General features: G+C 45.8%; 1 protein-coding gene and 1 pseudogene across 1 annotated transcript; one reads left to right on the top strand and one right to left on the bottom strand.

Moving 5' to 3' along the window:
- Positions 1 to 32,103: 32,103 nt before the first annotated feature.
- On the bottom strand, positions 32,104 to 33,376 carry LOC121834044 (annotated as a pseudogene).
- A 4,382-nt stretch (positions 33,377 to 37,758) lies between these two features.
- Positions 37,759 to 70,201, top strand: LOC120836514. Its single transcript, XM_042287783.1, has 4 exons — positions 37,759 to 37,831; positions 40,297 to 40,373; positions 46,251 to 46,346; positions 70,145 to 70,201. Exons 1-4 carry the CDS (start codon positions 37,759 to 37,761, stop codon positions 70,199 to 70,201), a joined length of 303 nt encoding a protein of 100 aa, XP_042143717.1.
- The last annotated feature ends 1,888 nt before the right edge of the window (positions 70,202 to 72,089 follow it).

The raw sequence follows: 72,089 nt of genomic DNA, 5'->3' as shown, positions 1-72,089 counted from the left end.
TACTAGACACTATTTCTGAACCTGTGGCCATGACACATTTTTTGGAAGAGGTGCACAAAATACCGACTTCGCGCAATTCGCAGCAAGCGCTTCGCTCTGAGAGTGTGCTTCGAATTTTTTTCCGCGAGAACAAATTTTTTTTTTTCGCAAAACAAGCTTTCTTTTTGTTTTGATAAGCATTGAGACTACAAAATATATTTTTTTCGTAAAATTTGAAAAAATGGTCACCGGACATGGTCCGTAGAACTTGTCTGCAAACACCCAACACTTAACCAACGGCTCTCGCAAGAATGCGGGGCTGAAGCACTGTGGGAGCCACTCTAGCCTTGACAATGCAGCACAAAATAGCCTACGCCGACTATAGCTAGGTTTGAGAGCCCGTGTTACCAAAAGCTATGCCAAAACAGATCTGCCTTCTTATACGTAGTGCGCAAGAGCCTCGCTTGCCTAACCTGGAGAAGGACGCTTTCTTCCTTAGGCAAGTTTTAATGCGAGAGCATTAACTGTCTCATGGAGCGGGCTGACGTTATCAGTTTGAAGCGCAAAAACGGCGCATAGTTTCTCCGATCCTTTGGTTCCATTGGCTGGCGCGCGTCCACGGGGCTCCCATTGGCCTTTGCGCTCGTCAAAGTCATTTATAGCATTCATACAGATGCTTGTAAAATAATGACATTGTCGAGGTCATGTGCTCAGCTCGAATAATTGCTGGGCACAAGCTTGTAGTGGTGCGACAAGCAGCATTTATCCCGCTTGAAGAGCCGCAGTGTCTACCTCGACATGCAGCTCAAGACTAGGCCTGGGCTCCACTCAGAAACGTCAATCCTTCGTTTCTCTTTAAGCTGGACTACTCTTGGCGGTACAAGTTGTTGTAGCGAAAACAGCGTCACACGTGATTATAACCTCGACGCAACGTGGCGTCCAACTACAAGGCTACATGGCTTGATTTTTGCACTGAATTCGCAACGATGGCTTGAAGCATCCGCCGAGGTAAACTTTAAGCTGAGATATTTAAAAAAAAAAATGCTTCCGGTTTTCAGTGCTGGCCGCCAAGGTTAAATTGGCGATATAGTGCTGCATTGAAATGTCATTGATTCATGACAGTACAACCCAATGAATTCATGCTTGCTATTCAACTTTCTATTTGCAGAGGAATCCTTTATTTCCACTAGCAGCTGCTTCTGGGGTTTCATGGCATGAAGCACCTTGTGGCTGCAAGCTCCGACCGGATATTGTACTGTGGTCTCTGCAGTTCTCGTCTGCAGAGGGGCAATCCGAGAGCACCACCAGAGTTCTCTGCCCGTGGTCGCTACGGCTAAATTTCTATTTTGTAATTATTCACCCTTTTTGTCTTTCCCTTTGTGGCCCTCGGACGTTTCCGTTTCATTGTCACCGATTCGCGTCAAATTGTGTTAAAGGGATCCTGAACCGAAATTTGGATTTTGTAAGATAAGGTGGCAGAAGCGTTGAACGGGACGCTACGAACCCCAGAACATCACTCGTACATCGATATCTCAAACGGATGGCCGTACTTTTGGAAAAGAAGAGCGCGATTCAGGCGAGTTTTTTTACGTCATTGTCCTCGGGGAGAATTTGAGAATGAGGGGAAGCGGCCTCGCATCTCTTCTCCTCGCTTCGGTTCACCAGCTCGACGGGACGTAGCGAGGAGGAGAGGGAATGGGAATTTTGACGTCGCATGCCTCGTTGGCCGTATTCAATCGCGCACTTATTTTCCAAAATACGACGATCCGTTCGAGATATCGCTGTATGAGTTATGTTTTTGGGTTTTACAGTGTCCCGCCTATCTGTCCAGCCTTGTTTTGTGAGCTCGAAATTTCGGTTCAGTATCCCTTTAAAGGAACCATGAAGGCAATTTAATTCTTTTTTAAAAAGAAGGTGTTTTCGGAAGCATTGGGGTCCTGGCATGCCACACAATTTTTTCTAGAACGTTGTGACTCTTATTTCTGTACCTGCAAATAAATTTGCGAAACCGAAACAAACATTCCCATTTCTCCCCTTTTTCGCCTCTGGAAAGAGAAGTGACGTCAGGGAGCACTGTCGGCATCGGTAGGATTTAGTGCACACTCAGTGTGGTTCCCGTGGTTCGCTCTAGTGCACGGCGGTCTGTGAAGAAAACCTGGAAGAAATGGACGACAACGCCGCGCTCGCAAACGAGTTTGAGCTCCCGTTCAGCGACCTCACGCCGACTGAACGGGAGAAGGTGCTAAGGACGCAGAACTCTGGATTGGCGCTTTACGAGGGCGCCCTAGACCTACCACCAACTCCTCGGTCGCCGCCTCCAGAGCGACTCCCCGCCCCACTTTTACCCAGACTCCGGCTGACGTGAAGGTGCTGCTCAAAGTCTTCTGGTCGAAAATGAAACGAACAAATCCTGACACCGCTGTCCACTACTCTACGGAAGACCACGGCGCGCAACCAAATGCCGGCAGTTTATGCAAACTAACGTCGCCCGATCGACCGCACGTCTTTAGCCGACCTTTCGCGCAACCTACTACTGCACATAAACGCGGCATGATTGGTGAGACACCAGTTCGCAAAACGAACACGAGACGACGCACGAAACCAAAACCAAAGTCCGCCGCCCCCGGCGCTCGTACCCTTTTTTTTTTTTTTTTTGTCCATGGTTGCTCGATGCTTTTTACGCGCCCGAAGTAGCAGTGCGGGATGCGTTCCACCAGTGACAAACGAAGGGATCGCTTCAGATTATGCTTTTATACACGGTATGAAACCTATTAATTCCTAACTACAACTTTAAAAGATTATCCAACGTTCAAACAAAAATTTTTCATCACATCTCACCACCGAAATCGAAACCAAGAGCGCGTCTATTGTTTGAACCAATCGCCAGACGAGGTGCCCGTTGTCGTCACGCTTCGGAGCACTTTAGTTCACATTTCTGCCGCCGCGTCGGTGGGGTCTCAGGCATCGTTCCCGGCGCTATTATTACCGCGCCTGTTTGCTCGATTGGTGCGGCACCCAAACTTCTGTTCGGGCTAGAACTTGGTCAACAGTATCTGAGACGTGCCTGCCATCCATTTCAATCGTCGAATAAAACTTCGAAACTGCCTTCATGGTCCCTTTAAGCACACGAATAGACGTGGCAAAGTTTCGTCGAGGTAACTTCTCTCTGCCAAAGTTACATAATTTTTATCAAGGTCATTGTTAGTGTTTAAAAAAAAATATTTGAAAAACTCCACATCAATAGTGAGCCATTGGCATGCACAAGTTCGCTGCTTGAACTTGTACTCAACTGATTGCAAGAAGTTTGGTAATGGGAAATGAATGCCGTGAAACCTCCTTTTGGCATATGTGTTCAGCAGCGGATATACGCGTAGTTTCTACTGCGTGCTCATTCTGCAGGTCTGCCTGCCATTCATGTCGTGCCACTGGAGAGTGCAGGTAAATTTGGTTCTTTGTTTTGGCATTACCGTTTACAAGCCTCTTTGTCAACAATGATAAAATTTCTTTTGAGCTAAAGAGTGACATCACACTGCATAATTGGTATCTTATAATAGAAAATGTTCATCCTTTTAGCAGATATAATGTCCACATGCTAATAAACTTATTTCATCTTTTAGGATAACTATTTTATTATCTGGAAAGGTTGGAGCTTTCTCCGTTACTGTCTCGGTATATATTTTATGATTTGTCGTTCTCATCATATTTTGGTGTATGACTACATATTTTTTCTAATAAGTTTTTGCAATTCTCAAAGTGTAGATCCGTTTTCACAATATATTTTTAACTCGTTTGCCCTTCTATGTAATTACTGTATTATAACTTTATATGAATACCATTTTGGTATAAAAAGTGCCACAAATTCCCATTAGGATATTTCCATTCAACTCATCTTTAAACATACCAATTACTTTTTTTTATTATCCTCTAAAATTGTATTTGATCTCTTGGATACACCCTACCAAAAAAAAAAAAAAAAAACATTTGAAATTCAAAGGGTGGCAAACTGGTCGACCCGTTTGACTTAAACGGGTGGCAAACTTGTCGATCTGTTTGGATCAAACGTGATTATGGGATACGGGTACCCGTTTGAAACGGCACCCGTTTGATACGGGTGGTCGTTCGATACGGGTGCCCGTTCGACCAGCCACGTGACCACACATTTGAACGAGCCATTCAAATAGGCAAATTCTATGCTAGCCCTAAATGGGTATCGTCCGAAAGGCTGGTTATCTTAAACTTATTTAAGACGTCCCGAAACTCATAAGCCTATTTATAACAGGGAGGGAACACGTAGAAAAAATGTGCTCGCGCAGGTGCTTGCAAATGGGCAGGAAAACAGACACAAAAAATTGTTTTCAATTCTCATAAAAGTTTATTACAGCCTATTCCGTAGACAAGTACAAACGTGCAAGCGATCCGTGAAATGTGAAGGGAGAGGCACTCTAAGCTTTTATAACACTGAGAAGATTGCAAAGCATACAAGAACCGAAGTAATTCTAGACTATAATGGCAGACTTTCGGAAAAATTACTCTCCCGGCTGTCGCGAGAAAAGACGCTGCATAATTCTATAGTTAATCTCGCCGTGTAGCCGCAGAAGAACGATCAATCGTTGCCGACACGTAGGTAGGAATGTACTTACCATAAAAAAAGCGAACATGAAAGACCTAATCCAAGATAAATGTCGACAAGGTAAAAGCAGGACAACCACAGAAGCACAAAAACGAGGAGGAAGGCTTCTGGAGTTTCAACACGATGCGGCGCACAAGCTGTCATTTGCCGAACCCAGCCAAACCGCAAGAATTCCTGACTTCTTTGAAGAATCGCTTGTTGCCGATATACGCGTAGGACTTTTTGAACACTTGGTGCATATCCCATACGTTGTCGAGAGACATCCTAATAAGACCTCAGGGAAAGGCGGCAGATCGAAGCAGGCAGGACAAACGAAGTTGCAACGAACAACAAGCAGACAAAGAAAAAAGTGACTGCCAACGCGCGCGCAGCCGGATCTGGCGTGTAGCGTGACCTCCCCTCTGCCTGGTCACGTGACAAAGCTGACCAGAGAAGAGGAAGGGGGCGACGGCGATGTCAAGGCGCAGTACACCGAGACCCCCCCCCCCCCCCCCCCCCTCCCCCCCGAACGGCCCAACCATCTCCTCATGCATTCCATTAAAAAAAACTCGCGCTGTTTTTTCTGGCAGTGCAGTGAATGCTAGGGGAGAGAATGCACCGACCGCTGTACACGTACGCGCTTTACTCCTCTCTTCGAATTGCCACTGCACGTCGCGTTTACAGCCTCGGAAAGCAGGCGAGACTCACGCATTTCAGCAACCTGGAACACTGGAAATGGCGTCGGCCAGAAGCTCGGCTCGCGCCCGAGCCAAAAAAGTACACAGCGCGAGCTTGCTCTCGCAATGCTCGATGTTCCTAATCCACGTGTTCGCGCGTTATTTTCGTTGAGCCTTGAATTGAGGTGAAGTGGAGTCTAGAAATATTTTCTTTCACACGGTCGCGTCCTCTGTGCGAGAGGTTAGAGCTGAATAAGTAAATTGAGGCAACAAAGAACGCTAAATCTTTAAAGTTCTTTCAAAAATATCGGCTCACCAACGTCGCACGTTCACGCATATAAAAAATATCGCTTATTGCAGTTGCAGTATGAGCGAACATCAGCGCAATCAAATATATAAATATCATTACTTGCAATACGTGGACAATTGTAAACCGATAAACCGGCGCTCCCGCGGCTTTACGGAAACATTCTGCCACGACTGAAATAGGCGCGCCCATGCCGCCGATGGGTACGTTCAGTATCAAACGGGCTCCGGAGAGCCGTTTGATTAAACCGGTGCAGTTTGCCGGTCACTGGTCACCCGTCTGTGCAACATGGTAGCCGGTTTGAGCAAACGTGCGACAACTTTGCTCAAACGAGTGGCCCATTTGACCAGACGAGGGACCCGTTTGCCAAAGGAGTGACCTGTTTGCTCAAATAGGTGACCGTTATGGCTCAGATGGGGGACTCCTTTGACCCATACGAGCGACCCTTTTGACAAACTGGTGACCGGTATAGCTGAACTGTTAGCGGTATGAACCAGTTTACTTTCATATAGGCGCCAATTTTTTTTTCTTCAGTGGGGTAATCAGAAATATCAAAATACTTCTTGATTTCTTTTATATCAATACTAAAAAAAAAAACATTTGAAATTCAAGCGGGTGGGAAAACTGGTCGGCAGGTTTGAATCAAATGGATGGCAAATCTGTCGGTCCGTTTGGATCAAACGTGATTATGGGATACGGGCACCGTTTCGGACGACCGGTTTGAATCAAATGGGTGGCAAACCTGTCAATACGTTTGGATCAAACGTGAATATGGGATACGGGTACCCGTTTGAAACGGTACCCGTTTTGATACGGGTGCCCATTCGTGACCACACATTTGAACGCGCCATTCGGATAGGAAAATTCTTTTGGTATTTGCGGTTGTGGTTCATCGAACAAATCATCGCTAAATACGAAATAAATGGCTGGACATTTTTTGTAGTCATCGTTTCTAATTAATTTCAACGACTATTTGTTGTCTTTTTTTCTTCTTTACTTTGTTATCTTCAACTCTTTAGCCAGAGGATAGAGGCCTTTAAGCGGGATATATTTATTATTCATTCCCTTTATATCAAAAATGTTTTTCGAGGAGATTTTATATATAAGAGGACATTTCTTAACAATTTTTAAAATATATTTTTTTTTAATCGTCAACGGTTTACTTAATCAACTCGTTTCTAATATGAAGAAATTTACTTGTCGTATTCGTGGCTTTTCTTCTCGTGGACGTCTCTATGAAGGGAGAAGAACTGCCTCAATCAACTAAAACAAGCTCACAATTCGGAGGAAACCGGATACAGCGTATGCTATGTCTTTCGAATAAAGAAAGTTTTAAGCGACGGTGTTTGTGGTGTAAGACACCACGAGTACCGATGTTTCAGCGTCAGCTTCGGTGATGACAACGCTGTTGTCAGCGGCTCGTTTTGGAGGTTAACCTACTCGTTCAGGCGCATGTCACCCAGAGTAGAGTCGCAGATGAGATGAGCCTGGACGTCGCCATCGAAACTCCTACCGAAAACGTCAGTGGACCTCTTTTGTTCTCTGATACTCCCCGTATCATAGAGCAACCTTCACTCGCTCGTTGGGAGCTAAGCGCACTCCCAAAACAGCACGGATGAAAGTTGCAGACAAGAAAAGTGACGCGGTAACAACCAGAAAGCGCAAAGCAGATGGCGACATGTAGCCTAAATGATTGTAGAAACAAATGAGACAACACGAGAGTTTTCTTTTGATTATTTATTTTATTTTTTATGTTTTATTGGTAAAATAAAACAGTCATCCACTAAGAATTCATGCAAACAAAAAGCGCGTTGGTTCTGGTTGAAGAAAAATTGGGGCTCCAATTAGTCGTGCAGAGGGCAAAGAATAGATCGTACGATGTTGAAACGAATAGAAATGTATGTACTGCGGCGAATTAGAGCCGTCATGCGAAGGTGCTATTCCCAACGTGGAGTGGTTAAGGAGAAACCGAGGTGGACAACGAACAGGCCGAAAGCCACCATCAGGAAGAAGGCCCAGCGGGAAACGGCTGTGTCGGCAAAATGTCCTCTGAAGGCAAAATCAAAGGGTCCAAGCAGCCTAAATATCCGATCACTTCGTGAACGCTGAGTACCAAACTACCGTAATTACTCGGGTAATAGCGGCACTATTTATGAACAAGGCCCTTGTGTCTACTTTCCCGCAAAGCACTTATACAGCCAATCATCACGTTGCACATAAATGACATAGCGAATAACTAGATCAAGAACACGGGTCTCCATACAAATGCAACCTTCTCAGATGGTATCTTCGCGAGAAGACGTTGTCTCTGTCCTGTAAACAGCTGGAATCATGCTGTCGATCGTGACAATTGGCAAACTGCGTGCTCCGCAGAGAAGCGAACTCTCAGGTTTTCTTTATAAACAGTGCGGCTATCATTCGAGAAAATACGGTATCTGAAGGACTATGTGCCTTAAAAAACTGATAATCCCACAATGCCAAAAGAAAGAGGATGTTGCATTATGCTATTGTAGGTGTTTCAGTTGGCCCCCGGGCTGCCGGTTGCGGCAGCGCGGTTAAGAAAGCCCCCGCAATAAACATGGCTGTCGAGCACACGTGTTGTCACTTGGCAGAGTAGGAAAAAAAAATGAGGATGTTGCTCAGCTTAAAAATATCCGGCGTCCTGCATTGATATGCAGCGCTTGAACTATGGGAGCCGCTGGGCAGACACACCTGCGAGAGATTTGCGGAACGCAGCTTCAGAGCCCGTCCCTTCTATCCAAACAAAATAACAGTTTAGAAAAATTGATTTTTGTTATATTAATATTGTTCATTTTTGATGTACAATAAGAGACTGCGTAACGGAAACACAATCGAAGCGAGAAAGTTTCGCAGTAAACAGCGTACAATAGCTTGAGTATCTTATGCTAGCGAGCGAACAATCAGCAAGGTCTAATACAAAGAGTTTACATTGCAGATGCGAAAACAGGTGCTGCGCTTCTACTGAAGAACAGCGCATTTTGCTCGGACAAAGTGTTTTGGTATATTGAGAACATTCCTTTCAAGATAAAATAAAACAAACCAAGAAAGAAGCAATGCACGCAACAACGTCATGCGGTACACTGCATCGTCAACGCTTACGACACTTCATGTTTGCCAGCTACTACTCGACGTTTTTGTGCCACAATTGTTTTTGCCATAATCATTGGTGCTTCACCTGAGAGTTTAAACGATGATTGTATTACTGGGTTGAAAAAGTGAACATTTAGGTTTTACTAATATTAAACTTTCTGCTGAACCGCCTCCAATAAAGTTCATGCAAAAGAAATCTAGATGGCAAGTACTGCGAACTCCACGTCGAGTTCGGCCACTTTTTGTTTCAGGGGCTCTACCTTAACTCGCAAAAGGTTCAGAACTCAAACCAACGTTACTAAAACACTCAGTTGGGAAACTCGCCGTCTAAACCTGGGCCGCTGGCGTCCACCGAGACCGAGCTAAATGCGACAACAGCGCCACTCTTTATCATTTGTCTGTACTGTGGTCGCCTCGAGTTTTTTGAAAGCCGGTTTTTGCGTAAAAACAAACGGAAAAGACTCTTTTTGTATGAAATTTATTGGAGTTTAGTACCAAATGATGGGCGCGTAATGTTTTTATCACCTTTAGTTCGCAAGGCTTTGCGGAACAATTAATATTGTTTTTATAAAACCATCCCTCAGCGGGCCTTTCAGGTAGCGCGTCCCGCCCTAGGTGCATTTTAAGTTCAGTAGCTCAACGCGGCGCGTCCGCCGGGGAGACGGGGGTGGCATTCCTGTAACCTCTACCGCTGTATCTGTTCTTAAAGCCAAAATAAAAGTCACGTGCAGTTCCTCGAGTGGCCGCTGCGGGAGAAATGGTGGCGTTGTGTTCGTCATTAGCTCGGTGCTCGGAGACAGTTTGGGGCCTCTTTTTCAAAGCTGTCTCTATGGGAGTTTCCCAACTGAGTATTTTAGTAACGTTGACTCAAACCGATGTTTTGTACGAGAAGCATAGGAATGAATCATTAGGGAAAAGTAGCTCAGTTCTAGTATACTTCTGCAGTGCCTATTATGCATACTACTATTGTAATAATTTTGTGTTGAATTGGCCGATTTCGAGTATACTCGGCGATGATAAAAGCATACCATTGGTATGCTTGCAGCTCTATTTCGGAATAGTTTTCAGGACACTCCGTGCATACTGCTAGGAAAAAGTGAGCATACCTTGGGTGAGCTCCCACTCTGATTCGAGTGATCTGTAAGCTTGTGAGCTTATTCTGCTAAAAGGACACTTGAAGCACCCGATAACGAGAATTTAATGTAAAGGTAAAGAAATTATATTAAGTGGTACAGTACACTGAAATGAGAATGTAAAAGAATTCGCTAGCAGTGGACACAAACCTAGTCTCCATCACAGGGAACTGATGTTTATATAAATGCTGACAATTTGTTTCACAGAAGGCTCACATTTCAGCATCTCACCTAATATAGTTTCTACCAGTACATTTCCATGTGCACTGTAAGAAACGTGGGATCGACAATGTGCTTAACAGTCTTACAACAGTACAACTCACAAAATGAACCGATACGTTGGACGAGAGGCCTCAAGGGTGGAGTCGTTAACTCTTTGCATAACTCTACATAAAACAAAAACAAAATTGCCAAAATAAAACAGATCTGTACGTGACTTGATCAGCAACACACGTTTTCGTCGGGTTCGTGCGCTAAGCACGTTGAATGCGAATCGTCAATAACAGGCGTCGTCCACGGTTTTTGCTGCCGCTGGCCAAGTCGCGACAAAACGGGGATGGAGCGGAACGGACGGAGAAACAGGAAGAAAGGGGGGTGGGGGGGGGGGGGGGGGAGGGGGGGTCACCTTAAGATAATAAAGGATGAAAAACTGTCATACACTCATAGTGATGTGCAACTATTTTCTTTGATACAGGCACACGTAACGTTAGATTTCTCGGGCACTTTTTTAGCAAGATTTGCGGTGCTCAATATTGCTAGCCAAGATGCGAACATTCACATTAATACTTAACTCAAAGTCGTAAAATATTTTGGAAGTTTTGACGTCATTCTCAAAACCCCACGTGTGACTTTACGGTTTTCATCTTGAAGATCTTGAGTTCGCAGGTATATACGTGCTGTAGCGTTCACAAGTTCACTGCGAGATTTCGTAGGCTTGAAAATGTTAGTTGAGGGAAGTGAGCGCCGCGGTTCATTTTTAATCTTTCCTTGTGTTTATTTGTAGCCCGAGAGTACAAGATACAGAGGACAGAATGAAATTGTTTAGTCAGTCTCGCCCTAGTTCACTCCCGAACTTTTTCGGTCAAATATTTGAGAGATTTAAAGTGTAGACGATGAGCCGAGCGCGGTTTCGCCGACTCATTCGCCTTCGCGGAAGCCAGCTTCCACGCCGACGCAACGTCGCTCGCTGCTGCTGCTGTCGACTCTCGCTGCTGCTTTCTGGACGTTTGTGTTCCTTTTTGTCTCTTGCACAAGTTCCCCGATGAAACCTTTTTTCCAGTTCATTATTTATCGTCAACCTGCAAGCTGTTTCTTTGGACGTGGTAAATCTCAGAGCAATATTAAAATGCAACGGTTCTTGCTTGTCTTGATGTGTTTTATAAATTCAAGCCTGTTGTTAGGTCTTCGTGTAAAAAGTATGAATATGTCGAATAAAAAATTCAATGACACACATATTTTTGAATTTGAAACATGCGACTAAGCAACGACCACGGCGACTGTAGGAGGTTTCCCTGACAGCAAATTCGACTTTCTAGAAAAATGATGATAGTTATGGATCGGTTACCCAAGGACGCGCTTCAGAAAGACCTAACTTTGCAAAAAGGTTTGCAATTGTATGGGTCTCACTTGGGCGTTTTGTGTCTGCTCGCTTTTGCTCCAAGGTGTTCGTTATTATTAGAGTACAATAATTTTGCATTTATATGACTTTTTTTTTTTGTCTCCGCACATAACATTTAAAGTGCAGAACTTCATCCAAAAATGCCACTTATGACTTCAACCAAAGATGCCGTTATAACTACAATTATGGCGGCTTTCTGCATACATGGAAGGCTTGAGATTGGTCTTTTTTGAAATGCGAAGTGGAGCATAAGGACGGCAGAGGGTTAGAGAAATTTCTACTCATTTCAGCAATAAACTTCTTTTTTTTACATTCGTACGAAGTCCGGAATGGAGGTCATCCTGGACCTATCTTTAATATTCAGATATCGTGCTCGATTTTTTTCCTCGCTAGGCGCTATAACTTGGACATGACCAGTATGTATGACATGGAGGGATCGGTGGCCGTGAGTGTTAACGCACCGCTGCCCGGAGCGAATGCATGCGTACAATACAGGATCGGCTGGATTTCGAAAAAGAAAGGAGGGGAAGGGCTGAACACCCCCCCCCCCCCCCATTCTCCTCCACCTGCACCCCTTTGAACCCAGGTATCCTGGGTTCAATCCCCACCCCAGCCCGTTTCGATCTTGATGAGCATCGTACCGGCGTGCGTCACTACTGCGTGGCACACGCTAAATATCCAGGCTGGCGGTTATACAGCACTAGCTTTCTTTCTTTCTTTCTTTCTTTCTTTATTGGTTTCCATTTCATACAGAATGGAGGAGGCCGAGGAAAAAAGCTACAAACGCAGCTTGTGGGGCCCTCGGCCCCCTTTGAATGATGGCAGCATTGGACTCACAAAAACACTCACACACAGTAACAAAACAGTTCCTGGTCAATCAGATTCACTCATTCGATACAGCTCCACACATTAGTATGCAGTTGCAATTTAACATGATTAGGTCGGGTAAGGAACACAAAACAATTCTAGGAAATAGCTCGTTTTCATCTCAGGCAGTTCTAAGGGCACCGGTATCAGAAAATGAACATAAAAGATATCTCAGTTCAGAAGGGGTTATAGAGGATATATCGGTGCTAACTTTCTCATCTACAGCTGAGACACCAGACGCCCATTGGGGATGACTAACTTCCGGCTGTATAAACATAAAGTGACGTACCAACTTGTTTTCGAGTGGGGGGCAAACCTAACCCCCCCCCCCAGGGCCGGGGGGCGGTGCCCTTGGTATCCTTTCGGCGCCGCCGGCACCGAAACTGCCCAGTGGCGGCAGTTTCAGGGGTTCAAAACACATGCTTTGCCCCCCACTGTTAGCACTGGAGTGGGGGGGGGGGGGGGGGGGGCAACTGCACCTATTGCCCCCCAGGTTGTTACGCCCATGTAAACATACACACAACACAATGATTATATGTCACATCATGGTCATTTCCGCCTCCAATGTCCGTCAGTGTGTCCACAGGACTCCGCCTTACTGCAGTCTGGCCCTCCGCAATCCCTTAGCTGGAGGAAAGTCACTCGTCAATGGCTGTAGCTGAGAGCGGCTTTGACGTCATGCCAGTGGGGTGGCCACTGTCGGCACACGGCGCATGCGCAGACGCTTCCGCTGATCTGGCTACGTGCTTTGTGCGAACACGAGCTTGTCTGTAAGTAGCGCGATGGCTCACCATATGTAGTTCTGCGCCAACGGTAAGTGTCAGGATCTTTGATCACTTTTTTAATACGAAACTCGGCCTCACATACATAGAATTTCGGTTTATTTTAGGATGCTTAGAGATATTAGATTGAGTTAAGACTATAGAACGTTCTATCATAAAGCGTCTGTAGGTGTACTATACGCCCGACCACCAAGATGATTCACACGAAGACTTCGCCGAATCGTCGCCCATTGTCCTGGCTGAGGGAATTGTTCGTCTGACAAACAGGAATTCGTAAGAGCTTGAAACACACGCAACCGTCAAGCACGAAGTGTCTGACTTCTGCGTTGTTCTTGCGAGGCGCACGTTTTTCCTTTCCTCTGCTTCGCAGAACCAAACAAAGGAACACAAAAAAAAAAAAAAAAAAGAAACGCGGTAGGGTGTAGTGACGTGATCTTCCGGGAAATATCTCTTCCTCTAGATTTCTTCTGTCTCCGTACAGTTTCGCTTTCGGTTTCAAGCAGTAGCGTTTTTCTTCTTTTTTTTTTTTTTTTTACTTTATTAAACACATACGTGACGCTGTAGCGAAATATCGAATGGGAAAGAGAGTCTGCAAACACTGTCTTTCCTGTATATCACGTGACGACAAATGTCCTTCGCTAAATTTAGCGGGGAAACTGGATTGGCGTTTAGGTCACGTGACGTCAAGTCATGTTTATTTCCCCGCTAAATTTAGCCGGATAACTAGGTTGTCTAATGAATCCCGGCGTCTGGCTTGAACGTTCAATCGTGACGCTGCGTCATGGCGCTTGTTCATACCTCTTCTCTTATAAAAACAAGACCCATAAAACATATTTGGGGTTCAAACACTTCCCCGTTACACAAAAGTTTTTGCGCATTATTTATGTCACTCCAGACTCGCTTTGAGTACTAGTGCTCCTATAACTAATCACCACCGCTTCTATTTTGGAAATGCGCGCCGAAATAGAAGCGCGTTTCAGAATCCCCCCTAAATTAAAATGAGTCTCATGCCGCAAATATTGTGCCAATTTCTTTTTGTTCGAAGAAAGTTTATATCGTGGCCTACCTGGAACAGGAAGCCAGCTGGGTGTATGACGAGTGTTTTCTGTGCTCTGTGGTGTCTGTCCTTCCTATGTCCCCGTCTCAAAGCGCAATCATGTTTTCTATCAGCACTTGTTTTCTATCGTCAGAGAGCCAGCCAGACCCGTGGCACAAAACCTATCTTCGATCGACAGGGTGCTCCCGCTGTTCGCTTACAAGCTGGACCGCAAGCTGGAAGACATCAAGGCCCGCTTTCGCGAAGATCGCAACCCGGCTAACACCGGCGCAAACCCCCGGAGTTCCACCAAGGGGGTGCTGGACTCCCTGCGTCACAAGGGATTCGGCCGGATCTTCTGCATACTGGGCAGGCTGGGAGCCCTCGCCAGGCGCCCGTGTGCGGCCTGCTAAACGCCATCAGCCCATGGCGGGAGAAATTTACATGAACTGCTCACACAGGGGTATTTAACGAAATATGCATTATTTTGAAAATCATAAAAAAAGGCAATCTTTAATATTCTTTCTACTCTCCGAAATTAAAGTTTATATGATGTACTAACAGATGTGGGATTTGTCAAATTTACCCATGGTCCTCACTGAGGTCCGTAGTCCGATCTTTGCGCGGCTACGGCCGGGACCGTCCATTGACTGCCTTTTTGGGCACCGGTGGTCGAGAAACAACACCAACACAGTGAGTCCGTTTTCGGCGTGTTTATTGGCTCAAATGCTAACACGCTTCGCTCTCAGACAGGAAAAGTCTGGGCGCTGGCTCAATTGTCAGTATCACACGGTCGGTTTCCAGCGCTACCGCATAGACAGATTCACGGGAAGTCGGAGGCCCACAAAGAAAAACCATCCGGCGAATGATTTTCACTCCTCCGTGATGTGCGGTTGACGCAACGGTTGACGAAGGAATTGTGGCTCAAGGAATAGCAAAGGTAAGACATAAAGTGCGCGAACTGGGTGCCGGTTGTCTCCGTTGAACATCGCAGTGCTGACTAGGGGTGCCGCGAACTTTTGTCTAACCGGATTTTGAAGTCGAGCTTTCGGGGGTTCGACTGTGTCGAACCGGTTCGACGAACCCTCGAACCTTTCACCAGATTCGGCCGGTTCGACTTTCTGGACACTGTGGCCAGACCTTGTTACAATAAGCATGTCTAGGTTTGGAGAATTGTTTTTTTATGCAATGGGTTATTTTATTTTATGAACAGTTGCAATTAAAACCCGAAGGAAAAATCCATCAATGTAACCCTGTTTGGCAGTCAATGTTTTCTAGTGGACCGCTGACTGTGCCTGACTGTACGTCAAGCATGTCTGATTGGCCAACAAGTTACTCTGACCGACAGTCAAACTCCAGTCAGACCCCGCTTGTCGGCTTTCTGATGGTTTCCTGGTGGCAGTCGGCCGCCGCGAAATGCCATCAAGATGTCTTGGTGGTGATTCTGACTGTACGTCGATTGTCTCTGACTTTACGTCAGAAAGCTTTGACGTGCAGACAGACGTACGGTCAAAGGACGTAAAGTTCGTTCGGATACCACTATTTCGTCAAATCTATGAATACGAAAAGTAATCTATGCACGAGAAAACGATTTTGGGACGTGAGCCCATAAAACCGCTGACGTTAGAGATATGACACGCAACCGACCGACAACCTTGATCAGAAGCCCGCCGAAGCGCCGAACACGACACTTCGCACTTCGCTTCGCCCATAGAGGCTTCGCCGAGCTTTCATGAACGATCGCTCTCGACTCGTTTTGTTTGCCCGCTCGCTCCAACCTGTCGATCCTGCCCGGGCTCTACAATGTCTTATGTTTTAGTAGAATTTCTACTCGACAAGACCCAGCCTGTTGTGAGTTCCGACGATGTAAGGGACTTTAGCGATGTAGTTGAAGACGACAGGGTGTACCAGGTCTACTCGGCCGGTGATGCGCGAACAAAAGGATCGATCTACGACGCGAAAGTACTCTACATGGCAGGTGAGTAGAACTGAAGTACGGCGAGTGATGTACGAGTGCTTTGCATAACATGCTGACGGCTTAACTGCATTTTCAGCGAAAGCATTTCGTATAAAATGGATAGTCAAATCGAGTTTCTGTAACGGTGGCGAAGCATAGCGGTTAAGGTGTCCGATTTGTACGCATGTGGTCGCGGGTTCGATGCGCGATGGTGCTGCTTTTTCTTTTTTTCTCGAACATTTTGTTTTATCGAGGCATTTGGCGATATTTATGAGTGCGTATAGCTTTACTCTGATATAAATGCTGCCCTTGTTGATGAAATTCCCTTGCCAGTGGCAGTCAGACGTCATCTGATGGACCATCAGATGACATCTGATGGTCCATCACGTTCCACCAACGCTGCTGACTGGCAGTCAGTGTCCCAAATTACGTAGCTTGATGGAATTTTCAATAGGGAAGAAATCAATTCTTATCACTGAAGAAGTTAATAGCTTCTTTTTTTGTACTGTATTAACTGAAAGAACCAATCAGCGCTGCCCTTGATTCATCCCTTAGCCATCACCATCCAATCCGAAGTCAACTGGCCAGCACTGTCGCGCATGCGCACACGAGTCGAACCTCAATACAAGGTTCGCCGAACTTTTCACTAAAAGTTCGAAAAAGTCGAACCTGGTCGAACTCGAACCGCGGCCGGTTCGCGACACCCCTAGTGCTGACGATGAGAAGACTGAGTGACTGCATGCTTTCGAAACGTGAGTTTCTTTACCTGCAGGGTCAAGAAACTTCGGAAATAAATACAGTTCGCGGAAAGCTCGTGTTACGTTTTTATTTGCTGCTCCTCTCGCTTTGTACAATAGACTTAGTGTTCTCGTGAAGCCTTATCGAGCTCGATTTGCTCGATTCGTGGCCGCCATAATGAGATGCAGTCGACGGAGGAACTTTTGCTCCCCTGCTTAAGGGACGAATGTTTCTCCCTTTCTGAAGGAACATATGTGTCAAGAGCGTTCCTCCCTTTAGGGAAGACTTTACTGACCCTTTTTTCTAAGAGTGCACTGAAACGCGTATACCTGACCCTACCCCCTCCCGCCCTCCTCTCTCTCCCCCGTGAACCTAGGGAAGGCGGAGATTTGGACGTAACTTGGGTTACGTCGGACGTCACGCTAGACAGTTCGTTTGTTTTTTCGTAATATACTCTGTCGGGAAGAGTATCTCTTTGCGCTTGCCCTCAGCTTGGCGCTTACCCAACGAGTGGAATAGGCCAAGGATACGTCTGCAATCAAATGACGGTATTGTCGGATATCCGCGAATATCCTCGGATATGCAGGGCTCTAAAAATAAGACGTAACCGAAACCAAAACTAACCTCCAACTTTACTGGCTCGCCATCTTGTTGTGACGTCAGATGTTGTGTAAGCATCATCCCACGGGCAACTTGAGCCTGTTTCGTATGGCGTCAGAAGCAATCAGAAGGCCGTCGCGATTGTCCGTGGGAAATAATGAACTACGATTCATCAAGCTGATCTTCTTCAAGCAATGACCAGAAAATGTTTTAAAATTTTCAGCACGAGATTTCAGACTATTTGCATTTCGCATTCGATCCGCCTGCATCGCCTTCCGGGGAGCTTTCCCTGGGGCCCCCTTGAAGTCTACATGTCGGCGGATTCGCAATCCGCATCCGCCAACATGTATCGACCCAGATGCCACGTCGAAGAAGAATGGCATGAATGGTTTTATTTGCTAGCCAGGTGGGAACTGTTTTCTAGCACGACGCGAACTCTAGGACTCAGCGTTCGCGTCAGACTGCTCGGCCCCACTTCCGTCGCAAAGACCTCTTGGTCGGAAGCCGATAGGGTGTCACTCTCTTGTATTCCTTCGTGGTGTTTGCACACCCCACAGCCCGTCACGGATTCCCCCCACCCTCCATCGCACGCCGCGAACAGCCTGATCCAAAACCATATTCGCAAAACCACACACGTTCACTATCACTGCAACGCACAACGTCGTGGAGTAGCTAGGGCGCGTCGTCTGCTCTTGGATGCAGCATTTGACGTCAAGAGCGCTCCTGCTCGTTGTTGCCAGTAGAACGGCAAAAAGTGATTCGAAGGCGTACACGCACTTTAAAATTTTTTGGGTAATGTGGATATTTACACAGCGTGTAGTTGGTCAGCCATTTAAAGTTGCAACGAGTCACTCGCTGTAGATGAGCAATTTAGCCAGTGCGGTACGACCGCTAGCATGGGATCTTTGACGTGCTCACGCAGTAGTGATACACGACCGCACGCCGGTACGATGCTCATCCAGATCGAAACGGGCAGGGGTGGGGCTCGAACACAGGATCCCTGGGTTCTGCAGTGCGAGCTTTCGCTCCACGCGTGTCGAGCTGGGTGTGCGCTTTAGCCCACTCAGCCACCGATCCCCCCACTTTAAAAATAACCTCCTCTAAATGATATATATATATATATATATATATATATATATATATATATATATATATATATATATTTATTTATTTATTTATTTATTTATTTATTTATTTTATCCAATATTTCGTAGACATATATACTCACGGGTGTATATCTGGTAAGTGGTGAAAATTTTATAAAAACAAATTACCACCAGTATTGCGCCGCTTTAAGAACTTGCATATACTAAGTCGTTCTTGGGTACATGGACAAGGCGGCTCAAATACGTAGTAGTGAAGATGCGCCCGCGACGCCTTCGGCATACTTTTTATTTGTTTGACGAACGAGTGAAAGTAAGCAATTATGGCGACCCCGCAACTCTAACTTCCCACAGAAATCGAGTTATTTATTATGCAGAAATGTAAGCTCGAGGAAATTTGAGATCCCCTGAAGAAAAGCTAACATATGACTTGAAACCGCTTAAAATCAAAGCAGCCTGCAAAACGGCCATTTCTCTTTTTTTCTTTTTAAGTAGACGACTAAGAAGATTGTTCGTTTTAGCAGGAAAACCGCTAAACTGGCTACACTACTTAGACACTCTATAACCGCCACCGGAGGGCGCCATGATACCTTCAAATCTTCAGCGCAGGAGATCAATTGCGGCGCATTCTCTGTGCGTGATTTTTTCTTTCGGCTACAAAGAAACGCTTAAGAATGATTATCACCGTGACAATGCACTTTCGGAGCTGCTTGATTGGCTTCCTGTAGGGTCGTAGCGTAGTCTGTGGTGGGACTCGAATTGAAACGGACTACACTGCGCTGCGTGATACGGCTTTCCCTCAAATCAAACCTTGTGTCTCTCTGGCGATAACAAAGCACTTCTTTAGGACCAAATCCCTGCATAGTCTTCTCCTGTAAAAAGTGCACACAGCGTAGATTATCAAGTTTTAGAGGCGTATCGTGCTCTTGCTCCGAAGAAATGCTCGAAGAACTAAACAAGGTATAAGAAATTGAATTACGCAAGTGCGAAACATCGGTAAAAGAAAGAAGAAATAAAAACAAAACATATTTTTATACGCAGATTGTTTACTGTATTTATTCTGAGGTCGGGACAATGCCGTACCCGATTCGAGTGTAAAGGCAGTGTTTAGAGGTGCAGTCTTAGTCTCCTCCCGCCTGGTTCCAAAGCTACCATTGGCAAGAAAATTCTCACAAAACCGGCCGTTGCGAGGAACACGCCTACAACCTGGGATGTAAATAAGGCAGCAAACTTTCCACAACTCAGACGAGCAATCGCCCCATCAAGTTTTTTGAAGCAAGAAAGCCTTACGTAAGTTCTCTTCGAAATTGCTACACTTTTGTATTAGCTTTTGCCGCAATGCAGCGCTGTTAGAGGCCAGAGTTCGAGGTGTGCTCGTGAAATAGAATTTATAATACCGTCCGTTTAAATACCGGTCTGTTGTAGGCGGATATTTTCAGCTACGTTTTCATGTGTTCCTGCCGTTTTGGGTAATATTCGCTTCCAACAATATATATATATAAAACGAATTTTGTCTCCAAATCAGTCTTGGGTGAGTTACTTTCAAAAAGTAATTCGTTACAGTTACAGTTAAGTTCAGAGAAAAATTAGCGAAGTTACCGTGACCGAGCTTGGTTTCAATAGTGTGTCCCGGAGTTGTAAGTGGCAACGGTGACAACACGACTCCATGTTTTTCTTGTATTTGCTCTGGAATATGCCTGTGCAATTAAAGCGTTCGTGTTCTCGGCGGTCTGTAAATCACTACGATATGACGTTCATCAGAGCCAGTAATTTATGAAATTTACGTGAGACGTGTTCTTCACTCCTCTTATTATCAAATTGTTCTTCGCTTGCCGGCGAATTGAGTAGACGTGCTGGAATTCAGATGATCGCGAGTTCGGCCCTGAACGTAGCGCTGTGCTAAGGTAAGCTAACCTTAGAAATTAAGGCTGGCTGCTACACTCTTCAGCGTCGCCTGAGATCTATTGTCAACGAAGCGGGGAAACTTAATTTATGAAAACTTTAAGAGGCACATATTTAAGTGCAACGACTACGGCATATAAAACAATAAGGTATCAAACAGAAGAAGCGTATTTTGTCGTCAAAGTAACGAGAAAAGTAACTGGCTACTTTTGATGTAAAGTAAGGTGTTCCTTTTGAGATTCCATAACAAGTATTTAGTTAGTTTTTGACAGTCACGGTATTTATTTACTTTTGGGAGTAACATGTACATGTCTGGGTTTGTCCTTTTGAACCTATGTTACAGTGTACCGTTTAAAAAAAACATTTACGAGAGTGGTATATCAAAACATTGGAAAATCCTTGCTGCAAGTGGGATTTTGTGCGCTGTTTATTTTGCTAGTCCCATCTTAATATATATGTGGTTTCTATCTGGCTTAAAAAAATATAAATTAAATATTCCGGTTTTCATTCTCAAAAATATCCTTCGTGGAACAATACAGATATATTTCGGCATTTTTGGGCCTTGTTTCGTGTTATTAACAGGGCTATACGTACCACAATATCAGTATTAACTTTACTAGTCCGCCATCTTGCCTTGACGTCAGATGTTGCATAAACATCAGCACATAAGGGAAGCTTGAACCTGCCTCGCCCATCGTGAGAAGCCGTCGCGATCGTCCATGGAAAACAATGGGATAAGCTTCCTTAAGCATTTCCGTTTCAAGCAACGACCAGCAAATGTTTCAAGTTGAAGCCGTCATCGCCTCCATACGTTGCACCCCACCCTTTAAAAGACAGATGCCAAGGAAAAGAAATTAAACAGCTAGATGAAAAAAGGATGACATAAAGCAAATTAACAACGAAAACAAAACAATTTAGGGCGATATTTACGGCGCGAAACGAATTTTTAGTGAGCGCCCACGAGAGCCCGCTGAAAAGTGGCTACTAGAGTCACGTGTCTGGCCACTATAGTCACGTGGTGCTTGTGCTCTTTTGGGAGGTTCCTGTGGGCTTCAAAAGTTACTTAATAATTTTCGTTTTAAATGCAAAAAAAAAAAAAATGGAAATTGTTAAACCCCATTGGAGGCTCCCGAAATAGCGCAAGCACCACGTGATAGGTCCGAGCGCCTGTCGGAATTTGACAGCGCCGGCGCGTCGGAGTGTAGAATTCCGGCGGCGGCGCGGAAACTCTTTCAGCCGGCGGCGCGCCACGCTCATTGTGCGAACCTTGCGGCGGTGGCGTGGAAGTTCTGAGGCCAGATTCACGAAACGATCTTACGCCAAAAATGTGCGTAAGACAAAACTTAAGAACAAATCCGTATTCACGAAACGAAATTTTCGTAAGTTTTGCGCAGGTTACGACGAAATCCTACGACAGCTCCGAAGCTGTCTTACGCACTTCTTACGATCAAATCAGCATGGCCGGCAGCGTCGCTCAGTTGGTCGCGACAACCAACGGATGTTTATTTTTCTACGTGCGCTTCTCACTCGTCCCGACTTCAAGCAGCAAGAAACAAGTAAAAAGTACTTGAAACAGACCACGACGAACGAACAAGAACGCTGGATCCACAGACACCCGGGAAAAACTCCAAGGGCCACGAGTACGGACTCCGACCGATCGGCATATAGGCCTAGCAGGCACTCCGACTCGGCGCAGCGATGATCTGACGGTCCTTGGTGAAGACCGTCTGCCCACGAGCGGCTGGTTCCTCTTGTCATCTCCTTGTCTTCCGAGGCAACGGTGACGAACGCTGTCGTCGAAAAGGGGCTCTCATCGATCCTATCTCTGTTTTGTGTGATATCAAGCTCAAATAAACGCCGTATGGATTACCTTCGCAACATGGTGTGTACACTTTGTTATTAGTATTCCATTTTATTCTGACACGACTGCACCTCACAGTCGATCGCTGTAACAGTTCGTGGGTCGCAATGCCGGTCCAACCTTTCTTCGCCGGGTGTCACGTCAGCATCGAGTTGCAATTGTAAGGGATCGGTCAATTCGCGGTCCAACAGCGCAAATCCAGCACTTCGATTAAACGCGCGCGTCCGCTCCGTAGTGTGAACAGGCATTTACGTGGCTCTTGCTTACACTGTCATAGTTCAAACGTATCTTTTTTAACGTCGGCTCGCTCCTGCATCTCCGAGGCAGCAAAAAACGCCGCGGCAATTTGTTCCCATCTACGTCGCCCTGCAAACGACTGCGGGCCGTCTTTTACCAACGATGACAGTTGTGTTGACTTGGTAGCGATCGAGTTCGTAGCAGTCGATGGGGATGGTTACGCATCCCGGCCTCGGCATTCCGGCGAGTTTAAATCGTGTTAGCGTCGACATATCACTGCACGGATACGAACCCCAGACCAGCGGTGGCAGAAAGGCCGCCTGTGTTTGTTATGAAAAATCCACGTGCTCCGAACGGCTCCGAACGGCTCCGAACAAATGCCGAGCTCTCCGATTGGTTGTTCGTGCTGCCGAAGACGCCGTCGCCATAGCAACAGCACCGGTAAGTTTTAGTGTTTCCGTACGACAACGTCGCTTTCCTCCTCTCACTTAAGAACGCGTTCGTGAATACCGATTTCTCCTCTTCTTACGATGTTCTTAACTTACGAACTTCTTAGCTAAGTTGTCGTAAACTAAGAAGCTCTTCGTGAATCTGGCCTCTGGTTCTGGGAACTTCAGCGGCAGGCTGAACGGCACCGGCGTAACTTGCGGCTGCGCGCAGGTCTACCACGTGATTAGTGGCGGCCTCCGCGGACGCTAACTACAAATTCGTTTCACGCGGTAAATATGTCTTCAAAAAAATTTTCGTTGTGCATTTTTTTAAGACGTACTTTACCCATTCAGGCTGTCTAATATACTTTTTAATTATTTGCATATGTTTTTTTTTTTCTAAGTTTGCATTCGCGATTCGACGACATGTGGACCCAGGTGCCTCCTCGAGTTTTGTTCGCTAACCCGGTCCGAACTGCTTACGCGAACGCTGAGAGCCGGCGTTCGCGTCGCACTGGCCATGCCTTCTTCCATCGCAGACATTTGTCGGACGTCAACCGCTGATGTGTTACTCTGCTGCATTTCTTTGCGGTGTTGCACACCCTAACAGAGTGTGAATATCCCCCCTTTCCCCTTTCTGTCCATCGCGTACCAAACACAGCACGCAAAGCAAAAAGGTGCTAACTATTGAGAGCGTGCGACATCTAGGCGGGGCGCGGGAAGCCACACGGGAAGGCACTCGAGAAGCCAGTGATTGGCAGCGACAGCAACGTCAGCGTCCGCGTTTAGTCAGGCTGTTCCCGCTCGGACCTCTGCCCGCAACATCTTCGCCGCGTCTGCGCCTTCCCGCGGTCGTGTTTCTCGATCTCGCTCTGGAGACAGGAGTAAATGTGTGATACCCTGAAATTCGAAAACCCACACGCGTCCGGCATTCTCTGTGTGTGTTTTCACTTCATTCGACCCGCAGGACTTGCTCGCAACCCGGGTTCCATCGTGTGTCCCGCAGTTGTAAGCGTCGAGGGCGGCAACACGACGCCAGGTTTTTACAGCGGAGCTGCTAAGGGCTAGTTTTCCTTAGATCGTGTCCCCAGCAAAGAAACGTCAACACAAATCTCTGGTTGCCACCGTCGCTCATAGATGGCGCTAGTTGTCCAGAGGGTTGTGTTTGCCAGTCTGCCTCTGATGAGTGCAGACGTGTTTTTCTCGCCTCGGTTCTTTAGGCCTAACAAGCCCAAGCGAAAGATTCTTGCCCGCGTCAGCGGGGTTCGTCCCGAACCTCAGCAGCCTGGAGGACGCGGAAAATGGAACACCCGGTCACCAAACCGGCCCAGATAGGGATCCCCAAGCTTTTTGGGGGACAGTTCTGAAGACCCCAGCAGGCACTCTCCGAGTAGGATCGAAGAACCGCGCCATGACAACAACGAGCCCTTACCCGACCGGAAGCAGCGGTCCGGGAAACTCCACCCACCCAATAATAGCGGGACAGGCTGCCACCACCTTCACGATAGTACCACAGCATGAGGCCCAGCTATACCTGGCATTTAAGAACAACCGGCAGGGGATAGAGGAATACCTCACGAACAAGACAGAGATTGAGGCCTTCCTCAAAAACAAGAGCGCTTTTGAAGCGTACATGGAAAAGAAAGAAGAAAACGACATGCTGATGCAAACATTGCAACGTTCCCAACATGACCTACCGGGAGATGAGATGCTGACAGAGAGCGGCACAACTCCGGTTAGGCCAGTGCATACGACAACACCAACCTCCGAGAGTAATGAGGGAGCATGGCAAGGAGTGAAATATCCTAACAAAGGTCACGATATCAAGATGGATCAATCTCAACCAAGTAAGTCAGCCAAAGGGAAACCCCCAACTCAAACCATTGTGCTAAAACCAACATGCAAGCAGAGCGTACACACTTTTACAGGAAGAGACATATATTCAGCGATAGAGAAAACAGGAATTCGAAACAAAGATGGCTACTCGGTTCACATGAACGAAAAGTCTAACACAATAGCCATAACTACCAAAAACCCGCTGATCACGAGCAAACTATTGAGCATCGACCAAATCGAAAAGGGCCAAAAAAGCTATGAGGTCACACCCTATATGGCAATTTCAAGCAATGAAGTACGAGGCGTGATCTATCTCCATGGAAAAGATGTGAATGAGACATCTGAATCGCTCATGGAGGGGCTAGACTGCCACACTCACAATATAATCGCAGCCAGGCCCATTGGTAAATCCGGAAAGACAATTCTCGTCACCTTTGAAGGAAAAGTTATCCCGAAGAAAGTCCGTTTTCTTTGCGAAGTGCTCAGTGTGGCAGAGTACAGGCCCCGGCCTTTGGTATGTTTTACATGCCACAAGCTCGGACATAAGTCGGACGTGTGCCCCAGCACCACCAAGAGGTGCGACAAATGTGGACACACACATGGGGACATCGATGACTGTGAACTCAAGCCTAAGTGTAACAACTGCGGTGGCCCGCACATCGCTACAAGTAATGATTGCCCAAAGCGGCAGATTCCACCTAGAAGGAAACCGACCAGGAGGCTTCCTCCAAACCGACGCTCCTCAGGGAATGCAACTAAAACGGAGGAATCATGGCCTCCCCTCCAAGGAAACGCATGGAGTACACCTTTCAGGTTTGCCACAGGTACGCCACCGATGGTGTTTGGACGCACCCAAGAGGAAACCCCATCATCTATGAAGCATACGACGGTTTCCCCCGGGAACTTCCCTGGAGACGTCGATTGGATAAAGTACAATGAAGCCCGAATGACACGCCTAGAGGCGAAGCACAGTGCCATGGAAAGTGCCATTCACGACATTAAGAGCATGTTGTCCAACATCAGCAACCGATTCAATAGATAATACTTTTCCTCTATCCAATGTAAGTTCTACAAAGAAACAGAAACAACGCCCTCCCTGGATCTTTCAGTGGAACTGCCGAGGTTTCCGCACCAAGGCAGCCGAATTGAAACTGCGTATAGAGCGTATGAAAGACGATGCGCCCGTTGTTATACTACTGCAAGAGACAGTAGGGACAACGCCCACGATTCCTAGATACTTCACCCTCACCGCACCTTACATTCCACGATCCAGCAATGAACGCGGTGGCTCTCTGGACACTCCTGGCATGGTCCTCACCCTGGTAAGAAAACACAATCCCCAGTCCCAAATAGACACCTCCTCTCTCAACAATGAGGAAAGAGAAATTGTTGGTGTCCGAATTCGGCTAGGAAATAAGACTTTCCGCATCTACAATGTGTATCTCCGCCCCAATCAGTCAGATTCTGGTGGTTGTGCGTGGATTAATGAAATATTGAATAACACAAAAGAATCAGTCATCCTTGCGGGTGACTTCAACGCACCCCATAACCAATGGGGCTACAAGAAAACCCTTCGTAGGGGGCGCCTCATAGCATCACTCTGCAAGAAGCACAATCTCGAACTTCTCAATGACGCCAACACCCCAACTCGCTTTGGCGCTTCACCACAACAGGATGACACGTCCCCGGATCTGACATGGGCATCCCCGGGCCTCAGAACCAGGTGGAGTGTCTATAGGGACACTATAGGGAGTGATCACGTCCCTCTCTGTACCACACTCTACATTGGCTGCAGCCCACGCAAGGAAATACGTTTCATTAAATGGGACACTTTCCGTGAAGCACTCTCTACTCTTAACAACACTGACCTTACCCTGCGCATCCAAGAAGCCATGCGCAAGGCTCAATCTACATATCAGGTCAAGGAAGACTCCCCATATCTGGACCTTCATCTCCTAAACCTGTGGGCGAGCCGACTACAGGCACTCCAACAATACCGTAAGAACAAGCGCAGCCAAATCCTCAAAATTAAACTCAACCTCGCTACCGCCAAAGCTAAACGATACACACTGGAGCTCGACAGATCCACGTGGCAGAAACACTGCAATTCATTCAACGAAAGGACAGGGCTCAAGAAGGTCTGGCGAACCTACAAGGGCATGGCCGGGAAAACTAGGAACAAGAACACGGGCAGCAACTTGGCCCTGCATCTGAACATTTCCGAGGATGAGTAGGCAACACTGGCAGCAGAAACATTCTTCCCTCAACCTTCTACTCCATCGCCTTCTGACTGCTACCAGATCCAAACAGAAAATGTGCATCTTCCCGAAGACTCCCTCTTCACTATGGGGGAACTGGTGTTTGCACTGAACACGGCCAAGTGCAATACCGCCCCTGGCCCAGACTGCATAACCATTAATGCTTTACGGAATCTCCCGGAGGTCGATATGCAGGATCTGCTGGACTGGTTTAATGACGTGTGGCAAACAGGGCTGCTCCCCAACGATTGGAAGCTCTCGACCGTCATACCCATCCCCAAACCGGGCAAGTCGCTTACTAACATCAAAAACCTGCGTCCCATCTCCTTAACATCTAACCTGTGTAAGGTGATGGAGCGCATGGTCCTCACTCGAATCACGTGGATTTTAGAGACTCACAACAAATTGCATCCTATGCAAACCGGATTCCGTCCTAACCTCTCCACGCAAGATAGTCTCGCGCTCATACATCACGACATTATCGCACCCCTTACTTCCGGTCCCCGCACGATCGTTGCGGCCGACGTGCAGAAAGCATTCGACACAATTCCTCATCACACCGTAATCCGCGCCGCTGAACGCCTCGGCTTCACCGGTCGCATTCTAAATTTCGTGAAGTCATTCTTAAAAGACCGCCAATTTCAAGTCATGGTAGGCGCCACCTCAGGGCCCATCACTCACAATGCAACGGGAGTGCCTCAAGGGGCAGTTCTCTCGCCCACCCTCTTTAATATTTCTATGGCCGAGCTCGCCTTCCGACTTGACGAAGTGGAAGGCCTCGGTTTTACGATATACGCTGACGATATCACTTTCTGGACGGCCGGTACCCCACTAGTTACACAACAGAACACACTTCAACATGCCCTGGACGTGACATCACGGTTCCTCGAGGACAACGGCATGGCCCTGTCCCTCACTAAAACTAATTACATGATTGTAGCCCGCCGCCAAGGGCGGCGTAACAACTACAGCGACCTATTCAAGCTGTATCTTCACGGGATTGCACTCGAACAGCAGCCCAGCCTCACCATCCTGGGCCTCACCATTGATCAAAATGGAGGGGCCCAAAGCTGGGTGCGCTCCATTAAAGCCCATTGGAAGCACGGCTTATACATTATCCGTCGTACCACAGGCAAAACCTGGGGTGCTCAGGAAAAGATCCTGCGTCAGTTGATCCGTTCACTCCTTATTTCTAAGGCTGTGTACGGATACAACTATCTCCAATTGACTCGTACGCAGGAGCGTACACTTGAAACTCTTAATCGCGCAGCTATGCGGGTCATCACTGACTTGCCCAAAATCACCCCCGTAGCCCAACTCCACTCGACAGCACAGCTCAACTCCATTAGAGAGATTGCCGCTGAAATGCTCATCAGTCAGAAACTCCGTCTTCAGGGAACCCAGGCCGGCCGGCTTATACTGAGTCACCTGGGAGATCCCGTATTCCAGGTCCCCAGCAACGCCCCTCCTAACCCTCCGTGGGAGGACACGCTACTTGTAAACCTAAAACCACTCCCACAGTCGCACGGCCCGCGTCCTGTCAATCGCAAGCGGGCGGCTGCAACTCGGCACATCAAAGCCCTTACCATACTGGAAGCGGAAAAACAAAATTTATTAATTTACACTGATGCTGCCCGAGCGGATGACGGAGAAACCACTGTTGCCTATTACTCACACACCACCCGGCAAACATGCAGCAAAATTGCACCGTACACACCAAGTTCCAAGACTGCAGAGCTCCAAGCAATTCTGTGGGCCATTCAGTCACACTCACATCACCACGGTAGGCGTATGTACATATTCACGAACTCACAGGAGGCAGTGCGAGAATGCACCTGCCTGACCAGCCGCAATGGAAGCGTGCGGGAGCTCCGATCCGTATGTAAATTATTCCGCTCCAATGGGGGCCACATAACAATAACGTGGATACCCGGCCACGCCGACATTCCGGGTAACGAGAAGGCGAACACAGCCGCGAGGGATTTATTACTTACTTTTGAACCCTCACAAGGCTGTGTCCGCCCCTCCGATCCCAATCCCGCCCAGGTTCCCATGGACCCATTGGAGCGCAGGGAGACCGCTCGTCTCGCCAGAAAGGCGCGACTTGCTGCTCTCCTTCCTCAGGCGGAATGTCCCCTCCCGTCTGGATACACTAGATGGGAGAGGATTTGCCTCCGTAAGCTTCATACACAAATGGCACTGACACCAGTGTGGAGGGCCAGATTTCACCGCCCTATTTCCGAGGATGATGTTGGCCCCTATCCACTCTGCCCCCAGTGCAAAGTGCCGGCGAAGTGCCCTCACATTATATGGGACTGTCCCAAGCACTCCATGCACAGGGCTAAACACCTCAATATAATCCCGGCGAGCTATCGCCCCACAAGTTACGCGGAATGGACATGCCCACACTCCACAAAGCCCCCCATCACCGAAAACACATTCTCGATTCGCTGCTTGCCTTTGTGCGCACAGCGAACCTTCCCCTGTACATATAATTATCTTTCCTTCCTTAACCTTTCTCTCTATCCTCTTTGGTCCTATCTTCCCTCCCTAAGCCACCGTTCCAGATGAATACACTTCAAGCGGCACGGCGGTTATTTCATTTTCTGCTAATAAAAACGTTTCAATCAATCAATTTGCCGGTTGTCCGCTTGCCGCCATCGCTCATAGAGCGCGCCATTTCTTCGGAGGGAGAAGAGCGGGAACGGAACGAGTGGCGATGTGCGCAGCAGCGCGAATGGTTTCACAACCGTTGCGAGGAGCACGCGTGTGTATGAAGGCACTCTATCGCGAGGCCGCTATTAGCGATGTGCGCGGCCAAAAGCGTCGCTGTGGTGAGCTTTCCACGATTGGCCAAACCATGGGCATATGAATATTGTCAGATTGTAAACTTTGACGGTGTTAGTTTCGGATTGCGATGGCTCCTAGCTTCTACTGTGCTTTTTAAACACACCATCGAACTCGTCGTCGCACCCGATGGTAAGTAGCCAGAATAACAACTGGTGACGTCACGGCGAGGCAAATCCCAGTCGTGACGTCACGGAGGGAAACCATAAGAGGGCGCCACCGAAACATCTCGGCGCTAATCGCCTAAAGTTCGACTGCGTCGGGCCCTTCAGGTTCCCTTGTGAGGGAAGAGCAAATCGCTCGCCTGGAAAGCCACCGCCGTGAACAGAAGCTACAGCTCCGCTGCTCTTTCTTGTTCACCAGAGTGGAAAGGCTGAATATTTTGTAGCGTGAGCTACATTGGGTCCAGGTTGAGCAATTTCGCGTGGCTCGCATAATGGAGCCGTGCTCCGTGCTGCGCATGAGCGAGGAGCAGTGACGTCACACGGCGCACAGCTGGCCCGCCGGAGCCGCCGCCGCCGCGCCCGCCTCGCCGGTCGCAGCATTCCAGAGGAGTGACGTCATAGCCGCGGCAGACTCACTGACGCCGCCGCGTGCCCAGCTGTGCGCCTCCGTTGCGCAGTAGCTAAGTCTGACGCTCCACCGAAGCCGCTTGATAGCCCCTCTCATTTTGTGCGCATAAGCTCACGCTACCTATATCCTGGCATAGTCGAGCCAAGCCACCGCATTTCTTTTCTTCTATCTGCTCTGGAAGATGCCTCTGCAAAGCGTTCGTGTTCGCGGCGGTCTGGAAATCACTACGAGACGACATTCATCAGAGCCAGTAATTGATAAAATTTACGTGAGAAGTATTTTCTTAATATTAAATTGTTCCTCGCTTGCCGGCGGATTGCATAGACTTGCTGGAATTGAGATGATCGCGACAGTTTTTGACGGCTCATAAAGTGGATCTGTGTTCTCGAATCCGCGGTCTCGAGCATACTTGGGTAGTAATTCAATTACAGTAATTAAATTACTGTAATTTAATTACTTTTCCTGGTAATTTGCAATTGTAATAATTACTTTTGGCTAAAAGGAATTGTAATTGTAATTTAATTACTTTCTAGCGTCAGTAATTACTAAATTTCAGGCACAATTACAATTACTTTCGCAAGATTTTGCGGCGGCGGCGCTTTTCCCCCCTGGCCACGGAGACGACAGCACTGCCAAAGCGACAAAGAAGAAAGTGTCTCCCAACCTGCTCAAAAAAAAAAAAAAAGGGAAAAGAGGGATGGGAAAGAGACGCTGGGATAGAACGGAATGAAGGATTTTGTAGACTTTAAAACGATTTAATGAAGAATTTGAGAAATAATTTGATAAATGAGGGCTACATTCGCATCCGTTTTTGTTCCTGTCGTAGTTCAATCTGACACTTCGTCTCGTTCGCTTCCTGTTGCTCCTGTTTCTAATGGTCTTTCTTATTTCTCATTCCCACACGGGGGCATCGGGGGTCGAAGTCTAGCTGGTTGGCTCCGATCACATCATCCGGTCGAAGCGGGGAGGTTCGAGGCTCTCCTTACGCGTCTTCGCCGCTAGCATATGCACTTACATATTTCTGTCAAGTTTGGGGACTTTTTTGTTCATGAAATTATTGTCTTTTCTTTATGAGTTTTTTACGTCCTTCTCTTCTATCTGAGTGAGTCAGTGAAAGCGATGTTTATTATATCTTTTTTTGGAAAACTCGACTGTTGCTTGTGCACTTAGTGTGCACATGTCACTGTCGATAGGAAAGGGGATTGCGTGAAAAAGAAAGGATAGAAAGAGAGAGGATTAGGTTTGGGGGGGGGGGGGGGGGGGGAGCCAGGTGCAGGGGGATGTCCTGGCCGTCGCAGGCATGTCGAGTCATAGGACGACCCAAGCCTCAGAACGCAAAGCCTGTCGAAGTTTGATGTGGAGCCGTCTTAGGGCGAATAGCTAAATATCTTAAAGCTGCGTTGGCTGCAGGTAACTGTGCTTCAAGGCTAATATCGGCACGAACGTTCGGTTGAAGGAATGACGTTTCTTGTCTTGGCTGAACAAGCTGTGTCTGAAATGCAGATTTCGTAATCATGAGCTGGAGCGGTAGATTGGGTAGTCGTGCCTTGTTTTGGTGTGTTGAACTGTAGGTGGTCTCCTAAAGAATTTCTAGGAGTTCCGTGTCCTTCATGTAAGTTATTAGTTTTTTTAGTGCCATGTCTGTCACAGCTCGCTTTGCCCGCGGATGTAGAAGGTCCTCCAGGCTATCACTGGAGAGTCCGAGGCGGGAATAGGCGTTATGGAGGGCAGTACGCTCTTCATTGTAGTCGGTGCAGTGTAGGAGGAGGTGCTCGGCGTCAGCAGTTTTCTGACAGGTTTGGCAATTGGGGTTGAGATCAGGCCTGAAGCGACCTATCCACGCTGGTGTGAAAGCGCTTCCGGTCCGCAGACGGTGGAGCACCGCAGCAGTGTGACGATCCAACCCTCGTGGGAGACGGGCTGAGAACGTGCCGTCCGCCACTCTCGGGTCCGGGTTCTGTCGTGTGATGGTTCGTCTCACCAGAAGCTTGGCGTCTGAGAAACGGGGAACTGTGGAGAGCGGACATCCGGGGTCTTTGTGAGCCTGCGCTGCTAGGGAATCGGCGACTTCGTTTCCCCTGATACCACAATGACTGGGGATCCACTGGAAGATAATCTCTTGGCCTTTCTCCCGGAGCTCGGCTGCATCTCGTGCGACTGACCGCGCCAGAGGCGTAGCCCTTTCTAGCTCCGATAGTAGCCCGAGAGCCGATCTTGAGTCGCTCAGGACTACCCAGCTGAGCCCCCTTGCGCAGCCTGTCCGAATTCCCCAGAGGGCAAGTCGTATGGCCGCCAGCTCTGCGGTAGTAGAGGATGCCTGATGGGACAGGCGCTCGTGTATACCTACGGCTGCAGCCTCAAAGAAAGCCGCTGCTGTTGCTGTGCCTCCAGATGGGTCTACCGACCCGTCGGTAAAAACGCGTGTCCGCCCATCGTACTCCGCATCCAAGTGACTTTCCGTCAGCTGCCGAGCGGTTACCACTGCTGCGCTCTTCTTGATCCGCAGCCCTGGTATGCTGATATTAACCCTCAAAGGGTGAGGATCTGTGTGTAGTGCTGGAAGGGGCGCTAGCGGTCCTGGTGTACCCGCGATGTCGCCTAAAGTGCAGAGCTGCGCTCCCAGTTCCGAATCCGTACGTTCGGCGATGCTTATCAAGAGCGTGATGGTAGAGTCGCAGTTGCTCATTCGGATGAGATGTCCGAGCGCTCGTTCTTGCAGAAGGTTTTCAACGGTATTCATACCTGCTTCGGTAAGAGTGTGTCGTGACGATGCCGAACGGGGAACTCCGATGCAAATTCGTAGAGCTACGCGTTGCGCTCTCTCTAGGTTCTCGATCTGATTGCCGCTCAGTCGAATGAGCGGTAAGGCGTAGAGTGGGCGAGCCAGAATGAGACCCTTGTATAGCTGTAGTAGCATTTGTTCCGATGTGCCCCAGGTAGTACCACCAAGCGCGCGGAGGATATTTGTGTGCGTTCGCATCCTCTGGAGCACCACCTGCGTTGCTGGGCCCCAGGATAGCCTCCAGTCCAAGGTGAGTCCTAAGTACGTGACTGTCGATCTTCTCCACTCTCACCGGGACATCTCCGATGAACAGGGTCGGTTGGAACTTTGAGGGTCTCCTTGGTGCGTAGCATAGAGCAACAGTCTTTTCTGCCGATGTTGTCAGACCCAGTTGATGCAAGTGGTACACAGTGTTTGTAAGTGCTCCCTGGAGGGCACGTGCCATCCGTTGCCTACGGTAGCCTGGGGCCGTGGACCAGAGCGCCACGTCGTCCGCATAGACAGCCATGCTTATCGGGAGTGCTGGTTCCTCGCCTACTCTTGCTGCGGCTGGGAGTGATGCAATCGCCAGTGCAAACAGGAGCGGACTGACTACGCTCCCTTGGGGAACGCCATGGTCGACTCGTCGGGGCTTGCTCAGTGCTCCGCCGACCTTTACGCACATGGTGCGTTCAGTGAGGAATGCGCAAATGTAGTTAAGAGGTCGTCCACATACCCCGAAACGACGCAGGGCTGAGATGATGATTCGGTGCGGGAGGGCGTCGAAGGCTTTGCGGACGTCTAGGAATACGGCCATCGCCGACCAACCTTGTGCTTTGGCCTCCTCCAGCGAGCTGGTGATGTCACCAATTGCGTCCGCGGTGCTCCTGTGGTGGCGGAACCCCGAGAAGCAGTCTGGCAGAGCCCCGGCCGCCTCAAGGTGGTAGACTAGGCGTCGTAGCACCATTCGTTCCATCACTTTGCCAAGGCATGATGTCAATGATATGGGCCCATAGGAGCTTAGTTGGTCTTGGGGTTTCCCGGGTTTCAGTAGTGGTACCGCTAACAGTAAGTCGTGCTACTCTAACATCGAGGCGAAGAAGCAAAGAAGCAGCAGGTCTCATTAACACGACGCACCCTGCCTTACTTCCAACTGTTGTTGCTACACTGCTCTTCCTTCTCCCAACCCTCGTCTGCCTTTTTGTATAAATCTTCATTATTTAGTGTTCGCTCTACCTAACCCTTTCAACCGTTTGTCAGCCTGATTATACGAGATTCCAAAACTTACAAACTGCGGCTTTAGACTGTAGGGAGCTTGTTTTTACATTTGTTGTTCGTTGAAGGCTTTTTTTTTTTTATAGAGGGCTTGACTTGCACTTTGTTTTTACACCTCTATCATGACCCTCCACGCGTTGTCCTCTCGTCCTGGCCTGTGGAGCCGTTCCGAGGCGCGCAGTGCTGCTTTGCATTGAGAACCTGCAACAGTCTTGTCTACAATGGAAAAGGAAAGGCTGCCGGGGCCTTGTTACGAAAAATTCTTTAAACAGATTAGCAGCAGTGTAAAAAATATAATTGTGAGGTGCAAAACTCTCCGCACCGTCTCTGAAAACAAATTCAACAAACCGAAAGGCGACCTCCAATTTGCGGAAACATTGGCAGGTTAGCAACTTTTTTGTCACTTTCAATAGTACTTAGTTATAAAAAAAGTAATAATAATGGCTCGTCTATATCTTCCAGCTGAAACACGCTCAAGTAAATCATGAAATTGAGGCGTCCAAGAGGCCGCAGTTCTGGAATAATTCGCGGATTCTAATTTTCGCGACGCGGTGGGGTAGCACTATAGATTCAAATGTGTTTACATTTTCCGGAATTGCTCGCGGGACTTATTTTTCGCGAATTGTAGGCGAATCGCGAAATTCGCACAAATAAAGTCGTTTACAGTGCATTATGAATTTTCGAGGTTGTTCTTGCTATGCTAAAATCAAATCAGTCTTCTTTATGAGACGCATGACATCGATACAATCACTGCTATCCTAATGATTAGCTGTATGACAATCCTAATTTATTATCTATATCAGGAGCTTTTTGGGTGTTAGCGTGCAGTGAATTAACCCAGAATCCCTGGCAATAGAGTTGCTGCTATTGTGACACTAATTTTGTGAAAGCGACCACAGTTAGCGTGCTACGGTTACCCACATCCGGCATGTTACAAGTCCAAAGACAGGGAGAGGCAGCGAATCATCGTGGCTGAAATGTTTTCGTAAGTTGTCGTATTCTTTAAATGTTTGACGTCGTTTACAAGTTTCTCTTATTAGCTATTTTTACGTGAGTTTTATGATACCGTACTGCCGCATATTTGTTTTCTTGTATTATTTTTAAGTTTATCTTTTGTTGGTTTGACTTGGATATCGTTTGCATAAGCTCCAAGGAGATTTTTTTTTTTAATAATAAAATTTATTCAGTAGTGCAGGTATAGCCAGTTGAGTATCGGGTCCGATCAAAGCCATCAGGGACTTGTGGGACCAGACCCTTCACTGGAAAAGTACAAAAAAGGAAGTTCGCACGGAATAACATCACGTGCAGGAAAAAAAAAAGCAAATAACATACAGATGATTCACTTGACAGGATGTAGTCGGAATGCTTGTGTCAGTGACTTGAATGAAGCTGTGAAGATGAAACTATAGCAAACGTTGTCTTGATCACTGTGTCAATTACAATCCTTAAAGTCATAAAAGTAAAAAAAAAAAACTCAGGCATGAGTATTTTTAAACACTGTAAGAGTACATTCGAAGACACAGTTCTTGAATTCATAAGTCTTTCTCTCAAATATTTCATATGTTCAGTAAGAGAAAAAAAACAAAAACACTTACTACTAGAAAGAAAATCATTCAGTCAACGGGTCGAAGAGAAAAAAATACTTCACGCAATAAATGCAGTCGTCATTTGACATGTCCAGCTATTACCACAAAAGGCACGTACAGCACCATACTACAAAAGAAAAGGAAAATAACATGGGAAAACGTCACTATCTAGCCACATCGGCGAACATGTTTCTCAGGGAGGTCTTCAGCATTTTTTTTTAGGTAATGGCAAGCAGAGCAGCTGGAACGTAGTTAAAAGCCTTTGGCACATAAAAGGAACGCATGCTTTCGCCATAGTGAGTTCTCACTCGAGGAGATTGAAAACGCAGAACAGATCTAAGCTCGCGAGATGGACTGGCCGAGACCTTAAACTCACTATCCCAGAAGTGGCGCCAAATTACTGTTTGAAGAAAGAGTGAATGAAAACACGGTGGCTTAAGTGAAGCAAACAAGCTCGTACTAGATGACATGTGTGTGTTGTATGCTACACTCTTCAGAATTCCCTTTAACGTACGATCAATCCTTAAGTGCCAAAAGAGGGGACAGTTAAAAAATACGCTTATGCCATACCTTAGTGTACTATAGGCTAACGCGTGCATAATGCTCTTTCTAATTGACAAAGGTAGAAACGATTTGATATTGTAAAGCAGACATGAGACAGTTCTTAATCGTTGACATATATATGACATGTGAGAGTTCCATGAGAGATCACTGTCGAAGTGAAGACCTAAATACTTTACGGAGCTAACATATTCAACTGGTGTACACACCGCACCTGTGAATTTTGTCGCCATTTATTTTTAGTTTTTGAGAATATAAGAATGTAGGAGTTCATTACTCCAAACTATTAAGTTCTATAATCCATTTAACAAATTTCATAAAAGGAAAGTACAATGCATGGCATTTATACAGCGGCCATATAACTCGTTTACAGTTATATGGCCGAAAGTGGGTAACTCTCAGAAATAAGTAATTGTAAAGTAATTGCATTACTTTTAAAAAGTAATTTGTAATTGCAATGAACTACTTTCGCGTAGTAGTAATTGTAATTGTAGTTAAACTACTTTGGGAGCTAAGTAATTGTAATTGTAATTAAATTACATATTGAAAGTAATTTACCCATGTATGGTCTCGAGTAAAATGAGTTAGCGTAGAGTGCGGCCCTGAACGTAGCTCTCAGCTGAGCTAAGTCAGCCTTAGAAACTAAGGTTAACTGCTACACAGAAATGTCTATGCCGGTCTGGTCGCATTCAACACAAAATGCTTTTGCGAGGAGCTGCACCATGGCGCCACTGTCTTGTCGCTTACTTCTGGTTGCTACAACACACAACGAGGAGGAAGCGTCAGCTTTTGGATACAACATTTAACGTCAAAATCAATGCCGCCGCTGCTCAGTGTTGCCCGTAGAGCGGCAATCAGGACGTGTAAGCTTCAAAATTTGTTTTCTCAAAAGAAAGTAAATAGTTTAATGAGATATGTCATAAACATATTCAAAAGTAAATATTTAGTGCACGCTGAATGTTTTATAAGGATCGATGGCCATTGATATTTCGCAGGAGCTCTCCTTTGAGGACGTTGACCCTACCATTACGAGAAAAAAAAAATGCGCTGTCGAGTTTCGAGGCTATATTTGTTAATCTTTCTCTTTTAGGAGGACGTTCCCGTTAAACTTTGATGATGTGTCGCAATATAAGCAACATGCGGCTCGCACTTTTCGCCGTAGTGCTTATTCTACCGGTTTTTGAAGGAGGTAAGTCGTATACAGAGGTTGTTGTTACACTTTATGACGATAAGGATGGCGCGACGGCTTGGGGACGACGGTTTACAAAGGGGGGGGGGGGGGGGGTATAAAGGTATATAGTTATATATTTAACAAAAAAATAGTCAGAGTGCAGGCGAGCTGGTGTAAGTTGAACATGATTGTAAACCTGAGACTCCTCTTCTTTTACTACCTTCTGTTGTGTTCTCTTCCTGCCCCAGTCTCAGGTTTACAATCATGTTCATATTTAACAAATATGACATTTTTTTTCTGCTTTATTTTTTCAAAACACTTTTTTTTGCCAGGTTTAGTCCTTGAAGAAACACCTGTCACTGAATACCACCGCTGCTCTCTGAACGTGACTTGATATTGCAACCAATGCTTTAGAACATCAGGTGTTTGACGAGGTTGGAACAAGTAGTGTTAATTCACACCTGACCAAAAGGAAGACAGCGCATCGCATAGCCTTTAAAGGTGCCTTGAAGAGGTTCATGAGATCGTCTAAATATGGCGATAACTCACTGTCTGCGCTCTAAGCATCCTGGAAATTCGTAAATGGTAGCGATGCTCCGCCGATTTCCCTGTTTAAAAAGCAAAGATTGAACACGCCGAAGTCATCTCTGGTGATGGAAGGAGCATTGTTCCGGAAGCCGGGTAGACATGTGACCAATAAAAACGTGACATATCGTTGAGATTGCAAACGCTGTTTTTACAAAATCTGTATGCTTTTGTATATGATAAAAGCAAATAAGAGAGTAGGCGAAAAATATTAGCTTTTCGCCGAGGGGGAACGTATTATTGCAATAATCTTATCATAAAGACAGCACCGCGTTTGTCTGTCTTTATTTTTTTTTTTTGTCTTCAGCGGTAGTGATGTGTTTGATCGTCAGCACTCGAGCGCGCGCGTTGGGTTGAATCGTGGTCCGGGCTGCAAGGGCAGCAAACCGCGCGCATTCGAGATATCACTCCGCGATTCCACCGGTCGGTAGGCGCCAGGATCCTTCGCTTGCCATTGGCTGAAAGTGGTCCTGGTTTCGGAACACGCATTTCCTATCGTCAAAGACGACCTCTGTGTTGAAATATTTGATTGTATTTTAGTAGAGAAATAAGCCGCATATCGTAATGATTTAGAGATTTCTTAAATACTTAGAGCCAGGAGTGAGTTATTGCCATATAAGAAATCTCAGAAACCTCCTCAGGCAATGTTACTAAAACACTCAGATGGGAAACTCGCCGTCGAAACCCTGGGCCGCTGGCATCCACCGAGACCGTGCTAAATACGACAACAGCGCTACTCTTTATCATTTGTCTGTACTGTGGTCACCTTGAGCTTTTAGAAAGCATGTTTTTGCGTAAAAACAAACAGAAAAGACTCTTTTTGTATGAAATTTATTGGAGTCTAGTCCAAAGTCCGCAATGCCTCAGCGGTGCTTTTAGGTAGCGCGTCCCGACCTAGGTGCATTTTAACTTCGGTAGCAAGACGTGGCGCGTCCGCTGGGCAGACGGGGGTGGCACCCCTGTAACCTCTTCCGCTCTATCGATTTCGGCGCCAAAATGGACGATTAAAGCCAAAATAGACATCACGTGCAGTTCCTCGAGTGGCCGCTGCGTGAGAAATGGCGGCGTTGTGTTCGCCATTAGCTCGGTTCTCCAGGACAGATCGGGGCCACTTTTTCAAGCAGTCTCTATGGCAGTTTCCCAACTGAGAGGTTTAGTAACGTTGTCCTCAAGGTACATAAAATTGAAAGAATAAAACACCAGTCCTCAGGGTACCTTTAGCGGTCTCACACAGGCTGCACCGCTAAACTGCTAATATTTTGTCTATACAAAAGCGTTCGAGGAAGTGAATTTTGTTGGATGTAGCAGATGAAGCTGTCGCGCCCCCCCGGGGTTTTGCGGTTTTTGAGACTGTAGAGATGGTTAAGCAATCAGTTATTAAAAATGTCCCTAATGTCTAGTGCTAAAAATAACAGATGATGATGTTTATTGATATCATCGGATGTTTTGTGCAGGTCACCCGATTTGCAAATCTGACATTAGAATGTTTTATTTATTAACTTGAAATGAATTTTGTTACGAATAAAAAATATTGACAAATGTAGAACTTAATATCAAAGTGTAATTAAGCAAACTTGTGACTACAATAGTAGAAAGGTACCAGCATTTTACGCAATGCTAACGCAACGCACAGTGTATGCTATGATAATGCAATTATTGCAAAGGTGCAAGCGAGCTGGACAAGAATAACGATGACAATCACTGGAGAAGTGGAACAAGGGGACAAATGAGAAATACAAATCTCCAAACTATATTTTGAAATTTATGTTTTTCCGTTGTCCACCTTTGTTCCCCCTCTCCAGGGATTATTATTAGTGCTAGCGTTTGCTTATATACGCAGTACTAGAACTCACAATATTCTCCTTGCTTCGCTGTACCTTCATAATATTTTTTTTCAGAGGGGTTTGGTGTTGATAACTGCTTTCGTGCTCTTCTTCGGAGTGGAAATAAATATTGCGAACGCTTTGGATATGGCGTAAGTCTTGCGAACAATCAAAAACAAATATATGTTTCGATAATGCAAAGGGTCTTTCTATTTTTTTTTATAACGCGAAGACTCATAATTCAATAACCGTTTGTACTAAAATCCTGGCTTTAGCATGAAACCCCGTAATATTTTAGAAAGCACTCACAATGTTACCAAGTTAGTGGCACATCGCGTAAACACAGGGACACATAAGGGGCCAATACACGGCGATCTTTCTGGATCGTCATTTCTACTGGTCTCAGGGGGAGCAAGTAATTTGACAAGCTCGAAAGCTGTAGGTATTCAAGAAGGGAAAATTTCTCTACTTAAAAGTTTTGAAGGGTTTAATTGTGGAAACTTTTTCTTGCGTAAAAATATTTTAGAATTCTTAGCACAAAGAAATACCTGAGGTTTCTGATGCTCATTCGTTTCTTTCCGCTAAGGTGACGCTTGTTTCTCACTAGCTTAATATCGCACATTCCAAGGTTATTTAAGACTTGGCGCAATCTCACAGAGCTCTATGGTGCGCTTGACGACCACCGCCGTCATTGATCAACCCACGCACTAATAGCCCTTTCCTATAGACCGATACGCTGTTTACAAACAAGCCCGCGTTTGCCCACACAAGGCGTGCGCAGAAACCGAATTCGCGTGAAGTGAAGCGTCTGCGCATGCGCAGTGCCGTTAACAGCGCCACCGCAGCTGCGTGACGTCAGGGCCGCGTGTTGGTCTACTCACCAGCAGGTGGCCATGACGTCACGCAGCTGCGGTGGCGCTGCTGTCGTATCGGCACATCCGTAGACACTGACACGGATCTGGTTTTTTGCGCAGTGCCCACCCCTGGTGTGGGCAAATGCTAAGCTGTTTGTAAAGAGATCTCACCAGCATATTGCTGACAAACAAGTCCGCGTGTGTTGTGGGGACTGCGTTAGGGCCGCCGTACCGGTGTATACACCTCTCCAAGAAACACCCGGCCACAAAACAAAAACAAAAAAAAACCTTTTTCGAGCCCATTTGAGCTATAATGTCTCAATGGCGTTCCTGTTGACCCTAACCGAGTAGACTTGACTTGTATAGAAGCAGCCTGCGTGGGCCAAATATCAGATATTGCTGCCGGCTAGATTCTCGCCTTTCGCCACACTTTTTGTGTTTCATGGTGTATGCATCATCATCATCCTCATTTATTATTCCTTGAAGGCCCAAGGGGCATTATATAAAGGAGTGAACACTTAAAAAAAAAAAAAATTATCTACAAAAACACGCTGTAATCTAGTTATGGGTTAGAAAAAATAAGCTAATGGCTGCAGAAAATTTCTTAGTATCAGATAAGGAAACAATTACGTCAGGCAGTGAGTTCCAGTCGTCAATGGCCAATGGTAAAGTAGACATTTGGTGAGTGACGGTGGATGATGAAATCGGACGGAGTTTACAAGAATGGTCGAGACTAGGGAAAATGCGGTAAGGAGGTGATAACAAACTTTTTCTGAGATGACTGTTGTAATAAAAGATCCGATGAAGAAGAGAAAGACGAGACATCCTGCGGCGGTGAGAAAGAGTGTCAAGGTTAGCTGATTGGCGAAATCCTGATATGGTTGCGTAAGGGGAATAGTCCGAATAAATAAAATGGAGGGCTCTGCTTTGAACGGATTCCAGGTTGTTAGGTATCCCTGCCACGGTGACCATATGGAAGAAGCGAATTCTAGTTTAGTTCTGATTAAGGTAGTATAAGCTAGTTGTTTTACGGGGGATGTAGCTTGTCTGAGGTTACGGCGAAGAAATCCGAGAGTGCGGTTAGCATCGGCGGTGACAGATGTTATATGGGTGGTCCATGACAGGTCAGCTGTCAGAGGAATTCCGAGATATTTATACGATGAACAAGCAGTTACTGGGATGCCAGAAAGGTGGTAAGAGGAGGATAGAACATGTGAGCTGCGATAAAAAGATAGCGATTTACATTTATTATAGTTTAAAGCCATTTGCCATTTATGACACCACTGAATAATGACTTGGAGATCGTTTTGCAAGATTAGTTGATCGTGGCGTGAATGAATCGGTTTATAGATGACACAGTCATCGGCGGACAAACGTACTTAAGAAGTAATGCCATGGTGGGGATCATTAATGTAGATTTAAAAAAAGGGGGCTAAGAACGCTTCCCTGAGGGACGCCAGACGTTACTGTGCTTGTGGTAGATTTGATAATGTTAATAGAAGTGTGCTGTTTGCGATTAATGAGGAATTCAGAAATACAATTGACTACAGAGGGGTGAAGATTAATATCTTTTAGTTTCATTAAAATACGTTGATGAGGGACCTTGTCAAACGTTTGGGAAAAGTCAATGAAGATGGCGTCAGTTTGAACATTGGAATCGAAATTTGAGTAAACGTCGGTTAGAAATGCTGTTAGGTGAGTTTCGCATGAGTCGGACTTGGGAAATCTGCGCTGGTGCTTAAAAGGAGGTTATGAGGGACTAGAAAGTTTATTCTTGTTAGAATAGAGAATGTGCTCTAAGAGTTTGCATGAAACGCTGGTGAGCGAGATGGGACGATAGTTGCTGATTAGTTGGCGATCGCCTGTTTTATGAACGGGTATGACGTTAGCAACTTTCCAATCGGATGGAGCTTCCGAGAGTTTAAGAGATTAAGAGATTATGTTGCAGAGGAAAGTGGAAGAAATGTGTTTAGTGTTTATTAATACCTTAGACTTAATTTGGTCATCTCCGGAGCTGGAGGACACCTTTAGTTGATCTATAGCCTTAAGTACGCCAGTACGGTCAATTACGATAGGATCCACAAGAGGGTGAATGGGTTGGCACGAGTCGGGAATATTTAGCAAGGGCTCTTTAGTAAAGATGGAGCAGAAGAAATTATTAATAGCAAGAGCGCCACGTTTTTCAGAAAGTGGAGGTCCGTCGTCATCTACAAATTGCAAAGGAAGTGAAAGTGACGGATTGATTATTTTCCAAAACTTGTTTGGTTTGGTTGTTAGTATGTTGGGGAGGTCGATACCATAGAATTTGGTTTTGGCGCGATTTATTGCGGATTTATAAGCCCTAGCGCATTCGGAGTAGGCGTTCCAAGAAGCCGTAGTGTTGACAGCCTTAGTTCGCTTATAGAGTTTTTTTCTCCTTTTGGATTGACTATGAATTGTTTTATTGTACCAAGGGTTAGTGTTATCAGATATAATACGGGTCAGTGGAATAAAGCGTTCGATTAGGTAGATCATTTTATCTTTGAATAGAGTCCAGTTTTTATTAACCGTTTTTTCCCAAAACTTATCTGAGAAAGTATGATAAAAATCTTCGAGGTTTGAGTTGATTGATGCGTAATCAGCTCTTGCGTAATTGCGAATGAATTTGCAGTAATGTGATCTACGAGGAGCAGAGAGAGAAAGAGTTAAATCGATGACGAGATGGTCACTAATGCCGGGTAAGTACGTGATGTTACTGAAGAGTGAGTGGTCTTGGCTTAAGCGTAAGTCAAGTGTATTGCTACAGTGATTAGTAATCCTAGTAGGCATGGTGTTTACATTTGGGCGATGGGTAGAGCTGCGGGCGAGAAGAACGGACGGTCGGTTTGAGCGGCGAGGGCTTTTTGGCCCTAGAGAACATTGGGAAGGAAAGAACGGAGCGGGGGCGGCAGAGGGGATGGAAGAATAACAAGTGGCTACGGTTAACATATGCTCACAATGTCGAGGTCGTGAGTTCCTTCGAAGAGGGTGCGGATGTGACGGAGTGAAAATGTCAGGTTAAATGGTCTACTGCGCATACCCACCGCGCAACGCATTAGGAGGCCGGTGTTGTCTGTGTGACGTCCCTCCCGTGACCAAGTTTCCGTGACATCGATATCCAAGCTTTGCACTCCATTTCAAGCTTGGAGAAAGACTTCGGTCTACGTGAAAACTGTAAACTATTACGTGAGCGACAAAGCGAATGCTACTGGAATGCTTGTTTTATTTTACGATGAGGTTAAATGCCGCGGCCCGCTCAGCCAGGTTAATCGACAAGGCTCTCAGCTCTCGAAAATATCTTTGCAAGGAAAGATAGCCGAAAGGCATGCATATTTGTCGCCCGGAAATGACGTGATTCACGAGATCCACGACAGGACTCGTATATGGAATTTAGCAAGTGTGACCATTCGAACAATGCAAATCGCAAGTTCGTCTGCTTCTAGCACTGGGGTAGCGATGATGTCAGAACGTCGAGTGTTTATTGGCTGATGTTAGTGAACTTGAAGGCATCTAGCACTCTAAAAAGAAAGGTATCACCTTGTACCCTTTTTAACCATATAATGCACCCCAAAACTTTAGTTCGACGTAAAGCGAACTATAGTAGAACAGACGGCCCCAAATTTTACGAGGTGCTTGATAACGGTGCGATGTAACTTATTAAATAACTAAAGTAAGTATCAAAGAAAACTAAAAGAAAACACTGAAGTTTGGCAGTAGGGCCAAAAAAACCCCACTTACTTTTTTTTTTTTTTGGTAGTAAGTAGCACGTGCTTTAACTATTTTAATAAGCTGTACCACACGGCTATCAAGCCTCTCGAGAAAGTTAGTGCCGTCAGATCGACGTCAGTGCGCTGTACGTTGAACTGAAGTGTTGGAGTGTATTATATGGGACAAGGGGTGTAATGATACACCCTTTTCTTAGAGTGCAATCCTTTAAATCAAAGCCAATTAGCGTCGTTTTGAAGTCAGCGCAACTCAAACACGATACTAAGAGGGCGGGGGGGGGGGGGGGGGGGAGGTGAGGGGGAGAAATCGTCCCCTCTAAAACGTCTTCGGTCGTGTTTTTGTATTGTTTGAAGAATGTGGGAGGCACTCTTGTTCACTGGAAGTGGCAAGTTGACTTCAACGATGTGCACCAGCCACACCTCACAGAATATTTCAAGTTCCGTCATCTCTCTCTAGAGGAGAGTGTTGCCCGTCACTTTGAGGTCTTTTTGGTGTAGACGGCACCATGTGACATGGTGGCGACATAATATCCTGGGCTCCGTCCGCCGCGGATTCTATGGTCGCCCCCGCTACCTAAATTATTGCCCCCCCCCCCTTTCCCCGGCTAGAGTCCTAGAACCAATTTTTGGGACCTCCCCCCCCCCCTCTTAATATCGTGTTTTTTTTTCAACGACCGGCCACCCCATGGTGCAGCGTGTCCGTCGACGGTAGAGAGTCCTCATACCTTCATACACACCAACGAGGTTGATACACACACGCGCTTTTGCGTGAGTCGTAACCTCTGAGCCATTTTTTCGTCTAATCGTTTTTTTTATGAATTTTGAAGTGAGCGCAATCCGGTGTCACTCAGCTCGGGAACGTAGCTTGGGCTAATGCATAGACGCCATTTTACCGCCCAAGTCACGCACCGAGTGCGCGAGAGCGTCACGCGCTGGCACATTCAGGGCAACAATGGATGTCTTCACCCTGAGACAGACAGACATGCAGGCACCCTAGTCGTCGGGAGCCAGAGCTGCGCGTTCATCCCCGTAGCGCCCTCTTTCCCGCACGGCATGTTGATCCCGCTCGTCACGTGACTGAATTCGGCGAATAGCGGCGCCGCGCGTTCGAGCTGCACGGCACGTTCTAAAATAGGGGAACGTACGCCGGGGCCGCGCGACGTCTACTCTCTTGCACGGCACTTGATCCGGTTCCTCGCGTGACCGGATCTCGGCGAATAGCGGGGCGGCGCTGCGTGGAAAACAGACTCGCAACTCTGGCTCCCGTAGGGAGCCTATCCAGGAACTCTAGTCGACGCTGTCGACGCAAATACGCTGCAGAGGAAATAAGAGAGTGAAGAATGATGTACATGCTTTCGCATTCACAACTCATAAGAAGTGCTTAGGTGTACCTCGAGCCTTTTCTGTGACATTATATGTCGATGCATTCCAGAAATATAATGGTTGGATTTTTGGCTTGTGCGAGCTCGGATGCGGAGACCAGAGGGTGCCGTTGCCAAAGAAAGCTTGCCCCAACGGTACTATGCACGTAAGTCACAAGAAAATGTTCCCGCCGCCTTCGCGCTTTTTTGTTGTTGTTATTTTGCGAGTATTAGTTATATGACAGATGCCCTGTTTTATATATTTTTCAAAAAGTTATTTATCTTTGAATTTTGCTATACTAAGGCCATTACACAATTCTGTTGTTTTGTAATAGGACAAAAGGTACTTATTAGGCTCTCAATTTCTTCTTTGCAGAGCTAGTACACGAACTATTGTTTCTTTTTTTTACATTTGCAAGACCATGCGTCCTTTCATCGAATCCCCTTAAAAAGACGTAGTCAGTCATCTTTTTTATGTATATTCAGATGATCAGATATTTTCTTATATCCAGTCTCCTGACGGTACATAGCGCAAAATAATTTTAACGTGCAACAACTACATAACGTTGTTGACAATTGTTTTATGAAATCGATGACACCTCTGATATTATACCCAACACCACATGATCATGTCGACTACTAAAGAGGCTGGTAGGAACAGAAAACTAACGATCCAGCTACAATTCCTGAAGCCTCCTAGTGTTGCGTTTAGGCAAACAACGATCTCGACCATGACTGGTAGACATAGATGCGGAGGCAATGGCCACGTGCAATTCCGTCCGTCGTTCAGCCTGGTGATGAGGCCAATTTCTGCTTAATATTTACGTCCGGTCCCGCCAGTTGGTTTGCTGCAATAAATATTAGAATATGAAAATATAATTTCGAAAGCATTAACTGCCCCATGGAACGAAGCCGGAGTTATCTGATGTCTGTAGCAGCGAAAAACGGCACCTAAATTGCCATTGACTGAGCGAAACGGCCAGTAAATTGCTTTTAAATGAGCGAAACGCACATAAACTCCCATTGGCTACAAGCGGACGCGCCTCAGCAAAAAATGAAATACAAAGCAGAGCAGAGCAACGCAGATGTAGCGTCACGGAAGCCGTGGAGCCGGCGGAGGTTCCGCGCCTGCGCAGTGGGGGAGCGTGACGTCACCCCCGGAGCGCCGTGTGACAAACGAAGACGTGGCGCGCAGCTTGCAGGAATGAACTTCGTGTAGGAATGCTTTGGCATTCCTACACGCAAGCAGTCTAAAGTGTCTTCGTTTAATTTTATTACATAATAATATAAGTAGTAAAAGTGATTGTATATTTATCAAAAATAGGAGCAGGAATAAAAGGAAGAGTATTAGCGGTCGTAGCAACATTAGCAAAAGTAGCAGATAGTGATATTATTATTTAAAATGCCTTAAAACGATAGGGAAGAAATTATATAGGGACAGAATACATAGAGTGCAGTTTTTACGAATGTGCTGTTCGTGTTCTGTTAGGTTTTTCATTCTTTCTCAAGATTTTATACTAAACCAACGCGCTCACCTCCAAAGGAACAACATTAGGTTGTGACGTTTTTCTTTTTACACAAACATACCTGTATTTGTGCTATCTTTTTGTACCTGAACGCAATGCCACTCACCATGAAGCGTTTTTGTCGCTGTGTAATTTCAACGATACGTTTGGACTTTTTCTAACTTCCCCCTCGCCAAACATAATGACGTAGTTACGGGTATCGCATTGTTGTCGTAGTCGCGGGATTATCTTTAGTAACTATATTCAGATGCAGCTCCTAGATTGCACACGAGTACAGCGGGAGCACACGGCTTGGTCGCATGACAGTCAATGTGTAAACAAGTATTCGGGTGGTGATTGGAATCAAATCGCTGCAGCGACGGGAACAGCCGACCCCTCACAACGACTGTAGCTTAGCACGTGCAATGTGCTTGCCAACCCCAGTGCACGGCTGTGATGAATTTTGGGCGGCATATAATCGGCACCATGCAGAGCCGTATACTGAGAGAGTTTGGCCATACATTGGTTTGCATAGGAGAGCATCTCGGTGCCAACCGCAGGTCGCGAAAGAGTCCCTAGCGGTGATCGTGAGCTTTAAAAATGCGACTCGACTGATTTAAACCGTTTTAGCGTCGCTCGAGTAAGAAGGTATGACTCCTAGTGACTGAAAACTTGGCGCATGTGAGGTTGTCGTCACGTCCATATTCAACGGTAGAATAAAGGAACGTGCGTTCCAAACCAGGGCGGACTCGCTAGAAAGAGCGTCTCAGCTGAGACTGTGAAAAAAAAAAAAAACACTGCCAAAGCCAGCGCACGAGCCCAGCGGAACCGTCTCAAGCCGAGCCGAGCAAACCGCGTCTCAAGCCGCTCCAGCCTTTGCACTGTTAAAATCAATCAATCCATCAATCAATCAATCTTTATTATACAGTGCCCAGGAACAACCCTGAGGTCTTGGTGCTGGTACACTGGTGGATAAAATAAAAAAAGCAAGAAAAAACATTGTACACATCTCCGCAAGAAAGACGATACATTTTTAAGCATAATACTAGGTAGTGAACGAGTAATTAGTAGAATAGAATAAAAACGAGGCAGTAACAGTAGAAACGGAACACAAGACCGTACGACAACAAGTGCACCACCAGAAAGAACGGCATGCAGATGACGAAATTCAGACATAACAGAGCCATTCAGCAATGCTCATCCTGCACGGGCAAGTTTTTAATAGAAAGGACAAACGTCCTGTAGCAAGGGTGGAAAATATAAAGTCTTTCAGAGTAATGATTCGAACGCTGTGCCATTCTCACCATTGGGTTTACCGGACTAAACGTTCTAGACACATAAAAAGATGACCGAAGACGAGTAGGCACACGTGGAACCCTAAGGCACAGCTCCGATAACAGGCTCGGAGAATTGATGAGTCCATGCAGCGTTTTAAACAAAAATAGTAAGTCCGCGTTCTCCCGACGCCGGTGCAAGCTAAGCAAACCAACACGCTTTAACGCAGACTCATATGTTAAGCAGTGAACATCCTCTTTCATGTAGCGATGTTTAAAGATAGAAACAAACTTTTTTTGCACACGTTCGATCACCAAGGAGTGACTTTTAGAAATTCCATTCCAGACAACTGAAGCATATTCTAACTGCGACCTAGATAGCGAACAGTATAACGTGATAAAAGCACTAGGGTTTTCGAACTCCCTGGTTAAGCGAGAGGCAACGCCCAACATTCGCAATGACGAGTTAACCACCCTACCAACATGATCAGAGAAACGCAACCCAGAATCAACCATGACTCCGAGATCTTTCATTACACTTACTCGAGACAAAGTCTCTCCTTGAATATTATATGCAAAAGAGATATTGTGAGTTTTCCGAGAGAGCGTCATGACCTTGGTTTTGGACGGGTTCAAGAGAAGGTCGTTTTCAGAGCACCATCGGTAGAAAGAACATGCATCTTCCTGGAGCTTAGCACAATCATGTTCAGCAACTATTTCTCGATAAATTTTTATATCGTCAGCATATTGCAAAAATGAAGAATTTAAAACAGCAAAAGAGACGTCATTTACAAAAATTGTGAACAGAAGGGGTCCTAAAACAGATCCTTGAGGAACGCCAGAGCGAGCCTTGTATAACGAAGGGTTCATGTTGTTGACCCGGACATACGCCTCTCTCTTTGACAAATAGCTTTTTCACCAGTCGTGTACTGAGCCACATACTCCATAGGAGGAAAGTTTGGATAAAAGAATAATGTGATTGACTACGTCAAAAGCCTTACTTAATTCGAAGTAGACAAGAATAGACAACGTCTAACTGACCTCTGTTACATATCACACGAGATGCGGTAGACATAAAGCTAACAAGATTAGTAGTAGTTGATCTCCCGCTCATAAAACCATGCTGATTGGGAATTGCTAAGTTTCGAAATTTGAAGGACAGAAATTGATGGACGACCATTTCAAAGAGCTTAGAGAATGGAGAGAGAAGAGAGATAGGTCTATAGTTACAAATATCACCTTTTTTCCCCGACTTTAAGGCCGGAACAACGGCAGCGACTTTCCACGTTTCAGGAAAGGTCCCCAACCCTAACGAGTTGTTAAATATAGAATACAGTACAGGCGTGAATATGCCGTGATAAGTTTTGAGAATCGCCGAGGGAATGCCGTCGGGCCCTACTGATAATGTTGCTCTCATTTTCTTAATACAGGACCGGACGCACTCCTCATCGACATTAATGCAACTTAACAACTCACCAAACCCATCTAAGTGAGGCAGCGCAGGTGCAGAACGCTGCGTACTATCCCTGTATACTGACCTAAAATGCTCAGCGAATAACTCAGGCACGGACTTCAAGTCGCTCTCGTGATTATCCCGGACAATCTTCGACTTTATATGCCTCCCAGAGCGTGAATTAATGTACCTCCAGAATTTCCTCGGATTATTGACAAGATCTGATTCCACTGAGCAACGATGAGCCTGGCGGTCGCGATCCAGGACCGTCTTACATTGCTTTCTGCAGCTCTTGAAGTCTACCTCCCACTTTAAAAGGCCACTTTTCTTAAACTTCCTGTGCAAAAAGTTCTTTCTTTTCAGTAGTGTTGTTAGTTCATTAGAAAACCAACTAGGAAAGCGAGGTTTCTTTAAAGATCGTAAAGGGATGAATCTGTCGATGGCCTCTTGAATTAATCTCGTGAACAGAGCTACCTGCTCATTTACATCAGAGGATTCCAAGACCGGAGACCAATCAACACTCGAGAGGTGGTGGAACATCCCGATGTAGTCTCCTGATGAAAAATTGTATAAGATGTGTGGAGAAGCCTCAATAGGAGTGCGAATCGAGGAATCAACAAAAGAAAGCACTAAATCAAGGGCAGGATGATACTTATCCAGAGGAACCATAGGAACTACACTTCGGGCTACACGCACGCAGTCCATGTTTGAGAGGCATAAATCTAAAGCATTACCTTGGTGGTTAAGAATATCGTTGTGTTGTGCAAGATCTAAAAAAGAAACAAAGTTTAGGAGGTCGTTGCCTTTCTGCTTGCAATAAAAGTTGTCAGTAGAAACGTTAAACTGCGTCAAGTTGATGCCTGGAGCATTAAAATCACCTAACACTAAGATATTACACCCGTGTAACTCGTTAACGGTGTTCTCTATGCCAGTGAGACAAGTGCGAAAGTCGTCGGGCGTCGTTTGCGGAGGCAGGTAAAATAGACCAATAAAAAGGCGTACTTTCTTTCCACCCTCAATTTCTATCCATAAACTCTGGGGAAACTTTTCTAAATCTTCGCGTCTTTTCGAGCGGAAACGCCTGTCAACGGCCACTAACACGCCGCCTCCAGTTGTATCACGCGTGGATAAGTCGCGGTCACGCCGGTGCACCACAAAAGAAGGTGGAAAGTAATCGAAAGACCCAATGTCACAGCATAACCAAGTTTCCGTTAAACAAAATATAGAATAATTGGATAGGGTAACGTTAGAAAGAAAGCATTCGGTTTTTGTGCGTAAGCCGCGGACGTTTTGATGATAATAATAATAATAATAATAATAATAATAATAATAATAATAATAATAATAATAATAATAATAATAATAATAATAATAATTCATAATTCATAAGAAGAAGACGAAGAAGAAGAAGGATTTATGGGCATATGTTTAGTGTTCAAAAGGTTTTACGGGTCCGTCAAAGCCTGTAATGGCTTGTGGTACTTGTACCCCGCAATTGAATTAAGTAAGCACAATATGATGACAGATAGAGATGACATTAATCATGAACAGCTTGTTAGAAGAAATGAAGAAGTCGCACAAAATATCTAAATTACACAAGATAAACGTTCGAAACCGCACACAAGACATTGAAAGAAAGACGGCTAAAACAGAAAACAAATACACAAAAATGTCATCAAAACAAAAATTAAAAAAAAAAAGAAAACTACGAAGTTTTGAACAGTACAATAGTCACACTGGATTGAAAGCTTGTTGGTCTTGCTGAGGGAAAGTTTTAGCAGGCATAGAACAACTTAGCATAGCAGGAAACTTGCTGTAACTGCTACAAGCACGACACACGTCAGATACAAAAAAGATGTACCATCCAAACATTCATAGCCAAAGTAGTTGAGCAATGGTTACAAAAGCAAAGAAATTTAGCGCAATCTTCGCAGGCTTTCCTTCAGCTGTCTTTTGGAGTACAGCCCAAGAATCGACTCTGGAAGTCTATTAAAAATGTCCGGAACATAAAAAAAAAAACGCATTCTCTTTCCATATTTGGTGTCCACTCGAGGTATTGAAAAACGCTCGCCGTTGCTTAGCGAGCGCTGAACAATGCGATCGATTTTAAAAGAGCTAGCCCATTAGTGATTCGTTATCACATATCTTTCAAAAAGGGCAGAAAAGCGCGGGAGATCTAACCACCGGAATAAATCCTTGTTTGGTGCATCCTCGGTGGTGTACGCCACTCGACGTAAAATTCAATGAAACCACAGTGAGTGCGAAGGCGAGCTGGTGGATGTTGATCATGATGTAGAAAACCCGAGACTGTGGTAAAAGCAGGGAAACCTGGTCGAAGAAGAAAGACAGGGGAAAAGAACAGTCTCAAACTCAGCTACTGCGTTTATTTCCCCTATGTCTTATATACCCACAACCTAACCACCGACCACCGACGTCACAAGGTCAACCTTTGTTATCTATACAGTCCTACCCACACTGGTCTTCACCTAGACCGTAAACAGTGACCTCAATCCCCAACTTAAAGCTTAGGACCTTGAACAAAACAAACTCTACAAAACAAACACACGGAACCCCTTCCTTTCCAGCCGGAGTCTGGAAAGGCTGTGCTTTATCTAAACGAGAACTGCTATGACTTCCAAATGAACCTCTGCCCGCAAAATGACTCATGGCACGTCCACTTACAACTATGACAAAAAAAAAAAAAAAACACTTTACATTTTAAGAAACGTCTTGGAACTACTTCCGAGTTGCATCGAAGCATGGCTGAGACAATTACCGATGGATTTGATACGGACTGTCTCTCTTATGAGCCTCTTATACCCCTGTCAGACGGCAGCTAAAATGGCATTTACGCCAAATGACATTCAGTGGAAATGTCATTTAGGCACTGCCACACGGCAACTCAAATGGCATTTAACCTAAATGCCATTTCGGGTAAACAGAGTTCCCCAAACTCATTTACGGCTCGCAAAGCGTACTCTCGATGGCAGCGCTCGACACATATTACGGGATTGTTTTAAAAAAAGAAGGCATATATTACGGAAACAATTTTTACATCGTTTTAATTACGAAAATAATTTCTTTAACGCGTATTTCGCACGCACTTTACGTTCCTAATTGTTTAACCTACTCACGACTCCAGTTACCCAGTAGGCCTAATGGCTCTGAACCATTGAACTTGTCGTGTGCTCGCCTCGGTCGGCTCTCGGTTCGTTGGTTCCACTTGCGATTCGCTCCTCATTTACGCGTTTTTACGATATCGGAAGGAGCGCCTGCCGACAAAAAAAAGGCGACCTGTCCCGCGAGACGGCGGTACTCAAAATATATGTGAGACGAGCACGTCGAATGGTCTTCGGTAGCAGAAGCGGAACGGCGGGTTCTGCACCGGCCTACGGGCGATTTGAGAAGCCGTCCGTTTCCTCAAGATATACTTCGCGCTCCATCACAATGCCGAAACCTCAAGGAACATTTTTTGGGTAAGATATAACTTTAACGGTGGGCATAGCCAACAGGAGCACGCAAAACAATTATCGGAGCGGACGGCCGCCTAGTATTCGTTTTGCGTGTGGGTCGTCGCAGCACTGCGTACCTCGAACGAGTTCATTGCACGGCCGGCTTGGTCGTGGTTCACACTAGCTGACTTCGCCTAGCAGCGCTTTAAATTTCGCGTTTGTTGCTCTGGCAACAGCTTGCGAAGTTGGCTGAATCTTTACTTGGCTGCCGCGAAGTAGAGATTCTGGGAAGAATGCAATACGACAAAGAGTTTACTTTTCTTTAAGTGGTACAAATCTTGTAAATGCCCTGTTCTAATAAACGTAGTGTAGGTATTCGTCATCCTGACTTTTGACCGGCTTTTACATTCCCATTGACATCCTCCAAAAAGAAATAAAAAGAAATGCTGCGTGAAGTCAGTCTCTCAATGTTTCTATTTCTAGCTTTCTTTGATGTTGGATAATCCCATATTGTTTCAAAGCGAAATATGTTACGTGTGTTTACATGATACGTGCACAAGTTTATTCCAAAACATCCTAAAAATTGTTTAATAATGCATTGCACATATACATTGAATACAGTTGCTGCGCAGTTGCTACTTGAGATATTTACGTGTTCCAGAAAACATCTGCTGCTGGGGGCCACCATAGAAGTAGGCAAGGTAGTGAGCTGGCTACATTACAAAGGAATCTACAAGTTCCCGGGATCACTGTCTCTAAATAAGTGGTAGTTTCTTGCAGTCATGGCCACTTTTGTGACATTCTCCTCACTTGTTTTCAGACGTGCAGTGTAAAAGTATTGCAGAAAGCAACCTGGGTGAGGTACCTTCTAGAAAAGCAGCAATAAAATAATCGTGTGAGGCTGACGATGACAGTCCAATAGCCAGCATCAAGGCTGTCACTGGTATTGACTCCAAGATACCTGAGACTAGTGGCGATGTCAGTGATGATGCCACAAGTACCAGAACAGGCCGACGAAGCAGTGGTATAAGGGCCGGCACACGTGTGCAGCTGAGCTGACAAGTGTGAAAAGGAAAAGGCCACATAGCCATAGAAGCTGTTTCGGCTCGTTGAAGCAGCCCGACATGCCCCACTAGAGCACTCGGAAGATGCGAGTCGCAGTAGCAGTGCCACGAAATGTTGGAGAAGCAACTGCTCGCATTGCGCAGAAGGTCGAGTGGGTAACTACGTTCAGTAAAGAAGGCGGTCATCGTCTTAAAGACGAAAATCGATTTCGTCGCTGCAAATCTTATGGAGGCGAAGGAATTGTGAGAAGGGAATAGAGTTGATTTGGGATCTAGGATGGATCAAGGAGTAAAGAAGGTAGCTATGGCTGTCAGTGGGTTTATAGTGCACAAAGGTGTGGAACCTGTGACCGTCACTAGTGACTTTTAAGTCTAGGAAGTTGACAGCGCATTTCGATATCAGTGACGTAAACTTGAGGGAGGGGTAGGCGTTACAGAGTGCAGACCACCACGTTTCCACCCTTATTGGCTGGCTTGGTTACGAGGTTAGTGCGGTTTCGAAGGGAGTTTAGAGCGGTAACTTCTTGTGGGGTTGCGTTGCGGTATTTAGAGATTAGTTTGCTAGAGGAGTTGGCAAGAATGCTATGACATGCTTTGATTGAACTGTCAGTTTCAGGGTGTTTGGCGGGAAGCAGGGTCCGGATAGTAGTCTTTGGGTTAATGGTGTCGAACATGGTGCGATTAAAGTTAGACGGATGCTGGGTGAAGTGGGCATCTAAAAGTAGGCATCAGAAGAATTGTTTGCTGTCCACATGTAAAAACAAAAAAGGGTAAGGTCGGCTTTGAAGTGCAGGAACGAGGGACGGGCCCTTCGATAAGATAACGTGTTCAGGGGCAGTGAGGGGTAAATTGTCTCGTATGGCGACACCATCAATGCGTTGGACGGCAGCCTCATCATTTCGGGGCAAGAGAGTGTATAGTTTCCTTGATTTACAGGTGAGACCATCGGCATAGAGATATGAGTTCACTTCCAGAATTTTGTCAACAAGTTTGCATGAGTGTGAATCGAAAGATGAGTCAAGGGACTTGAGGAGTCTTAGCGACGGTGAGCGTTTGGCGTAACTGGGCACAGTGGTCATTATGATATCTTAGATGTGCCTTCACTAGCTGGAGAGCAGCATTATCTAATATTTGTGACACTTTTGAAGGGCCGGAGGAATTCTCATTGGCAGGTTGTAAGGAGGGCCGGTGTGTTTACACGCAAGACATGTCGGAGTGCCGCACGGCGTGGTACCAGGGAGCAAAGTCTGAGGCTTTGTGGTCTGGTTGCTGCATACTGGAAGGGATCATAACTTGGGCTGTCGATAGGAAGTTAGGGCGGGTGCTTTAGAAATAACTGTAGAGTCTTCGAGGCGTGAACTGGTTTCCATGATTAGTTTGCCGAGCCTGGGTACGGAGGGATGGAACGTAAAGATGAGGGGGTTTCGGAATGGTTGCTGCATACTGGAAGGGATCGTAAGTTGGGCTGTCGATAGGAAGTTAGGGCGGGTACTTTAGAAATAACTGTAGAGTCTTCGAGGTGGGAAGTGGTTTCCATGATTAGTTTGCCGAGCCTGGGTAGGGAGGGATGGAACGTAAAGATGAGGGGGTTTCGGAATGGTTGCTGCACACTGGAAGGGATCGTAAGTTGGGCTGTTGATAGGAAGTTAGGGCGGGTGCTTTAGAAATAACTGTAGAGTATTTGAGGTGGGAAGTGGTTTCCATGATTAGTTTGCCGAGCCTGGGTACAAAGGGATGGAACGTAAATATGAGGGGGTTTCGGAATGGTTGCTGCATACTGGAAGGGATCGTAAATTGGGCTTCGATAGGAAGTTAGGGCGGGTGCTTTAGAAATAACTGTAGAGTCTTCGACGTGGGAAGTGGTTTCCATGATTAGTTTGCCGAGCCTGGGTATGGAGGAATGGAACGTAAAGATGAGGGGGTTTCGGAATGGTTGCTGCATACTGGAAGGGATCGTAAGTTGGGCTGTCGATAGGAAGTTAGGGCGGGTGCTTTAGAAATAACTGTAGAGTCTTTGAGGTGGGAAGTGGTTTCCATGATTAGTTTGCCGAGCCTGGGTACAAAGGGATGGAACGTAAAGATGAGGGGGTTTCGGAGTAGTGGCTGCATACTGGAAGGGATCGTAAGTTGGGCTTCGCTAGGAAGTTAGGGCGGGTGCTTTAGAAATAACTGTAGAGTCTTCGAGGTGGGAAGTGGTTTCCATGATTAGTTTGCCGAGCCTGGGTATGGAGGGATGGCACGTAAAGATGAGGGGGTTTCGGAGTGGTTGCTGCATACTGAAGGGATCGTAAGATGGGCTGTCGATAGGAAGTTAGGGTGGGTGCTTTAGAAATAACTGTAGAGTCTATGAGGTGGGAAGTGGTCTCCATGATTAGTTTGCCGAGCCTGGGTATGGGGGGATGGAACGTGAAGATGAGGGGGTTTCGGAGTGGTTGCTGCATACTGGAAGGGATCGTAAGTTGTGCTTCGATAGGACGTTAGGGCGGGTGCTTTAGAGATAACTGTAGAGTCTACCAGGTTTAAAGTGGTCTCGATGATTAGTCTGCTGAGCCTGGGTATGGAGGGATGGAACGTGATGATGAGGGTGTTGCATGGTGGTTTAGATCTTGGTTGGGGAAATAGAGCGTTGTGTCGCGAAATGTTAGAGACGCGACTGCTCGCATTGCACAGAACGCTGAGTGGGTAGCTACTTTCAATAAAGAAGGCGGTCATCGTCTTAAAGGGGCACTCAGGTGGATTCTGAGATCGTCTATTTTATGTCATAACTCAATCTATGGACTCTAAGCATCCTAAGAAACCCGAAATTACATACAAGGGCGGTCAATCTCGCTATTTAAAATTCTATTAAAAATTGCGGCATGCCCTCTTTTCTCCGCTGTGGCGCAGAACGCCAGAGGGTGCCATCGGACGGGAAGGCAACAGGGGAGGGCACATGACAGCCAATTACGAATAATGGCCTCCCGGCACACTACATTTTCAAACATGTGCGCCTTTGAAAAATCAGTCCGCCGAGAAGCCGTCACTTGTGAGTGGCTGTCGCGTGCCCTCCCATGCTGCCTTCCCGTCCGGTGGCACCCCCTGGTGTTCTGCGCTACGGCACAGAAAAGGTGGCGTGCCACAATCTTTAATTGGAGTTTTACTATGAAAATCGGCTGCCCTTGAATGCTATCTTGGGTTTTTTAGAATGCTTAAAGCCCATAGATTGAGTTATGCCAATAAATAGACGATCTCAGAATCCACTTGAGTGCCCCTTTAAGCTGTTGACGGAAATCAATGTCGTTGCTGCAAATCCTACAAAGGCAAAGGATCTGCAGCCTCAAACGCCTTTTTGAGCTCCAGCACTGGTTTGCCCAGGGGACGACGCTACACCCTTTTGTCCAGGACACCACACACCAGACGGTCCCATAGCATGGCTGACAAGGTCTCACCAAAGTTGCAGTGTTCGGAGAAGCGGCGTGGGGCGGGGACGAAATTCGAGATGCTTTCTCCAGGCTGTTGGCTGCACTTATGAAACGCAAAGCACTGAACAATCACTGACGGGCACGGTGTGAAGTGGGCGGTGAGCTCCAACACAATGTCCGCATAGGGAGTCCACTGGCACACACAACGAGCATACGACGGAGTAGATTGTCGGTCCACAAACGCTACACGGGACTGCGCATATTGGGGACTCCTCGACGATGTTGAGTATAATGAAGAAAACGTTTAGTCGCTCCTGGTACAGGAACCATGTTTCAATCTTTTTGGGTCGAACTCTTCGAGATGTCTCAGCCGCCCTTTGATGACAACGTTAGGCTCGTCTTTTTTCGCCATATGCTTTCGTCGTTGCCAAGTTGCCACGAAGCTGTCGTTGCTCAAAAAAGTGTGGTTGCGTGCCTCGGAGTTTGAATTTCTTCATTCTCGTTGTTGCCCAAAGTTTTATTCAGGCGGCCGACTTGGCCGTGCAGAAAAGAGGAGTTAGACAAGAGACACGTGGTTTACGACGAGTCCCCAGAATGACAAACGGTTCGGTAAAACCAGCTTGACTCGCCTTGGCTTGACTTCTGCCGACTCGCCGATGATGCCAGATGCACACACAACACTCACGACGCAAGATTTCGTTTCATTTTAAGTGCAAGATCCAGGCTTTCAATGTCGCTACCAAGCATGCACGGTCATGTAGTGTTAGCATCGTTCAAAGCAACATGCTCATGCTCATAGCTTCAGCTTCACTTGCGCATGAAGTAAATGAAACCATAGCCCCTGTATCCACTCTAATTCTCCAAGTCAGTAGTAGGCTGAAATTTATCCATCACTACAAAAAGTTGGGAGTGATGCTGAGAAGTCTGGGAGGGTCGTCGCATGTACGGAATTGACTGATCGACGTGCCGTTCCCTGCAAGATGATGTCCTGGGTTGGGCAAGGTTCGAGCATGTTGGATGCTATCAGGAACACGTGGTTACACAGGATCCGTGGGGACACGGCAGTCCCATTGACTGTGGCCATATGTGCCTGGGGCGTCACTGCTTCCCGAGTGCTAGCCAGTGCCAACCTCTAGAAGATGGTCACGAAACTGCCTCAGCATCCCAACACTGAGATACTGGAACTGGTAGCAGTGGTCTAGGAGAGCCAGAGGAATCACTGTAGTTGGATAGAAACTTTGCAACAGATGCATCAGTCCTCTAGGCATAAAATATCTTACACCTTAGACATATTATTCTCAAAATTGTAGATTCAATGGGGAAGCAGAGCAGTCAAAATTTCACCACACAGCTAGCTTGGAACATTTCTTGGAAACTTCACAGAATGGCAAACATTCTATAGCTTCTAAACATAGTATTTACAGTGCTAGAAGCTGGGACTCTTGTCTCGTATTTAGAAACAGTTATTCAGTCATTTTCACCTCATCAAAGATGCACAATTGGGAAGATGATCAATCCAGTTGTTTTATTTACATTAAAACGAGTTAACGAATAACTTTAGAATGCTGACAGGAGCTATATCAGTTAGTTTTGAGTGACATTCAGTAAAAGGAAGACAAGTGAATTTTTTTATCTTTTTAATTTTGTGAGTTTGAAACAAGATTGCCTGCATTTTCTAAGAGCTAAAAAAACATGTAGGGATATTATTTCTACTAATTCAATCATTTTTTCTTTTTTTTCTTGGTTTTCGCAAAAAAGGGTACTTACTATATTTATTGTGCTTTGGTAGCCGCTGGTGCTGAAACTTGATGTCCCAGGTGGCATTCCTACAGCGATTCCCTATGACCTGAGGGAGTCCTGGGGCAGTTCGGTTATCCCGTGTGTGTTTAACCGTTCAGCGGTCGCGGCGGCGCTCAAGATCTTCGGCCAGTCGCGTCGGAGGGGTGCGATCACTTGGCAGTGGTTTTCCTCTCGACGAGCAAGTTGGCGATGGTTCTGTCCTCCACAGGAGAGTATAGCTTTGCAGCGCCGACCCACTTTGTCACTGGGGTGGTTAGGTGCACGCAAGTCACCTGGCGAACCAAGCACTCTATGTAACACCGACACACATTCACAAGGTGCCTGATCACGTCGCCGACATCAGCCGAACGCCTGCTTGAAGACGCAGTACGTTAGTAGGTACGGTAGCCTGTCTTCAAACCGAAGCTCGCGGAATGCGTCTACGACGAAGATGATGGACGGCCTTCTCAACAGCCGGAGACGCTCGAACCAAGATCAATCCATACCGCCGTGATAGTGACGGCGGAAGCGCAATACGGCATCCAAGATCCCTCGCAGACGTAGAAGTGAACACGGCAGCCGAAGATCGAGCGTAAGGGACAGCCAGAGCAAGCAAGCACTACCGAAATTAACGAAAGAACTGCGCGAGCAAGCTGTCAACTGTAGTCCTGTAGTGGCGGAGCGCGGGAGGCTCGGCTTACGGATCGGCTTATGACGACGTTAGGTTGGCTAATGGATTTCGCCCCACGCTTCGCTTTATTTTTTCGTCAGAAACTTGTGAGAGCAACTTTCTATCCCAGTTTTTTGTTATATTTTCTTGTCCCAGCAGACAACACACACAAAAACAAGTGTTTTGCCGTGTTAAAATTGTTTATTGACGAAAACGTGTTCTATGTGCACGAGACGAATTTGCGATCGCAATTGTAATAGACATCACTTAAATGTCATTTTAGTTGTCGCCTGGCAGGTCCCGTCCTGAAAGTCATTTGAAAACCTGAATGTCATTTGGCGTAAATGCCATTTTAGCTGCCGTCTGACAGGGGTATTAGTGTTGTTGCGCTCTCTGTCAATAATGTCAGTTTGCGACCAATGTGCCGTACAATCGTTACACTCACTCATGTGTTTAGCAATCTCTGAGACGTTCTCTTCCCCTGTCTTTCTTCTTCGACCAAGTTTCCCTGCTTTTACCACAGTCTCGGGGTTTCTACATCATGACGTAAAATTGCTTTTGGGATATTGTCAATTTTAGTTTTCCACACTTGCGAACAATTTGGATACACAGTGATACCATAACGTAGTACACCATATTCCCAAGCATTGGCAACCATTCTTCCTACTGAGAGAGGTAGAAACATTTTCGTGGATTATAAAAGGCAGGATACACCTCGCAGTTTATTAGCAATGTAGGTGAGATGGGAATCGCAGGATAGATCACTATCAAAAGCTATACCTAAGTATTTTATTACATTAACATACTCAATGGGTGTACAACGGCAATTATTACAATTCGACGAATGGAGCAAAAATGGAATATTCAGACATTTATGTTTCAAAGGATTACTGAAACATACAAGCTTTGTTTTCTTTGTGTTAAATTTGATGAGATTGGAGTAACACCAATTCATTACATTGGTAGCAGTAGAATGCGATGAAATAATTGCACTGTGCAGATTTATATGTGTGACACTAAAAAGGTATCAATAGCGTACTGATATAAGTCACATGCAAAACATATTTTCACCGTATCATTTACACACGGATTAAATAAAAGTGGCGACAACACAGAACCTTGAGGAGTCCTCCCTTCAAATTCAATGCCCAGGTTCGGATATTACAAATAGAAACTTGCTGTGTACGATCTGATAGAAACTTTGGAATAACCGTAATAATAATAATAATAATAATAATGATTTTCATTGTCTCAACGATCATCAGTACATATAAAATAACATGTTCGTCTAAGCCGATGAAGGCATGAGCGACTAAACCCGGCGGATCGGACAAACAAAAAAGACAAGATGCAAAAAAAAAAAAAAAACATGAAAAAATCCCAGAACTCAACAGCTTCGGGAAAACAATTTGCAATGCAATAAGGAAAATAGCCTTGTACAAAGGCCAAAGCGAACACCCGTAGCATTTGCAAAACATACAAGGTGAACCTCCCCCCCCCCCCCCCCAACCCTCCCCCCGTTCAAAAGAAGAAAATAAACATAATAATAGACAGTAAAACAAGGCAAGGACGAAATGCAAAACATCCTAGATCGCGGCAAAATACGAACGAAGCCATTTTTTTTTTCTTTTTTTAACTTTGCTTTACCTGTAACATCGTACAGTTCATCTGAAAGAGCATTAAAAGCCTCCGAGACATATGAAGCTGCGCTTTTTTTTTCCGTATCTAGTCATACATTTGACTATCTTAAAGCGAGGGGACACACGAAGAAGGTGTGGAGGCTCATAAAGTGTTTTGAATTTGTCATATTAATAATAATAATAATAATAATAATATCATTATTAATATCTTGATTTGACTCCGGAGAGCCGGGGCACCCCGGTAAGGCAACAGCCCGTGCCATGGAGGCCCGCGGTGTCGCGTATAATGAACGTGATAATGCGATGAGTATATACATCCAAGGATGACGACCGGATTGTTCCTATTGCGGAGGACGTCGGTCCGATATGAAGACGTCCATATTCCGTTGAGAGCGGGTCAGCAGCTGGCCAAGGGGATGTGCTGCCTGCCGTTCGATCGGTGCACGGACAAAGGAACCCAAGGAGCATGGTGGTGCTGTCGCTCACTGGGGTCGAAGCATCAGGCTCCAAGGGGGCAGCCCAGTCAAAGCAGAAGGCTGCGGCCTTCGAAGTACCGAGGCCCAGGGCTTAGATTGAGACACCGCCGACACCCGGTGTGGCATCTTCTCGACGTCGTCATCTTCCTGATTTTTTTTTTTCAGACAGTTTTAGCTGATACGCTTTTCTAGCAAGCAGGCCAAGAGCAAACTGTCACCGAGACGCCGAGATAAAACGCTTCTATTTCACGCTTTAAATGTTTCAATATTGTGACGTCGCGGTTAGCTGATTAGTCGAGGCTATGTCCCACATTTAGTTTACGCTTCATCCGCGGGAGGAGTATTCGGCGCTGGCGGCGGCCTTCGCTGCCGCCCATTGGCCAAACTCTTCCAATATACGGCTCTGATCGGCATGTGACCGCTCATTCTGTCTGTAACTTGGGGAAATGAACGCAGTTTTTTTTTTTTTTTCTAATTTTGCGGTGGCTGCCAAACGAGATATAATCTAGCCCATGTTTCGTAGGTTGTGAACGTCGAAGATTAATGCCGCGCGTTATTTAGTGGAAGCCTTGAAATAGTGACCCGGCACCTTTATTACAATAGTAAAGAGGAAAAAAGTATCTCCTTTGGTGCAAGTACTGAAACGAAGTCTCCACCCAACTACCCCAATCTGATTTGAAAAAAAAAAATGAAAGACGTTTGTCAAAATCGGTAATTCGAAACTAGAGCGCAGCTTTTGAGGATGAGGCCTGGAGGGTACGGAGGGGAGGGTACGCCCAAATACTTTACTAGGGGGAATACAGGACACTCCGCTCATTTGCATTAGACGGAGCGATGGCCGCGCCGATTCCTCCCCTGGTGGCGCGGGATAATTTGGGTGTGTCCCTCTCTCTATTTCCTCTCCCCTCCTCTCACATTTCCTCCTCCCACCAGAACACGTGACCTGATATGCGTCACCGACGATGCCAAACGCGGGCGGGCGAACACGCGGGCGCCGGGCTAGGCGTGTTGGCTAGGCCGGGCGCGACGACTATCAGCGGCCACCATTGCACGACCTGTCACTGCATGTTGATGCCAGCGTCCTTCTCGACGGAAGACACGCTACAGTGTCCTTTTGTAGTGCACCTAGTATGACGCGTTCGCCGCTGGAAAGAATCCGTGAAAATGGCAGGAGGGACCTTGTGCTCCGTTCTCCGCTGCAAGAACCGGACCTTGCAGGGCAAAAACCTGTCATTCTTTCGGTTCCCTCCAGATCAAATCACGTAAGCAAACAACTTCGGCGTCGCGTTTCTCATGGTGACCTAATTCAAAATTTGTGTGTAAAACATATATATGACCCGTGTCTGTTGAATGCTGAGCTGTATAAATTTGTTCAAAGCGTTATTGTCTGTGTAAACAGAGATATGTTGTTTTTTTTTAGAATGCAAAGTTGTACGTATTTGCTCAATGTGCAATAAATATTGTTCAACAAAAAAGAATTGTCGAATGACATTTATGAGTGGAATCTGAGTTCGCACCTTCAATTATCATTGTAGAAATACTAAAATAATCCAAACCAACTTTGTTCAAGGCCAGCATGGTGTATTAGGAAAAATTTTGACTATACACGTAGTAATAAAAAAATATTCCCATCTTTCTGAATATTTTTATTTCTGTTGCCTTCGGCTGCTGCAAAGCACCACCTACTCGCATTTTGAAAATAGCGAGAAAAGGATCACACGATTGAACCGTCTCATATCTAATACACAGAACCCCACTCCTGATATCAGAATTTTGCGCCAGCCAGACGTTCCCGAAACCACCACTTCGAAAAATGCTCGACATACCGAGCTCGCGAAAAAAGGGTCTGTGCCTTCTCAGGCATCTTAGCGATAATCATAGTAGCAAACACTTTGCTGTGAAGTATATGACAATACATTGCCGTGCCTGCTAAACGTGCTTCTCGTGTCGACATGGTTCCTTAATATTAGTTGCAACGTACCGCTTTGAAGTGCGATTACGACTAACCACACTTATTAGAACATCTTTCAAAACCGCCCGTACAAATTTCGATACTCGCTGATGGGCGTGCGGTTTATGTAACACAACGTAGACATAGAGGTCAGTATACGCGCCCTTTAAATAAGTCACCAATGAAGTGTCCGCTGGTTTTCGAAATAAATAGCGCGAAGGTCAAGAACGAACTGACGGTACAAGCGCTAACTCACAACTGTCGTTTTAATAATCACACAGAAGACGAGAAAGAGGTAGCGTTTCTCTCTCGTCTTTCTTTTCGGTATGAAAATTCCCAAAATGAAACGGTCTTGATGGAAGAGGAAGTTACGTTGAAGGAACTGAGAAATAAAAATAAAGGAAGAAGGCGTTACGTTAAAAAACTGAAAATTAGCAGAAAGAAAGGAAGAAGTTGTCCACAGTGAACCAAAGAAACCACCTTAAGTGGGAAAGTTAAGGTAGTTGAGTTCTTTTTCAGTCAATGCCACTGATGGTGCACTGACACACGAGTTCTCCTTTTCTTTTATGGCCAGTGCCTCGTATATTTCCCTTGATCTCTTCTCACGATACCTTCGAAGGATCCTTGTCTCTGTAAGTTTCGGCTTGCAGTGACAGTCTCTTACGTGCACTGCAAGATGCCCCGATGGTGTTGATTTGAGTGACGCAGCGTGTTCACGTAACCTGGTGTTCACACACCGGCCAGATTGACCAACATATACTCTGCCACAGGTGAAAGGGATTTCATATATAACCTGGCTTTGGCAAGGTATATATGTTTGCTTGTGCCTCTGACCGCATTCGTTGCGGCGGTCTAGTGGGGAATTTATCACAGGACAAAGCTTCCTTAGCTTGTCTGGTGCTGAAAAGACGACAGGGATGTCATACCTGGCAGCCACCTTTTTCATGTTGTGTGATACCCGGTGAATGTAGGGTATTACAGCCGGGCGTTGTCCTTTGTTCTTGGCTTTGTCTTTCTGTCTGTGGTTGTTGATCATTTTTTCTGCTACATCGTACAAGGTGGGACTTGGATAACCAGAGGTCTTGAGTCGGTTTATCTGTGTCTCAAAGCTCTGTCTTGCCGTGTGGTCACATGACTTTTTTAGGGCTGCGCTAAGAGAGTTTTTGACTATAGCCATTTTAATGAGTTTTGAATGGGAGGACTCATATTGGAGTAATTGTTTTCTTGAGCGTGGCATGTACATCCAGCAAGTGTGGTTTTGTTGGAATATCATCTGTAGATCAAGAAATTGAAGGCTGTCGCCTGTCGGTAGCTCGTGTGTAAAGTTGAGTCATTGTGCGTTTTCAGTGAAGATTGAACGTATATTGTTGATTTGTTGCTCGTTATTTACATCAGGTCTGTTTTTTAGTAGCACGAGATAATCGTCCACATATCTGTATATTCTTGTCACTTGGTTGTTGGATACCCGCTGGGCGATGGCCCGATCGCATTTGGATAAGAAGATGTCGCATAACACTGGTGCCACACATGATCCAATACAAATTCCTTTCTTTTGCAGGTAAGTATTCCCGTTGAATGAGACGACTGTGGATGCTAGGTAGAATGTCAGTAACTCCAAGAATGACTCAAGATGTACGCCAGATTTGTTTTGGAAAGGCACTGTACCATTTTCTTCGATACATTCTTTTACAGCTACGTACAGTTGGTCATGAGGTATTGAATAAAACAAATCTTCCACGTCAAGGGAGAAACCATATTGTACTAGTACGTTGTCACTTTTTAGATCCTGTATAACTTGTTCTGAGTTTGAAATCAGGAACGGATCTTCCAGGCGGAGGTTTGATAACTGACTAAATAGGAACCTTGACATAGCTCCTTGCCAAGAACCTTTTTCAGTTACGACCACACGGAAGGGACATCCCCCTTTGTGTGTTTTAGCCGTAAAGAACATATCCAAAACATCTTTCCTGGATGCGGTAATCTGCTTTTTCAGATTTGTTAACTCAAGCTTGAAGCACAGTTGAAGTGCTTTAGCTTTCACTTTTTTGGTCTTTTTATCTTGCAAAGAGTTGAAGTTCTTTTGTATGGCTAAAGTCGCCTTTTGTAAATACATATTGGTGGGGCATACTACAAATCCCCCTTCCTTATCTGAAACTAGGAGATTCAAATTATGTGTTTTGAAATAATCGACCACTCTAGGTCTCATTATCTTGTTCTTAACATGTCCGGATTTTGACAAAACCTCAACACATTCATCAATACATCTGGTCCTGTCATTTTCCGGAGCTTTCGCAGCAATGTCGCGTACAGTCGACAGCACCTGTACTCCCTGTATGTGCGGAGCCGTACAAAATTTGGGGCCTTTCTCCAGGACCTTTTCAATGTCTGCGGGAAGAGAGGACTCGCCCAAAAATCTGACCGGCTCGCCTTGGTGTTCCTTCTGTTTGGCTCGTAGATATCGTAGGTGTGGTATGTAGGTCCTCCAGAGAGATTCAGTCATCCTGGTTGAAGTGTGGAGAAAGGACTTGTATCTTGATTCATGGTTGAAACCGGAGGCATCCGTGTTTGCTAGCAGCCACAGGCACTCACGGTAAAACCTAACTTGTCTCCACAGTTCTTTACGGCTAAAACACACAAAGGGGGATGTCCCTTCCGTGTGGTCGTAACTGAAAAAGGTTCTTGGCAAGGAGCTATGTCAAGGTTCCTATTTAGTCAGTTATCAAACCTCCGCCTGGAAGATCCGTTCCTGATTTCAAACTCAGAACAAGTTATACAGGATCTAAAAAGTGACAACGTACTAGTACAATATGGTTTCTCCCTTGACGTGGAAGATTTGTTTTATTCAATACCTCATGACCAACTGTTCGTAGCTGTAAAAGAATGTATCGAAGAAAATGGTACAGTGCCTTTCCAAAACAAATCTGGCGTACATCTTGAGTCATTCTTGGAGTTACTGACATTCTACCTAGCATCCACAGTCGTCTCATTCAACGGGAATACATACCTGCAAAAGAAAGGAATTTGTGTTGGATCATGTGTGGCACCAGTGTTATGCGACATCTTCTTATCCAAATGCGATCGGGCCATCGCCCAGCGGGTATCCAACAACCAAGTGACAAGAATATACAGATATGTGGACGATTATCTCGTGCTACTAAAAAAACAGACCTGATGTAAATAACGAGCAACAAATCAACAATATACGTTCAATCTTCACTGAAAACGCACAAGGACTCAACTTTACACACGAGCTACCGACAGGCGACAGCCCTCAATTTCTTGATCTACAGATGATATTCCAACAAAACCACACTTGCTGGATGTACATGCCACGCTCAAGAAAACAATTACTCCAATATGAGTCCTCCCATTCAAAACTCATTAAAATGGCTATAGTCAAAAACTCTCTTAGCGCAGCCCTAAAAAAGTCATGTGACCACACGGCAAGACAGAGCTTTGAGACACAGATAAACCGACTCAAGACCTCTGGTTATCCAAGTCCCACCTTGTACGATGTAGCAGAAAAAATGATCAACAACCACAGACAGAAAGACAAAGCCAAGAACAAAGGACAACGCCCGGCTGTAATACCCTACATTCACCGGGTATCACACAACATGAAAAAGGTGGCTGCCAGGTATGACATCCCTGTCGTCTTTTCAGCACCAGACAAGCTAAGGAAGCTTTGTCCTGTGATAAATTCCCCACTAGACCGCCGCAACGAATGCGGTCAGAGGCACAAGCAAACATATATACCTTGCCAAAGCCAGGTTATATATGAAATCCCTTTCACCTGTGGCAGAGTATATGTTGGTCAATCTGGCCGGTGTGTGAACACCAGGTTACGTGAACACGCTGCGTCACTCAAATCAACACCATCGGGGCATCTTGCAGTGCACGTAAGAGACTGTCACTGCAAGCCGAAACTTACAGAGACAAGGATCCTTCGAAGGTATCGTGAGAAGAGATCAAGGGAAATATACGAGGCACTGGCCATAAAAGAAAAGGAGAACTCGTGTGTCAGTGCACCATCAGTGGCATTGACTGAAAAAGAACTCAACTACCTTAACTTTCCCACTTAAGGTGGTTTCTTTGGTTCACTGTGGACAACTTCTTCCTTTCTTTCTGCTAATTTTCAGTTTTTTAACGTAACGCCTTCTTCCTTTATTTTTATTTCTCAGTTCCTTCAACGTAACTTCCTCTTCCATCAAGACCGTTTCATTTTGGGAATTTTCATACCGAAAAGAAAGACGAGAGAGAAACGCTACCTCTTTCTCGTCTTCTGTGTGATTATTAAAACGACAGTTGTGAGTTAGCGCTTGTACCGTCAGTTCGTTCTTGACCTTCGCGCTATTTATTTCGAAAATGCATATCCAACTAGCCCACCTTAATATTTTTGTCCGCTGGTTTTTAAATTCAACAGACGACCTACGCCGCCGCGACCGAAGAGCGTGCACGCACCGAAAGAAGTTCGGCCGGTAGTAAAATATCCCGCACCGAGAGACGGCGCTAGTCACCATCCGATCCTAAAGGGAAAAACCGCAACGCCATGACACATCCACCCATTCAAAGCGCGCAAAACCTGTCGTCCCCGAGGCCATTGTATTCGCGGGGAGTGTCCTGTATTCCCCCTCGTAAAGTATTTGGTACGCCACTCCTCCCTTTCCTTCTCCTTTCCTGCTCCTCTCCTCCTGTCACTGAACTTGTTGATCGGTGACGTGACACATAGTCTTGACATTATTTTTGCCCGCTACATTTAGCGGGGAAACTGAATTGGTGTTGAGGTCACGTGACGTCAATTTGCCCGCTAAATTTGCCGGGTAAATATTCTCGCTATATTTAGCCGCGAAATTTTCTCGCTAAATTTAGCGGAAAAATTTCTCCACTAACTTTAGTGGGACAGTTTCCCCGCTAAATTAAAGGAAAATTTTACCGCTAAATTTACCGAAAAATTTAAACGCTAAATTTAGCGGGAAATTTTTCCCGCTCAGTAAAATCGAAAAATTTCCCCGCTAAGCAAAGTGGGAAAATTTCCCCGCTAACTTTAGCGGGGAAACGTCCCATAATGCAACGCGCGCGGTTAGGCCGACGCCGCTCAACCCGGAAACGGGCGCCTAAGAGCTGCGATCTAAAAGTACATATTAGTGCCTCTTTTGGGGTCGCTCTTTTATCATGCGCGTTTCATTACACAAGAATTGCCGTGAAATTTAAAAAAAACGACTACCATCAAGCGAAGTTGTTCGAACGCTGATATTTGTGTTCTAATTGTTATATAATCAGAATTGCATTCTCTCTCTCAGAATCCCTGCACCGAAGAAGAGCTAGAACACCTCCAAAAGTGGGCTAAGAACTTGTAAAACAAGAAAGAAAAAAATAAAGGCTAATTGTGCAATGCCTAACAAGGGAAGCAACTTTTTTTTACGGCGACTGCGATAAGCATTGTCATGTGCCTTTCATCCGAATCTATCATTTATAAAAAAAAATAAAAAAATTAAAAATCGCACATCTTTTTCTTTTGTTTTTCACGTGATGCTCAATAAATATATAAGCTGGACTGTAATGCGGCATGCGCTTCTGATGGGGTGTATTGCCTATTGCGTTACATATCGGTTAGGAAATTAGCGTTCGTAATTCAAGGGAAACATCGAAGGCAATGCGGAGTTAAAAATGTCACAGTGTCTACTTGAGAAATCTGGAACATGGCATCGGCAAACCACAAACCAGCAAACTAACTAAAAAAAGAAAAGGACAAAAATATATTTAAAAACAAAAATGTGGCTGGATAAATAGCTGCTAGGGAACTCGGGAGCTAGGTTTAAAGTAATTCGTCGACTTCGATTTTTATTCATTTGCGTTTCACGATAAAGAACAGTGTCTGGGATAAGCTGTTACGAACTACGTCCTGTATTTCATTTCTAGCATGTTTGGAGTGGAAAGGTGTTCTAAATTCCCGAAAACGATTGTTTCTTGAAAAATTCAATTTCTGAGAACTTAACCCTTCATTTGGTAACTTTACCGCCTTAGTAGTATTCGTAAACCACGTTTCTGAAAGCATAATTACATAAATCAAAAATTTGAATTGATGAGGCTCGTCTACTTTGTTTCGCGTTGAACGACCGTTAATGTGGAAACACCTAAAAAAACTGCAATATTTATTTCCCGAAAAGGTTTTCACATTTGATGGAAGAAAATAGTCATCATCTAACGGAAAATTTATAGCGTCCATTTTATTATTCAGCAATAAATTGGCGTTGTCATTCATTGCAAAAGAAAAAAAAAACTAAATAAGGCTGACATCAAAAGCATCACACAAGTTTCTGTAAATCATCTCAAGGCTTAATCACGGGCACACTCTCATCAGGTACTCCTCCAGAGCGAGACTTGGTGCAAGAAGGTATATATGCACTCTTTCGTAGGTTTATTTTTTATGCTTTGTTTATTTTCTGATTTAAGAATTGAAGTTTTGCTACAACCCCCCCCCCCCCCCCCCCCCCCCCCCAAGAACTTGAAGGACACACATCTAGGTACGGAAAATGACTGTATTTCAACATTTGTTCTGTGGGATTTCGTACCTAAAATAATCATTCAGGGCAGTTCGCGCTGTCCTTCATCAGCAGTGTGTTACCGTGTCTGGTACTTTCACATGCAACGAAACAGTTAGTGTTTGTCCTCTTTTTAATATTTGACGTCCCTCCTGCTCACATTTGCAATGATGTAAATGAAAATGAAGTGCGCGGTTACGCTCCAAAAGCTCTTTTTGCTTCTATACAAGATGAACTTTTGGCTTCTCCAATAGCTGCTTCAAAATGACTACAACCAATCACATCACTGCACTCATCACCTGACCCCGCTCTTTGCACGTGGCTATGGACATTGAATGGGAGCGTGATGACGTGGTGAAACAGAGACGTATAACTGGTTTAACGAGGACGTAGCTTCCACCGTAGTCTCAGCTTAGAGGTGAACGGAGTATGGTAGTTGCAGCACCAATTATCGAAGTCCGCCATTGTTTGGGCACACACTCTGGCCGATGTTGCTTGATGTTACAGAGAAAATTGCCTCATCTCAATAAACCTGATGCGAAATTGTTTGTTAGTCTAACAACACTGAGAGCGTCGGTATTTTAATGTTAGCAAGCGTAGTCGGTACGGAAGCGCAGTGGAGGCATGGATACAACCGTACGGACAGTGTGCGATGGCGCGGCAGCTGTGTTTTTCACCTTCCGACCCTCGAACGTGGACGAAC

This window comes from Ixodes scapularis, unplaced genomic scaffold, assembly GCF_016920785.2.
Source record: "Ixodes scapularis isolate PalLabHiFi unplaced genomic scaffold, ASM1692078v2 ptg000312l_1___fragment_3__unscaffolded, whole genome shotgun sequence".
Taxonomy (NCBI): domain Eukaryota; kingdom Metazoa; phylum Arthropoda; class Arachnida; order Ixodida; family Ixodidae; genus Ixodes; species Ixodes scapularis.
Note: the sequence above shows the minus strand (reverse complement) of the source record. Positions and strands in the feature narration are given on the sequence as shown.

Bases quoted from the DNA above. Each gene is read 5' to 3' on its own strand.
- LOC120836514 (XM_042287783.1), top strand. From the start codon at position 37,759: ATGTGTCGCAATATAAGCAACATGCGGCTCGCACTTTTCGCCGTAGTG. The intron at 37,832-40,296 runs GTAAGTCGTATA...ATTTTTTTTCAG, and splicing joins TCTACCGGTTTTTGAAGGAG to AGGGGTTTGGTGTTGATAAC. The intron at 40,374-46,250 runs GTAAGTCTTGCG...GATGCATTCCAG, and splicing joins GCGAACGCTTTGGATATGGC to AAATATAATGGTTGGATTTT.